Source organism: Triticum aestivum, chromosome 3A, assembly GCF_018294505.1.
Source record: "Triticum aestivum cultivar Chinese Spring chromosome 3A, IWGSC CS RefSeq v2.1, whole genome shotgun sequence".
Classification (NCBI taxonomy): Eukaryota; Viridiplantae; Streptophyta; class Magnoliopsida; order Poales; family Poaceae; genus Triticum; species Triticum aestivum.
In genome coordinates, this window is record NC_057800.1 from 291,716,856 (window position 1) to 291,787,196 (window position 70,341).

The 70,341-nt window shown below is 45.0% G+C and overlaps 1 protein-coding gene across 6 annotated transcripts; it reads left to right on the forward strand.

The window, feature by feature from the left end:
* Nucleotides 1-29,485: 29,485 nt before the first annotated feature.
* On the forward strand, nt 29,486-60,435 carry LOC123061199 (mucin-7). Of its 6 annotated transcripts, XR_006428678.1 has the most exons (4): nt 29,486-30,003; nt 30,416-30,498; nt 59,206-59,309; nt 60,087-60,435. XR_006428678.1 is itself a non-coding variant. In XM_044484169.1 (2 exons), the coding sequence occupies exons 1-2, from the start codon at nt 29,629-29,631 to the stop codon at nt 30,122-30,124; spliced, it is 429 nt and encodes a 142-aa protein (XP_044340104.1). In that variant the 5' UTR covers nt 29,486-29,628; the 3' UTR covers nt 30,125-30,191. The 6 variants fall into 6 exon arrangements, 1 of the variants encoding a protein (XP_044340104.1); XR_006428680.1 differs by lacking the exon at nt 30,416-30,498; XR_006428682.1 differs by lacking the exons at nt 59,206-59,309; nt 60,087-60,435 and adding an exon at nt 52,184-52,252.
* Nucleotides 60,436-70,341: the final 9,906 nt, after the last annotated feature.

The window sequence follows — 70,341 nt, forward strand, 5'->3', positions numbered from 1 at the left end:
TTATGGGATCAAATTCATATGTTGCATTGGTATGCTTGGAATTTATGCCAGAGATATGATTATACTTGTTGCTCTAGGATGAATGTTCCACACCACCCCATTCCATGCAAATTTAATAATAATGAAACCTTGGCTTCTTATGGTAATGGTATATATGATTACTATGATGTGGAACGAATAGAAGAATTTGTTGCTTTTAAGGGTGCCTATGAAATTGAATCTTTGTTTGAAAAGTTTGAAGATTTTGATGATTCAGTTTATAGACCTGAAATTTTTTCTATCCTTAAATATTGCTATGATAATTATAAATTCAATTCCCATATTGATGCATTTATTGAGAATGTCTCCGCTGTCCAAGAAGAGACTAACATTTTGCTGGAGTATATGGAAGAAGAAAATAATGAAACTATGAGCTCATTGGATGAAAAATATGATGAGGAGAGCGAAGAACAAAAGGAGGAAGAGAGGATTAGCTACCCGTGCCGACCTTCTAATTAGAGTAACTCTTCAACTCATACATTGTTTAATTTCTGTTCATTCTTACCGAAGGATGAATGCTATGATAATTGCTATGATCACGTTGATTCATTTGAAATATCCCTTTCTGATGAACTTGATGCTTGCTATGCTTGTGGCAAAGATGCCAATATGAATTATGCTTATGGAGATGAACTTTATATAGTTCCTTATATTAAGAATGAAATTATTGCTATTTCACCCACACATGATAGTCCTATTATCTTTTTGAATTCTCCCAATTACACTATATCAGAGAAGTTTGCTTTTATTAAGGACTACATTGATGGGTCGCCTTTTACCCTTCCACATGATAATTTTGATGAATATAATATGCATGTGCCTGCTGCTCCTACTTGCAATTATTATGAGATAGGAACTACATCTCCAGCTCTCTATGTTTCCAACACGAAAAAATTGCAACAAACTAGTTATACTATGTATTTGCCTTTACTTGATGTGCATGAATTGTTCTTGTATGACATGACGATGCATAGGAAGAGAGTTAGACTTCGTCATTGCATGATATATGTTGCTTTGTGCTCACTACTAAATGCCAAATCATTGTTAATTCCAATTGGCTTTGATATACCTTAGGATCTGGGTGGATCCATTACTTGAGAACTTTATGCCTAGCTTAATGGCTTTAAAGAAAGCGCTGCCAGGGAGACAACCCCAGAAGTTTTAGACAGTCATTTATTTCTGTTGAGTGCTTTTATAAAGTTTAAAAACAAAAACAATATAGAGGGTAACTTAAAACTTCACAAAAAGAAAAGTGAAAGTGAGATAGACAAGCACCGTGGAAGCGGGAGCATGCCTTTAACTTTGTTCATGCCCATGGAAAGTTTGTGAATCTTGAATTGAAGAAACTTTTCAAAAAAAATAATTATCACCTTGTACAATTCCATTGTATTATAAAAATAATGTGCCAAGATTTTCCTTTACAATGTTTAGATTGCTTATTGGTATGTGCGGTGTAGAAACATAAACTTTGGCTGTAGTGCACGATTTTACATTTTTACTGGAATGTTGAAAGCTTCTAAAACTTTGTGCACAGTCTTTCTATACAAAATTTTTGTTTTTCCTAATTGTTTGAGAATTTTTGGAGTAACATAAGTATGGTTAATGTTCATATTACTACAGACTATCCTGTTTAAGACAGATTCTGTTTTTGATGCATTGTTTTGCTTGTTTTGATGAAACTATTGATTTTTATCGGTGGTATAAGCCATGAAATATTTATATTACAGTAGCTATAGTGCAAAAAGAAAATATTAATTGGTTAGCAATAGTATTTAGAATAGTGATTTGCTTTATTATACTAACGGATCTCACCGAGCTTTTTGTTGAGTTTTGTGTGGATGAAGTGATCAAAGATCGAGAAGGTCTCGATATGAGGAGAAGGAGGAGAGGCAAGAGCTCAGTCTTGGGGATTCCCAAGGCACCCCAAGTATATATTCAAGGAGACTCAAGCTTCTAAGCTTGGGGATGCCCCGGAAGGCATCCCATCTTTCTTTAACAAGTATCGGTATGTTTTTGGTTTCGTTTCTTTCGTGTGATATGTGCAAATCTTGGAGCATCTTTTGCTTTCAGTTTTCACTTTTATTTTATGCACCATGCTGGTATGAGATATTACATTGTTAATTTATAGAATGCTCATTGCACTTAACTTATATGTTTTGAGTATGGCTTTATAGAATGCTTCATGTGCTTCACTTATATTATTTGATGTTCGGATTGCCTGTTTCTCTTCACATAGAAAACCGTTATTTGAAGAATGCTCTTTTGGTTCACTTATATTTATTAGAGCATAGTCTTTTGTAGAAAGAATTAAACTCTCATGCTTCGCTTAGATCTATTTAGAGAGTCAACGGGAATTGGTCAATTGCATGGTTAGTCATAAAATCCTAAATAAAACTTATGGATCACTGAATATGATATGATTGATTCCTTGCAATAGTTTTGCGATATAGAGATGGAATATGTGGGAGCTACTAGTAAACGGTTGTGGTTAGTAAGAATATTGGTGTTAAGGTTTGTGATTCCCGAAGCATGCACGTACAGTCTCTCGTTATGCTATGATGTTGGAGCATGATTTATTATTGATTGTCTTCCTTATGAGTGGCGGTCGGGGACGAGCGATGGTATTTTCCTACCAATCTATCCCCCTAGGGGCATGCATAGTAGTACTTTGCTTCGAGGGCTAATAAACTTTTGCAATAAGTATATGAGTTCTTTATGACTAATGTGAGTCCATGGAATATACGCACTCTTACCTTTCCCGCAATTTGCTAGCCTCTACGGTACCGTGCATTGCCCTTTCTCACATCGAGACTTGGTGCAAACTTCGTAGGTGCATCCGAACCCCGCGATATGATACACTCTATCACACATAAGCCTTATTTTATCTTCCTCAAAACAGCCACCATACCTACCTATTATGGCTTGTCCATGGCCATTCCGAGATATATTGCCATGCAACTTCCACCGCTTTTGTTTGATGACTTGAGCATTCATTGTCATATTGCTTTGCATAATCATATAGCTGACATAGTAGTTGTGGCTCAGCCACCGTTCATCATGTTTCATACATGTTACGCTAGATCATTGCACATCCTGGTACATGCCAGAGGCATTCATATAGAGTCATACTTTGTCATAGGTATCGAGTTGTAATTTTTATTTCCTTTGAGTTATATGTAAATAGAAGTGTGATGATCATCATTATTCATTTTTAGAGCAGTGCCCCAGTGAGTAAAAGGATGATGGAGACTATGATTCCCCCACAAGTCGGGATGAGACTCCGGACAATGAGAGAAGAAAAAAACGAAAAAGAAAAAAAGAAAAAGAAAGAAAAAAGAAAAAAATAAACAAAGAGAGAAGGGGCATTGTTAGTATCCTTTACCACACTTGTGCTTCAAAGTAGCACCATGTTTTTCATATGGAGAGTCTCCTATGTTGTCACTTACATATACTAGTGGTAATTTTTCATTATAGGATTAGATGCACACCCACTTAGTTTCCATATTGATCTTAGTGCATTCGTTGCATGGCAATCCCTACTCCTCGCATTGATATCAATTGATGGGCATCTCCATAGCCCATTGGTTAGCCGCGTCGGTGTGAGACTTTCTACTTTTTGTCTTCTTTATATTTACCCTTATCATCATACTCTATTCCACCCATAGTGCTATACCCATGGCTTGCGCTCATGTATTGCGTGAGGGTTGAAAAAGCTGAAGCGCGTTAAAAAGTACGAACCAATTGCTTGGCTTGTCATCGGGTTTGTTCATGATAAATACTTTGTGTTAAGAAGACAGAGCATGACAAGACTATATGATTTTGTAGGGATAGCTTTCTTTAGCGTTGATATTTTGAAATACATGATTTTTTGTTGGGATGCCTGAGTATCGATGTCTTTATGTCAAATTATAGTATTGCTTTGAATCACTTATGTCTTAATATTCATGCCATGATTAGATATCTAATCAAGTTTATGCTAGGTAGCATTCCACATCAAAAATTATCTTTTTAATCATTTACCTACTTGAGGACGAGCAGGAATTAAGCTTGGGGATGCTGATACGTCTCCGTCGTATCTATAATTTTTTGTTGTTTCATGCCAATATTATACAACTTTCACATATTTTTGGCAACTTTTGATATGATTTATTGGACTAACTTATTGATCCGGTGCCCAGTGCTAGTTCCTGTTTTTGGCATGTTTTTGTCTCACAGAAAACCCATATCAAAGGAAGTCCAAATGCAATAAAATTTACGGAAAATTATTTTGGAATATATGTGATTTTGGGAGTTGGAATCCCCGCAAACAAAGGCCCACACAGCCCACAAGACACCAGGGCGCGCCCCAGGCCCCTATCGCGTGGTGGTGGGTTGTGCCCTCCTCGAACGTTGTTCGGAGCTCTACTTAGGGTGCAAGGAAGCTTATATCCGAAAAAATCATATTAAAATCTTAGCGCAATCGGAGTTACGGATCTCCCAAAATATAAGAAACGGTTTTCGGCCAGATCTGGAAAAAGCAAAATAGAAGAGAACAGAGAGGGAGATCCAATCTCGAAGGGGCTCCTGCCCCTCTGCCACCATGGAGGCCATAGACCAGAGGGGGATCTTTCCTCCCAACTTGGGGGAGGCCATGTAAGAAGAAGAAGGAGGGGGGCTCTCTCCCCCTCTCTCCCGGTGGCGCTGGAGTGCCACTGGGGCAAGGATCGGGACGGCGATCTACATCAGCAATCTTTCTACCGTCAACATTAACTCTCCCCCCTCTATGCAGCGGTGTAACACCCCTTCTACCTGCTGTAATCTCTACTTAAACATGGTGCTCAATTCCATATATAATTTCCCAATGATCTATGGCTATCCTATGATGTTTGAGTAGATTCGTTTTGTCCTATGGGTTAATCATGATCTTGGTTGGTATGATTGTATATTTTATTTACAATGGTGTCCTACGGTGCCCTCCGTCTCGCGCAAACATGAGGGGCCCCGCTGTAGGGTGTTGCAATATGTTCATGGTTTGCTTATTGTTAGTGTTTTGGGGGTGACGGCAACCTAAATGCGGGATAAGTGGGTTATGGCGTATGGGAGTAAAGAGGACTTGATACTTAATGTTATGGTTGGGTTTCACGACCTTGATGATCTTTAGTAGTTGCGGATGCTTTCTAGGGGTCCAATCATAAGTGCATATGATCCAAGTAGAGAAAGTATGTTAGCTCATGCCTCTCCCTCATGTAAAATTGCAAGAATGATTACTTGTACTTGCTATCCATTGCCTAGGGACAAATGACTTTCTTGTTGACAAAAGCTATCCACTTTTATTACCTTGCAATTTATTCGTAGTTTTATTCTCGCAAAGTACTGGTAGTTTTATTCTTGCCAAATAGTTTCATACTTGTTTTAGGTAAAGCAAACGTCGAGTGTGCGTAGAGTTGTATCAGTGGTCGATAGAACTTGATGGAATATTTGTTCTGCCTTTAGCTCCTCGTTGGGTTCGACACTCTTATTTATCGAAGAAGGCTACAAACGATCCCCTATACTTGTGGGTTATCACTTTCATGTATAAAATATTTTCATCCGAGTCTCGGTTTATTTTATTTTAATTTTCAAAGTTTAAAATCCTTTTTTCTAAATTTATGAAATTATTTAATTAGAATTTAAATCCCTAAATACTTCAGTTACTAGGGTATTGGTTAGTCTATATCTATGACCAGTGGGGTCCAGGGGGCTGAGTTAGCATGTACAGTCAGCAGTTGACCAGTCAATGTTGACTGGTCAACAGGTCAGCGAGGCCCACATGTCATTGACTCTTACTTTTTAACATGGTCTTGTTTTAATTTAATTTATCCTAATTAGTAAGTGGGGCCCTGCTGTTAGTGTCTATTAGAGGTTTGCTAGTTTGACTAATTAGATTAGTTCCTAATGTAATATGTTGGGGCCCATGTGTCGGTGACACGTGCTGCTGACGCACGAGCAATCCCAGAGGCGGGGCGCCGGTGGTTGGCGAACGTGGGCTCTAGCCACGGCAGAGCGGCTCTGTCGAACCATGGCGAAGGGACTCCGGGAAGCTATGAGAGCTGCGGCGGCTGGAGCCAATGCGGGCGGCCCATCGGCAGGTGGCGGCACAGGCGTGCAACAAGGACGACCAGCAACGGCGGTGGGGGGGGCACGCAGGGTCCGCCGCGCCGCCGACTCGCTCTCCGGTGGCTCCATCCCCCCGGCATCCTTGGCCACTCCTTTGCCTTTGCTGGTTTTGGGTGCCATGGTGGCTGCGGGAGGTGGAGGAGAAAGGGCAGCGAAAACGCGGCGGCGGCGAGCGAGAACAAGGGCTTGAGGAGGAAGAAGAAGGGGACGGGGGTTCCGAGATTGGAGAGGGCACAGGGGGTAAATGAGTAGCGCGTCCGCGGTTACTCCTTTTTACGAGGAAGGCGCGAGCCGCCTCTTTACCACGATGTGACGCATGCATGCGCAAACCACCCCACGTCACGCATAACCCCCACGTCGCGCATTCAACGCGGGTCATGGGGAAGTGCAGCGGACGGAGAAGTTACCGCGGTAAAAATCCACCCCACTACTACTTCTTGAGCACTGCGTTGGTTTTCCCTTGAAGAGGAAAGGGTGATGCAACAGAGCAGCGTAAGTGTTTCCCTCAGTTTTTGAGAACCAAGGTATCATTCCAGTAGGATGCCACGCACGAGTCCCTTGCACCTACACACACAAATAAACTCCTCGCAACCAACGCGATAAAGGGGTTGTCAATCCCTTCACGGTCACCTACGAGAGTGAGATCTGATAGATATGCTAAGATAGTATTTTTGGTATTTTTATGATAAAGAGAAATAAAGATGCAAGTAAAATAAATGGAAAAGGAAATAACTAAGTACTGAAAGATTAATATGATGGAAAATAGACATGGGGGCCATAGGTTTCACTAGTAGCTTCTCTCGAGAGCATAAGTATTACGGTGGGTGAACAAATTACTATTGAGCAATTGACAGAATTGAGCATAGTTATGAGAATATCTAGGTATGATCATGTATATAGGCATCACGTCCAAGACAAGTAGACCGACTCCTGCCTGCATCTACTACTATTACTCCACACATCGACCGCTATCCAGCATGCATCTAGAGTATTAAGTTCAAGAGAACAGAGTAACGCTTTAAGAAAGATGACATGATGTAGAGGGATAAAATCACGCAATATGATATAAATCCCATCTTGTTATCCTCAATGGAAACAATACAATACGTGCCTTGCTGCCCCTACTGTCACTGGGAAAGGACACTGCAAGATTGAACCCAAAGCTAAGCACTTCTCCCATTGCACGAAAGATCAATCTAGTAGGCCAAACCAAACTGATAATTCAAAGAGACTTGCAAAGATAACCAATTATACATAAAAGAATTCAGAGAAGATTCAAATATTGTTCATAGATAAACTTGATCATAAACCCACAATTCATCGGTCTCAACAAACACACTGCAAAAGAAGATTACATCGAATAGATCTCTACAAGAGAGGGGGGAGAACTTTGTATTGAGATCCAAAAAGAGAGAAGACGCCATCTAGCTAATAACTATGGACCCGAAGGTCTGAAGTAAACTAGTCACAATTCATCGGAGATGCTATGGTGTTGATGTAGAAGCCCTCCGTGATCGATACCCCCTCCAGCGGAGCTCCGGAAAAGGCCCCAAGATGGGATCTCCTGGATACAGAAAGTTACGGCGGTGGAATTAGGTTTTTGGCTCCGTATCTGGTAGTTTGGGGGTACATAGGTATATATAGGAGGAAGGAGTACATCGGTGGAGCAACATGGGCCCCACGAGGGTGGAGGGCGCGCCTGGGGGGGGGGGGTAGGCGTGCCCCCCTACCTCGTGCCTTCCTGGTTGATTGCTTGACGTGGGTCCAAGTCCTCTGGATCATGTTCGTTCCGAAAATCACATTCTCGAAGGTTTCATTTCGTTTGGACTCCGTTTGATATTCTTTTTCTGCGAAACTCAGAAATAGGCAAAAATAACAATTCTGGGTTGGGCCTCCGGTTAATAGGTTAGTCCCAAAAATAATATAAAAGTGTATAATCAAGCTCAATAATGTCCAAAACAGGATATAATATAGCATGGAACAATTAAAAATTATAGATACGTTGGAGACGTATCAAGCACCCCCAAGCTTAATTCCTGCTCATCCTCGAGTAGGTAAATGATAAAAACAAAAAAAATTATGTGGAATGCTACTTGGCATAGTTTCAATGTAATTCTTCTTAATTGTGGTACGAATATTCAGATCCGAAAGATTCAAGACAAAAGTTCAATATTGACATAGAAATAATAGTACTTCAAGCATACTAACTAAGCAATTATGTCTCTTCAAAATAACATGGCCAAAGAAAGTTATCCCTACAAAATCATATAGTCTGGCTATGCTCCATCTTCACCACACAAAGTATTTAAATCATGCACAACCCCGATGACAAGCCAAGCAATTGTTTGATACTTTTGGTGTTCTCAAACTTTTTCAATCTTCACGCAATACATGAGCATGAGCCATGGACATAGCACTATAGGTGGAATAGAATGGTGGTTGTGGAGAAGACAAAAAAGGGGAAGATACTCTCACATCAACTAGGCGTATCAACAGGCTATGGAGATGCCCATTAATAGATATCAATGTGAGTGAGTAGGGATTGCCATGCAACGGATGCACTAGAGCTATAAGTATATGAAAGCTCAAAAAAGAACTAAGTGGGTGTGCATCCAACTCGCTTGCTCATCAAGAACTAGGGCATTTTAACGAAGCCCATCATTGGAATATACAAGCCAAGTTCTATAATAAAAAAATCCCAGTAGTATATGAAAGTGATAAGATAGGAGACTCTCTTATGAATATCTTGGTGATACTTTGAAGCACAAGTGTGGTAAAAGGATAGTAGCATTTCCCTTCTTTTTTATTTGGGCCTTTTCTCTTCTTTTTATGGCCTCTTTTTTTAAGTCCGGAGTCTCATCCCGACTTGTGGGGGAATCATAGTCTCCATCATCCTTTCCTTACTTGGGACAATGCTCTAAAAATGATGATCATCACACTTTTTTATTTACTTACAACTCAACAATTACAACTCAATACTTAGAACAAAATATGACTCTATGTGAATGCCTCCGGCGGTGTACCGGGATATGCAATGAATCAGGAGTGACATGTATGAAAGAATTATGAACGATGGCTTTTGCCACGAATACAATGTCAACTACATGATCACGCAAAGCAATATGACAATGATGGAGCGTGTCATAGTAAACGGAACGGTGGTAAGTTGCATGGCAATATATCTCGGAATGGCTATGGAAATGCCATGATAGGTAGGTATGGTGGCTGTTTTGAGGAAGGTATATGGTAGGTGTATGATACAGGCAAAAGGTGCGCGGTATTAGAGAGGCTAGCAATGGTGGAAGGGTGAGAGTGTGTATGATCCATGGACTCAACATTAGTCATAAAGAACTAATATACTTATTGCAAAAATCTGCAAGTTATCAAAGCAAAGTATTACGCGCATGCTCCTAGTGGGATAGATTGGTAGGAAAAGACCATCGCTCGTCCCCGACCGCCACTCATAAGGAAGACAATCAATAAATAAATCATGCTCCGACTTCATCACATAACGGTTCACCATACGTGCATGCTACGGGAATCAAAAACTTTAACACATGTATTTCTCAAATTCACAACTACTCAACTAGCATGACTCTAATATCACCATCTCCATATCTCAAAACAATTATCAAGTATCAAACTTCTCATAGTATTCAACACACTCATAAGAAAATTTTATTATTAATCTTGAATGCCTAACATAATTAAAGCAATTTACCATGCTGTTTTGTAGGACTCTCAAAATAATCTAAGTGAAGCATGAGATAACAATGGTTTCTATAAAACAAATCCACCAACGTGCTCTAAAAGATATAAGTGAAGCAGTAGAGCAAAAACTATATAACTCAAAAGATATAAGTGAAGCACATAGAGTATTCTAACAATTTCCGAATCATGTGCGTCTCTCTCAAAAGGTGTGTACAGAAAGGATGATTGTGGAAAACTAACAAATAAAAGACTCAAATAATACAAGACGCTCCAAGAAAAACACATATCATGTGGTAAATAAAAATATAGCTCCAAGTAAAGTTACCGATGGAAGTAGACGAAAGAGGGGATGCCTTCGGGGCATCCCCAAGCTTTGGATTTTAGGTGTCCTTAGATTATCTTGGGGGTGCCATGGGAATCCCCAAGCTTAGGCTTTTTCCACTCCTTGTTCCATAATCCATCAAATCTTTACCCAAAACTTGAAAACTTCACAACACAAAACTTAAAGTAGAAAAATCTCGTGAGCTCCGTTAGCGAAAGAAAACAAAACACCACTTCCAGGTACTGTAATCAACTCATTATTTATTTATATTGGTGTTAAACCCACTGTATTCCAACTTCTCCATGGTTTATAAACTATTTTACTAGCCATAGATTCATTAAAATAAGCAAACAACACACGAAAAACAGAATCAGTCAAAAACAGAATAGTCGGTAGTAATCTGTAGCTAACGCAAGATCTGGAACCCCAAAAATTCTAAAATAAATTGCTGGACGTGAGGAATTTATCTATTAATAATATTAAAAAATAATTAACTAAATATCACTTTCCAAATAAAAATGACAGCAATTCTCGTGAGCGCTAAAGTTTTTGTTTTTCACAGCAAGATTTAAAAGACTTTCCCCAAGTCTTCCCAACGGTTCTACTTGGCACAAACAGTAATTAAAAACAAAAACACAACCAAAACAGAGGATAGATAAATTATTTATTACTAAACAGGAGCAAAAAGCAAGTAATAAAAATAAAATTGGGTTGCCTCCCAATAGGCGCTATCGTTTAACGCCCCTAGCTAGGCATAAAAGCGAAGATAGATCTACGTATTGCCATATTTGGTAGGCAATCCATAGGTGGCTCTCATAATAGATTCATATGGTAATTTAATTTTATTTCTAGGGAAGTGTTCCATGCCTTTCCTAAAAGGAAAATGGAATCTAATATTCCCTTCCTTCATATCAATAATTGCACCAATCGTTCTAAGGAAAGGTCTAACAAGAATAATAGGACATGAAGGATTGCAATCTATATCAAGAACAATAAAATCTACGGGCACATAATTAATTCTTCCCATAGGTTTCTTAATAGTTGAATCCGCAAGGTGCAAGTTTTAAAGAGCAATCATCAAAATCACGGAAACCTAACAAATCACACAAAGTTTTTGGAATCGTGGAAAGACTAGCACCCAAATCACACAAAGCATAGCATTCATGATCTTTAATTTTAATTTTAATAGTAGGTTCCCATTCATCATAAAGTTTTCTAGGGATAGAAACTTCTAACTCAAGTTTTTCTTCATAAGATTGCATCAAAGCATCAACAATATGTTTGGTAAAGGCTTTATTTTGACTATAAGCATGAGGAGAATTTAGCACGGATTGTAACAAGGAAATACAATCTATCAAAGAGCAATTATCATAATTAAATTCCTTGAAATCCAAAATAGTGGGTTCATTGACATTTAAAGTTTTGACCTCTTCAATCCCACTTTTAACAATTTTAGCATCAAGATCTAAAGACTCCGAATTTTTGGAATGCCTTCTAGGTAAAGGTGGATCATATTCAGTCCCATCATTATCAAAATTCATATTGCAAAACAAATATTTAATAGGGGACACATCAATAACTTTTAGATCTTCATCTTTATTATCATGGAAACAAGAAGAACAAGCTTTTATAAAGCAATCTTTCATAGCACACATCCTGGCGGTTCTTTCTTTGCACTCATCAATGGAAATTCTCATAGCTTTGAGAGACTCATTGATATCATGCTTAGGTGGAATAGATCTAAGTTTCAAAGAATCAACATCAAGAGAAATTCTATCAACGTTCCTGGCCAACTCATCAATCTTAAGCAATTTTTCTTCAATCAAAGCATTCAAATTCTTTTGCGAAGTAATAAATTCTTTAATATTAGATTCAAAATCAGATGGCATCTAATTAAAATTTCCAAAAGAATTTTTGTAGGAGTTACCATAATTGTTAGAGGAATTACTAGGATACGACCTAGGATTAAAGTTTCCTCTATACGCGTTGTTACCAAAATTATTCCTACCAACAAAATTCACATCCAATGATTCATTATTATTCTCAATCAAAGTAGACAAAGGCATATCATTAGGATAAGAAGAAACACTTTTATTACCAAATAATTTCATAAGTTCATCCATCTTTCCACTCAAAACATTAATTTCTTCTATTGCATGCACTTTCTTATTAGTAGATCTTTCGGTGTGCCATTGAGAATAAGTAGCCATAATATTATCTAGGAGTTTAGTAGCTTCTCCTAAAGTAATTTCCATAAAAGTGCCTCCCGCGGCCGAATCTAAAACGTTTCTAGAACCAAAATTCAATTCGGCATAAAAATTTTGTATAATCATCCATAAATTCAAACCATGTGTAGGGCAATTACGTATTATTAATTTCATCCTCTCCCAAGCTTGTGCAACATGTTCATGATCAAGTTGCTTGAAATTCATAATATTGTTTCTAAGAGAGATGATCTTAGCGGGAGGAAAAGACTTAGAGATAAAAGCTTCTTTGCACTTATTCCACGAATCAATACTATTTTTAGATGGGTAGCGGCATCTTCACTTGGAAGCTTTGTGTAACGCCCCGAGACCGTTGCGCCAGGTGTCTTCCAGTTGTTCGATGTTGTTGTCTTGTCATTCTCTTGCATGGTGCATCTAGTCATGTCATCATGTGCATTGCATCATCATGTTTTCAAACTTGCATCCGTCCCGGCCTCCCCGTTCCTTCTGTTGTTCCTTCTGAATCCAGACACCCTTGCACTCGCCCGCGGCACGTCCGAAATATTATTTTATAAGTGGCTGGAAAATGTTCTCAGTTTGGGTTGAAACTTTGCGTGTGGTCTTATTATAGTGTAGATAGACCGCCTTTCATCGCATTGGGAGTTCGTTTGATAGCCCAACCGTTAAACTATAACGGCATTATAGCCGGGCACACGTCGGACGTTTTCGGTCTCCGGAGACAATCGACGGGCCTCCCTCTCTTCTCTTCTCTTCTCTCAGCTCGAGACTGTCTACACAGCCCACTACCTACTGCCAAGTTCAACCTAACCTCTCTCGTCAGCCCGCGGCCCTCCTCTCGCGCGTGTCCGGAAGTTGTCCCGAACCCGACCCGGGGAGTCGTCACCGTTGGGTCCGAATCATCCCCAAACGTCTACAAAACATCTCCGTTTTCTTGTTTGGGCTCCCTAACCTATTTATCCAGGACGTACGATTTTGATCAGAGGGACGAGATAGCCCCTAACCTAACCCACTTGCTATATGTAGATCAGCCACTAGACTATTTTGCCAAACCCTAAATTCTAGGACTTTTGTCCCTGTCGCTGCCGCCACCCGGCCTCAATCCCCCTTGGGATCCACCCATCCCCAACCATCGCTCGCCACCTATCGCCTCCAGATCCCCTCGCCCTCCGCTTTGCTCGATCCGTGCGCCTCTACTCTGCCATCACCGGCCTCCCCCACGCTGGAGTCGAGCCACCGTCGGCCACCTGCTTCATCACTAGGCCATCCTCCAATATCCTCCTCCCCCTTCAGATCCCTCCTTCCACCTTCCATGCCGTAACTCCCTCCACCTCTCTGTTTTCTCTCACAGGGAGAACACAATGCGCCGGCCTCCATGGATTTCGCACTGGAGTCCCCGACCGCGCCTCGTTCCTGGATGCAGGAGCACGAGCTTCCTCCTCCTAGTTGCACACATCGCCTGCCGAGCCGCCTGAGTACCTCCTCCAGTTCGTCGCCCCGGTCGCCGCCTCGCCAAGCTCCGTCACCACGAACGAGTCATTGCCCCGCCATGTCCCTTGCCGGAGTGAACTCGTAACCAAGTCCCGCAGCCGCTGATGCCATCGCGTCTTCTTCCCCTATGCTGCTCGTGCGAGAGCCATGCCCAGCGCTCAAGCCCGTACCGCACCTCTGCTTGGGAACGAGCTCGGCACCGCCCACTGCTTCACCCGCACGATCCCGCTGCTGCCTGCGTCCTCTACTTCTTCCAGGACCCCGCCTCGTCTCCGCTTGATCTACTGCGAGCTACCTCCGAATGGAGCTCCATCTCCTCCCTAGCCCCGGATCCGACGATCGCCTCCCGTTCAAGCCGCTCCACCGTGCGCCAAGTCCCTGGAGCCGCTGCCCTGCTTCATGCCTTGGCCCGCCATGGAGGGACGCCTCTGCCAGCTCCGCCGCCGTCGTCTGGAACAACCTCCTGCTCGAATTCGTCCAGCCCCATCTCGCATCGCCTCCTTCAAGCTGCAGCTGATCTGCGTCCTCCATGTTGTGGCCTCTGCTTCCTCTACAACGAGCAGGCCGCTTGTCCCGCGCCCTGTGCGTTGACCAGCCAATACTGCGTCCCGATCGAGTGCCTGGGCCGGCCTCGCCTTGTGCTTCATCGCGGCCCAGCAAGGCATTGAGGCCCAGCCTCTCCACCAGTCTGTCTCCTCTCCGAACGGGCCGAGGCCCAATGTGAGGAGCTTCCCCAGCCCAGCTCGGTTCCGTTTCAGCCCATGTCTTTTTTCCCTCTCTGTGAATTTAGTATTTATCCAGGATTTTCTAGTTTTGCAGAAAAACCCTCAAGCTCCATGCATTTTAAAACTCAACAACCGTGCATCATATGTAAAAACATTATATATGAAAAATGCTTAAAATTGTGTCTAGTTTCATAATTTCCAACTTTCAATCATGTTTAAAATGTTTAAAGTGATGTTTGCTTATATTTTTGCCTATTGCCATGTTAAAATGATTTAATTCATAACTATTTAACCGTAGCTCGGTTTTAATTAATCTTTATATGTAAATGGGGTAGAATTTTGCCTAGTTTAACATGGTGACATTGCTTTGCATGTTTAACAACTATAAAATATGGATTAGGGCAGAACAGTACCAAAACCTAAAATATGCACATGAGGAGTTTCCCGACTTGTTGTTTGTTGTTCCAGCCTCATTTAAACTTGCCTAGTTAGGTAGTTTTATTATGCTTCACCCTCTTGCCATGTTAATCAACATTTAATCTTGTTGGGTACCTAAACGAGAGAGAACAAAATAAGTCACGTGGTGTTTCATTAATATGCAACTCGTTGCATATTGAGCTCCACTTAATTTGTGGGATTGCTTGGGCACTTTGCCATGCCATGCTTCATTAAACCGGACATGCAGCATACTTGGTTGTGCATCGTGCCATGCTTATGTGGTGGTTGTTTACTATGTGGTTTGCTTCTTTCCTGTGTTGCTTCTTCGGGTTGGTTCCGATAACGCCGCGTTTGTGAGCATTCGTTCGACTATGTCCGTTTGTCTTCTTCATGGACTCGTTCTTCTTCCTTGTGGGATCTCAGGCAAGATGACCATACCCTTGAAATTACTTCTATCTTTTCTTGCTAGTTGCTCGCTCTTTTGCTATGCCTATGCTATGATACCTACCACTTGCTTATCATGCTCCCATATTGCTAGGCCAAGCCTCTAACCCACCTTGTCCTAGCAAACCATTGTTTGGCTATGTTACCGCTTTGCTCAACCCCTCTTATAGCGTTGCTAGTTGCAGGTGAAGATGGAGTTTGTTCCTTGTTGGAACATGGATATTTGTTGGGATATCACAATATCTCTTATTTAATTAGTTCATCTATATACTTGGTAAAGGGTGGAAGGATCGACCTTATGCCTGGTGTTTTGTTCCACTCTTGCCACCCTAGTTTCCGTCATACCAGTGTTATGTTCCTTGATTTTGCGTTCCTTAGACGGTTGGGTTATAACGGGAACCCCTTGACAGTTCGCCTTGAATAAAACTCCTCCAGCAAGGCCCAACCTTGGTTTTACCATTTGCCACCTAGCCTTTTTCCCTTGGGTTCTACAGACTCAAGGTTCATCTTTATTTTAACCCCCCTGGGCTAGTGCTTCTCTAAGTGTTGGTCCAAGCTGAGCGATGTCCGGCGCCCGCTGGGCAACCAGGGTTTATGCCAATCTAACGTCTTGCTCATCCGGTGTGCCCTGAGAACGAGATATCTTCAGCTCATATCGGGATTTGTGGGCACATTTGGGTGGCTTTGCTGGTCTTGTTTTACCATTGTTGAAATGTCTTGTAACCAGGATTCTGAGTCTGATCGGGTCTTCCTGGGAGAAGGAATATCCTTCGTTGACCGTGAGAGCTTGTGATGGGATAAGTTGGGACATCCCTGCAGGGTTTTGAATATTTCTAAACCGTGCCAACGGTTATGGGCAGATGGGAATTTTTTAATGTCCGGTTGTAGAGAACTTGACACTCAACTTAATTAAAATGCATCAACCGCGTGTGTAGCCGTGATGGTCTCTTCTCGGCGGGGTCCGGGAAGTGAACATGGTGTCGGAGTTATGCTTGAACGTAAGTAGTTTCAGGATCACTTCTTGATCACTTCTAGTTCACGACCGTGCTTTGCCTTCTCTTCTCGCTCTCATTTGCGTAAGTTAGCCACCATACATGCTAGTTCTTGCTTCAGCTCCAGCTCACATACCTTTTACCTACCCATAAGCTTAAATAGTCTTGATCGCGAGCGTGTGAGATTTTTGAGTCCCCATGACTCACATATTACTTCCAAAACAAGTTTGCAGGTGCCGAAGGAACCATGCAGGTGCCGCAACCGAGCTCAAGGGGGAGCTCGATGAAGATCGTGTTCGTTATGTTGTTCCATTTCTAGTTGATCAGTAGTGGAGCCCAGTTGGGGCGATCGGGGATCTGTAGCATTAGGGGTGGTCTTCATTTATTTTGGTTCCGTAGTCGGACCTTGTTTGTATCTGGTTGATGTAATGCTTTATTCATGTATTGTGTGAAGTGGCAATTGTAAGCCAACTCTGTACCTCTTTCTTATTCAGTACATGGGATGTGTAAAGATTACCTCTCTTGCGACATGCCTACAATGCGGTTAAGCCTCTAAGTCGTGCTCCGACTCGTGGGAGATATAGCCACATAGTCAGTGTTACAAGTTGGTAATCAAAGCCTTCCCCGACTTAGGAGCCCCCTGCTTGATCGAATCATTGGCATTGTTGAGTCTAGAAAAAGTTTTGAGTCTTTTTGGATTATATGTATCGGAGAGTAGGATTCTTTTTACTCCTCAATCCCATCGTCGTTCTGGTGAGGCCTCCTGACGTAGAGTTTTGACTATTCTCTTCTCAAATTTCACTAAAAAAATTTAGTATCAAGCGGGTATCTTGGAATCGTTCCGATGGTTTTGTGACGAGAACATTGTTCTTGGTGCCTCCTGACATTTAGGGGTTGTGGCAGTGTCCCGGGGAGTTGAGCTCCGAGGTGTTGTCGTCACAATTTTATCGTTGCAATTCTGGAATACCTGAGTTTCACCGACATCGAAAATCTCTTTTATGCAGTTGTTGGTGAGATAACCTCGACGCCACCCAGTACTGGGGCAGGAGTTCGGGAGTATTACCATAACTCGTATAACAGATGCTTTTCAAAGGTTGAGGTAAATGATTTCCGCAGGTTTCTTGGTTATGTGTTGAAGGATGGATACAGGTGGATGTAGGATTTGCTAGTTTTGGGTGAGATATTATGCTTCCCCTGTATGCCCAACACCTGATTGCATAACCAGAAAGTTTTGGGAGTTTATAAGTGGGAATTCAAGTAGCTCTTAGGATATCAGATGCATGATATGAAATTGGGGTTCGACGTCTAGTGGTCCGCCTATCCACAGTTGGTTTTACAGTGGTCTCGCTGTGTATTAAAGAGTCCTTGGCTATGCTGACTCGGGGACGCTTCGTATGTCATGTGCACTGCCTTGTAGATGATGGTGTTGTACAATCGATCCCGTGTGGGCACCACCACGAAAACTTCGGACGAAATCTCTATCACATGTTTGTTCTGGCTTATTTTACAAACCAATCCTTTGTTTTGTTTTCAGTTGTGGTATTCGAGTTGCTTCAATGTCAAGTGTTGATTCCATACCTTTTCTAAGCGGTGTTTTCATATTTTTACGTGAATACCAATCCTTCTTGATCGCCGAGTTTGCCATCTCAATTTCTTCTGAACCAGTGTGTCTCTATTCAAGTGGATCCGATCATTTTCAACATCCGCAAGATCAACTCAAATTTTTCTTCAACGGTGTTTGTTTCATCCGTCTCCAAGTTGTCTTTGTTTTCCCACCCTCCCACCATTTTTCTTCAAGGACTCAGATTTCTTATTCAAGTATCCTTTTATTGATGGGAAGCCTCTCCATTCCTTTTCCGTCAATGTTCTTATCCGGTGATTCTCATGAAGATTCTAATGGAGCTTAAAGTTCGTCATTCTTCATTCTTTTCATCTCCGGTGGTTTCAAGTCTAGCTTTGTTGATCATATCCTTTCCTCGTTTCAATGTTTTCTCATGCCGGTGCAATTCTTAATCATTCACCTCTCTCTATTCATTTGTTCCGGAGTGCTTAAGATATCTCAGAAGATGCTAGTGTTTATTCTCATTCATTCAAGATCTTTCGAGAATGTTATCTCATTCAAGTCATTTAACTCAACCGGCACAATCTATCTTTTAAATCATTCAACGGTATTTCTTTTGAGTGGGCCCTAACCCATAGGTCTTTTCCCAGGATCTTACCTGACTCTTCTAATTTTACTGGAGCTATTCTCTAATCTTTTAAAGTTTGGCGTAAGAATGAATTATCATCAGTCAAATGTCTTTCACCAAGATCTTTCAAATTCTTTTCATTGTTGGTTCAACCTTTCCAATTTTAATTCTGGAGTGCCTCAACAATTCTTGATGGTGTTTCTCGTCATCATTCTCGGATTTTGAAGACCGAAGAAGAGTTTTTCCTCCATATCTTATCCGTTCTCTCAGAGATTCGTGGTTCTAGTTTGAGGCCATCCTCTCATAATTGTTTTGATTGTGGGAATTCTTTTCACCCATCCGGAGTAATTCAGTAGTCTTTTCAGTCTGATTCTCCAAAGACCATCATTTCGGGATTATTCATTCTCAGCTTTCAGCTATCATTCTCCAAACCTTACCGGTGCTTCATTCAAGTATTCTCTAATCAGCTCATGATCTCTACGTTTCACTTGTACCTAAATTTCCCCAAGCATCTTCATTCATTTGCTAATTCTTCTCGGTGTTTCTTATCTTTTCTTCGTTCTTTTTCAATTCTTATGGTGGTTCGTTCAAGAGTTCTCTTCCTTGGTTATTTATCAATTCATTCGTTTCTTTCCAAACCGACCGGTGGTTCGTTGAAGACATTCTCAAGTTTATGTTATATCTCTCTTAATCCTTTTTCAACGAGAATAAGTGGTATGCCAAATCCGTGGCTTGTCAGCAATTTTAATTGATGAAGGATAAGCATAATGTATTCTTATTCTTGTTTCATCCAAGTGATTAATTTCTTATTCTGGAGGCTCATCAACTTCTTGATTTCAATTGTTTCATCTTTTCTTTTCCCGGAGTTTCAAGATCACTCATTTATCTCGTCGCAAAGCTCCATTTAATCATTTCAAGGCTTCACCTTATATTCTCAACTTCTCTTTGTTTTGTCATCCTTCCGTTTATCGGAGTTCTTCATGGAGGCGCTACATGATGGTTCATCAGGGATTTAATTCCTTCTCGAAGTGTTTTTCGAGATTCTTTTTAGAGGAGCTCAAGCATTCTTCTTCTTGCAATCCGGAGTGCAATTCTCTCTTCCGTATCATTTGAGGTGATAATATATCATTCTTCTTTCACAAGAATGGGATATTTAAACCCATCACCTTCTTCCTTGGAGTTATCTTGGGTTATATTTCACCTAAACCTTTTCCTAAGGATTGTTGTTATTTATGGTGCTTATAAATGACCCAAGTTCTTCATTTATCCTACCGGTGAAATAGTTTCTCATCTCCTTGTTGATATAAATCCAATCTATTGTTTTCCGTCAGTGGCAAAATTTCACCTCAGTGTTGAAATGTTTCCATAAGCCCACTACAAACTTATGCTTTTCGTTGTTGATAATCCAACAACTCCATTCCAGCTTTTGTTGTAAGCATGCTCTCTCAAGATCTTGTTCCCCTCCGTCCATTACATTCCAGTCTTTTAGTTGTTCCGGAGGCATTGTGATGTTGCTCTCTTCAACCCATCATCTTGTTTTGTCAAGATTATGTTCCTTTCCTTGCTTATCCATCTAACCGGAGTGTCGTGCCCTCTTTTCAAGTTCTCTCATCTTATCAAGTTTTACCTCCCTTCTCAATCGGAGTGTTGTCTGAGATCTTTCTTACCCCTTGTTCCATTCTTCCAATAGTTCCGGAGGCAGTGTGTTGTGATTTAATCAAGTATCTTCTCATCTTATCAAGTTCTTATTCAATTCCTTTACTTTTCAGTCAGAGTGCTGCCTAAATTATATCATTCTTATTCCTTCTCTATCTTGTTTAACCGGAGTGTCGTGTCTATCATTCCTCTTCTAACCGGAGTCTCATCCAAGTGCTTTCATTTTGCCGAGTTCATATGATTGCCTTCCATTTCCAACCGGAGTATTGTCGTTGTTGATCCTTATCGTTCCTTGTACATCTCGTTTCTACCGGAGTGCTTGCTTATACTTCTTGTCCATTGTAACTTTTTTTCTTATGCCTTTCAACCTACAAGGTTCTGGTATTGTTCCTTGTTCCTCTTTTCTAACAGAGTGTTTTCAACTTTGTTCATCTTCGTGGTATTCTTTCTTTCAAGTTGTTCAACCTCTCAAGGTTCGTGGTTTCACTCGTTTGTCAATGAAGCAACTTTGTTTTACCTTTTCTCTTCCTCTTCCGTTTTCCTCCGGTGCCATCCTAGATCTCGGGACAAGATCCTCTCGTAGTGGTGGAGTGTTGTAACGCCCCGAGACCGTTGCGCCAGGTGTCTTCCAGTTATTTGATGTTGTTGTCTTGTCATTCGCTTGCGTGTTGCATATTGTCATGTCATCATGTGCATTGCATCATCATGTTTTCAAACTTGCATCCGTCCCGGCCTCCCCGTTCCTTCCGTTGTCCGTTCTGAGTCCAGACACCCTTGCACGCGCCCGTGGCATGTCCAAAATATTATTTTATAAGTGGCCGGGAAATGTTCTCGGTTTGGGTTGAAAGTTGGCGTGTGGTCTTATTATAGTGTAGATAGACCGCCTATCAAGTTTCATCGCATTCGGAGTTCGTTTGATAGCCCAACCGTAAAACAATAGCGGCATTATAGCCGGGCACACGTCGGACGTTTTCGGTCTCCGGAAACAGTCGCTGGGCCTCCCTCTCTTCTCTTCTCTCAGCTCGAGACCGTCTACACAGCCCACTACCTACCGCCAGGTCCAACCTAACCTCTCTCATCAGCCTGCGGCCCTCCTCTCGTGCGCGTCTGGAAGTTGTCCCGAACCCGACCCGGGGAGTCATCACCGTTGGGTCCGGATCATCCCCAAACGTCTACAAAACATCACCTTTTTCTTGTTTGGGCTCCCTAAACTATTTATCCAGGACGTACGATTTTGATCGGAGGGACGAGATAGCCCCTAACCTAACCAACTTGCTATATATAGATCAACCACTAGACTATTTTGCCAAACCCTAAATTCTAGGACTTTTGTCCCTGTCACCGCCGCCACCCGGTCTCAATCCCCCTCGGGATCCACCCATCCCCAACCATCGCTCGCCATCTATCGCCTCCAGATCCCCTTGACCTCCGCTTTGCTCGATCCGTGCACCTCTACTCTACCATCACCGACCTCCCCCGCGCCGGAGTCACGCCACCGTCGGCCACCTGCTTCATCACTAGGCCATCCTCCTATCTCCTACTTCCCTTCTGTTCCCTCCTTCCTCCTTCCATGCCGTAACTCCCTCCACCTCTCTGTTTTCTCTCACAGGGAGAACACGATGCGCCAGCCTCCATGGATTTCTCACCGGAGTCCCCGATCGCGCCTCGTTCCTGGATGTAGGAGCACGAGCTCCCTCCTCCTCGTTGCATGCATCACCCGCCGAGCCGCCCGAGTACCTCCTCCAGTTCGTCGCCCCGGTCGCCGCCTCGCCAAGATCCGTCGCCATGAACGAGTCGTCGCCCCGCCATGTCCCTTGCTGAAGTGAACTTGTCACCAAGTCCCGCAGCCGCTGATGCCATCGCGTCTTCTTCCCCTGTGCTGCTCATGCGAGAGCCATGCCCAGCGCTCAAACCCGTACCGCACCTCTACTCGGGAACGAGCTCGGCGCCGCCCACTGCTTCACCCGCACGATCCAGCTGATGCCTGCGTCCTCTGCTTCTTCCAGGACCCCGCCTCGTCTCCGCCCGATCTACTGCGAGCTACCTCCGAATGGAGCTCCATCTCCTCCCTAGCCCCGGATCCGGCGATCGCCTCCCGTTCAAGCCGCTCCGCCATGCGCCAAGTCCCTGGAGCCGCCGCCCTACTTCATGCCTTGGCCCGCCATGGAGGGACGGCTCTGCCAAGCTCCGCCGCCGTCGTCTAGAACAACCTCCTGCCCGGATTCGTCCAGCCCCATCTCGCATCGCCTCCTGCAAGCTGCAGCTGCTCTGCTTCCTCCATGCCGTGGCCTCTGCTTCCTCTACAACGAGCAGGCCGCTCGTCCCGCGCCCCGTGCGTTGACCAGCCACTGCTGCGTCCCGATCCAGTGTCTGGGCCGGCCTCGCCTTATGCTTCATCGTGGCCCAGCAAGGCGTTGAGGCCCAGCCTCTCCACCAGTCTGTCTCCTCTCCGAACGGGCCGAGGCCCAATGTGAGGAGCTTCCCCAGCCCAGCTCGGTTCCGTTTCAGCCCATGTCTTTTTTTCCCTCTCTGCGAATTTAGTATTTATCCATGATTTTCCAGTTTTGCAGAAAAACCCTCAAACTCCATGCATTTTAAAACTCAACAACCGTGCATTAAATTTAAAAACATTATATATGAAAAATGCTTAAAATTGTGTCTAGTTTCATAATTTCCAACTTTCAATCATGTTTGAAATGTTTAAAGTGATGTTTGCTTATATTTTTGCCTATTGCCATGTTAAAATGATTTAATTCATAACTATTTAACCGTAGCTTGGTTTTAATTAATCTTTATATGTAAATGGGGTAGAATTTTGCCTAGTTTAATATGGTGATACTGCTTTGCATGTTTAACAACTATAAAATATGGCTTAGGGCAGAACAGTACCAGAACCTAAAATATGCACATGAGGAGTTTCTGGACTTGTTGTTTGTTGTTCTGGCCTCATTTAACTTGCCTAGTTAGGTAGTTTTATTATGCTTCACCCTCTTGCCATGTTAATCAACATTTAATCTTGTTGGGCACCTAAATGAGAGAGAACAAAATAAGTCACATGGTGTTTCGTTAATATGCGACTCGTTGCATATTGAGCTCCACTTAATTTGTAGGATTGCTTGGGCACTTTGCCATGCCATGCTTCATTAAACCGGACATGCATCATACTTGGTTGTGCATCATGCCATGCTTATGTGGTGGTTTTTTACTATGTGGTTTTCTTCTTTCCGGTGTTGCTTCTTTGGGTTGGTTCCGATAACGCCGCATTTGTGAGGATTCATTCGATTACGTCCGTTTGTCTTCTTCATGGACTCGTTCTTCTTCCTTGCGGGATCTCAGGCAAGATGACCATACCCTCGAAATCACTTCTATCTTTGCTTGCTAGTTGCTCGCTCTTTTGCTATGCCGATGCTACGATACCTACCACTTGCTTATCATGCCTCCCATATTTCTAAGCCAAGCCTCTAACCCACCTTGTCCTAGCAAACCGTTGTTTGGCTATGTTACCGCTTTGCTCAGCCCCTCTTATAGCGTTGCTAGTTGCAGGTGAAGATGGAGTTTGTTCCTTGTTGGAACATGGATATTTGTTGGGATATCACAATATCTCTTATTTAATTAATGCATCTATATACTTGGTAAAGGGTGGAAGGCTCGGCCTTATGCGTGGTGTTTTGTTCCACTCTTGCCTCCCTAGTTTCCGTCATACCAGTGTTATGTTTCTTGATTTTGTGTTCCTTACACAGTTGGGTTATAATGGGAGCCCCTTGACAGTTCGCCTTGAATAAAACTCCTCCAACAAGGCCCAACCTTGGTTTTACCATTTTCCACCTAGCCTTTTCCCTTGGGTTCTGCAGACTCAAGGGTCATCTTTATTTTAACCCCCCGGGCCAGTTCTTCTCTAAATGTTGGTCCAAGCTGAGCGATGTCCAGCGCCCCCTGGGCAACCAGGGTTTATGCCAACCCGACGTCTTTCTCATCTGGTGTGCCCTGAGAATGAGATATGTGCAACTCCTATCGGGATTTGTCGGCACATCTGTGTGGCTTTGTTGGTCTTGTTTTACCATTGTCAAAATGTCTTGTAACCGGGATTCCGAGTCTGATCAGGTCTTCCTGGGAGAAGGAATATCCTTCGTTCACCGTGAGAGCTTGTGATGGGCTAAGTTGGGACACCCCTGCAGGGTTTTGAATCTTTCTAAAGCCGTGCCTGCGGTTATGGGCAGATGGGAATTTGTTAATGTCCGGTTGTAGAGAACTTGACACTTAACTTAATTAAAATGCATCAACCGCGTGTGTAGCCGTGATGGTGTCTTCTCGGCGGGGTCCAGGAAGTGAACACGGTGTTGGAGTTATGCTTGAACGTAAGTAGTTTCAGGTTCACTTCTTGATCACTTCTAGTTCACGACCATGCTTTGCCTTCTCTTCTCGCTCTCATTTGCGTAAGTTAGCCACCATACATGCTAGTGCCTGCTGCAGCTCCACCTCACATACCTTTTACCTACCCATAAGCTTAAATAATCTTGATCGCGAGGGTGTGAGATTGCTGAGTCCCCGTGACTCACAGATTACTTCCAAAACCAGTTTGCAGGTGCCGATGGAAACATGCAGGTGCCGCAACCGAGCTCAAGGAGGAGCTCGATGAAGATCGTGTTCGTTATGTTGTTCCGTTTCTAGTTGATCAGTAGTGGTGCCAAGTTGGGGCGATCGGGGATCTGTAGCATTAGGGGTGGTATTCTTTTATTTTGGTTCCGTAGTCGGACCTTGTTTGTATCTGGTTGATGTAATGCTTTATTCATGTATTGTGTGAAGTGGCGATTGTAAGCCAACTCTGTACCTCTTTCTTATTCAGTAAATGGGATGTGTAAAGATTACCCCTCTTGCGACATGCCTACAATGCGGTTATGCTTCTAAGTCGTGCTCCGACACGTGGGAGATATAGCCGCATCGTGGGTGTTACACTTTGGCACGATCTCTAAGCGAAAAAGGAAATAGCTTCAGTTTAACAATATCATTGTCCACATCTTTCTTCTTTTGCGTATCACACAAATCAACAAAGTTGTTTGGATGGGTAGCGGCATCTTCACTAGGAAGGCCAGAAAACGGATCTTCCATGATAAGATTCAGCAAAGCGACATTAATTTCACAAGATTCAGCATCGGTAAGAGGATTAATCGGAGTGCTAATAAAATCATTGTTGTTGGTATTAGTAAAGTCACACAATTTGGTATTATCTTGAGCCATCATGACAAGCAAGCAATCCAACACACAAGTAAACAAGAGAAGGGCAAAAAGAGGCGAATAGAGAAAGAGGAGGAGGATGGAGAGGGAGAGGGCGAATAAAGCGGCAAGGGTGAAGTGGGGGGGAGATGAAAACGATAGGTAAATGGCAAATAATGTAATTCGGGAGATAAGGGTTTATGATGGGTACTTGGTATGTTGACTTTTGCATAGACTCCCCGGCAAAGGTGCCAGAAATCCTTCTTGCTACCTCTTGAGCACTGCGTTGGTTTACCCTTGAAGAGGAAAGGGTGATGCAGCAGAGCAGCGTAAGTATTTCCCTCAGTTTTTGAGAACCAAGGTATCAATCCTATAGGAGGCCACGAACGAGTCCCTCGCACCTACACAAACAAATAAACTCCTCGTAACCAACGCGATAAAGAGGTTGTCAATCCCTTCACGGTCACCTACGAGAGTGAGATCTGATAGATATGATAAGATAGTATTTGTGGTATTTTTATGATAAAGAGAAATAAAGATGCAAGTAAAATAAATGGCAAAGGAAATAACTAAGTATTGTAAGATTAATATGATGGAAAATAGACCTGGGGGCCATAGGTTTCACTAGTGGCTTCTCTTGAGAGCATAAGTATTACGGTGGGTGAACAAATTACTGTCGAGCAATTGACAGAATTGAGCATAGTTATGAGAATATCTAGGTATAATCATGTATATAGGCATCATGTCCAAGACAAGTAGACTGACTCCTGCCTGCATCTACTACTATTACTCCACACATCGACCGCTATCCAGCATGCATCTAGAGTATTAAGTTCAAGAGAGCAGAGAAAAGCTTTAAGCAAGATGACATGATGTAGAGGGATAAACTCATGCAATATGATATAAACCCCATCTTGTTATCCTCGATGGCAACAATAAAATATGTGCCTTGCTGCCCCTACTGTTACTGGGAAAGGACACCGCAATATTGAACCCAAAGCTAAGCACTTCTCCCGTTGCAAGAAAGATCAACCTAGTAGGCCAAACCAAACTTATAATTCGAAGAGACTTGCAAAGATAACCAATCATACATGAAAGAATTTAGAGAAGATTCAAATATTGTTCATAGATAAACTTGATCATAAACCCACAATTCATTGGTCTCAGCAAGCACACTGCAAAAGAAGATTACATCGAATAAATCTCCACAAGAGAGGGGGTGAACTTTGTATAGATATCCAAAAATAGAGAAGAAGCCATCTAGCTAATAACTATGGACCCGAAGGTCTGAAGTAAACTACTCACTCATCATCGGAGAGGCTATGGTGTTGATGTAGAAGCCCTCCGTGATTGATACCCCCTCTGGCGGAGCTCTGGAACTGGCCCCAAGATGGGATCTCGTGGATACAGAAAGTTATGGCGGTGGAATTAGGGTTCTGGCTCCATATCTGATAGTTTGGGGGTACGTAGGTATATATAGGAGGAAGGAGTACGTCGATGGAGCAATGTGGGCCCCACGAGGGTGCAGGGCGCGCCTGGGGGGTAGGCGCGCTCCCCTATGTCGTGCCTTCCTGGTTGATTGCTTGACGTAGGGTAAAAGTCCTCTGGATCATGTTCGTTCCGAAAATCACGTTCTCGAAGGTTTCATTCCGTTTGGACTCTGTTTGATATTCTTTTTCTGGGAAACTCTGAAATAGCAAAAAACAGCAATTCTGGGCTGGGCCTCTGGTTAATAGGTTAGTCCCAAAAATAATATAAAAGTGTATAATAAAGCCCAATAATGTCCAAAACAGGATATAGTATAGCATGGAACAATCAAAAATTATAGATACGTTGGAGACGTATTACCCACCTGCCCACGCACCGTTCTGGGCCTAGCCCAACAACACATCGCGCTTATGTGTGGCCCAGGCCCCGGGGCTCCTGTTGGTGTACAAAAGTAGGGGCTCTCCTTTTGCACCCCTTTACTTGTGCACGGGCAGTCAGAGCCGCGCCCACAGCCACACTAAGCAGGGCAGAGGAGGGAAGCCGGAGCACAAGACGACCAAAGCAACGCCAAGACCAGAGACGCAAAGAGAGCAAGAGGGCGAGGTGGACTCCCCCGGCGAGACCCTTGCTGAGGTGGCTTCAGCAGCCTCGGCAAGATCCTTGCCGGGGCAACATGCCTAACGCCAGCAGAGCGCGCCACCCTTGAGCCCAAGGGGTTCCAACACCATCAACCATATCGGAACCAAGGCTCGGGACGCACCTCCGTGATGGCATGAAGATCTTTGTAGAGATCATAGATACACAAGATCAGTTGAAAACCAGAAGACGACGATCCTTGGCGAGATCCTTGCCAAGGAAATCCACGAGACCCCCGGCAAGATCCTTGCCAGGGACGACCGTGGTGCCGCAGCGAGACCCTTGTAGGGCCCTCGGCAAGACCCTTGCCGAGGACGCCTGCGGGGCCGCAGCCAGGCCCGCGTCTGCCAAGACTCCACCGCCGCTCCCATACATCTGCCAGCTCGACCAGCTGGGCAGGCATCTGTGTGGCAGTGCGCGGCCTCTACACCAACTCAGCGAGCACCTGCGTGGTGGCATGCAGATCTTCGTGAAGGCTCCACCACCGCGCCAGCCCAGCAGCCAGCCAACGTGGCGCTACAACGCCTCGTCAGCTTGGACGCGCGTCGGAGGCAGGCGAGGCAATGACAGCTGGGACAAGCTTCTTTGTCGTCCCCAATAAAGCAAGAGGGGCATGTCGGCAACACATTAAATGCGTTTGTCCGACGATGCCAGGGGATAGACTCAGCCCCTGTACACCTTTCCACCTCCTATGTGCCACTGTGGAGACCCCTTTTGTCTATAAAAGGAGGCCCGAGGCATACTGGAGGGGGATTCGGATCTTTCGGACTAGAGAGCCACAACAGCTAGTTCAAGAACACAAGAACACCGAAATATACATCAAAGCAGAATTAGGGTTTTACGCATCTCTGCGGCCCGAACCTGGGTAAATGATTTGTGTGTTGACCGCCAGACCCGCTATTTGCACAACCCCGCACCCGCCAACCGTAGAAGGGATCCCAGTGACCCCATAGGTGTCGTTTCCCACCGATAAGCGGGCACGCACTAAGTCGTGGCTAGGAGAGCATGCATGACAATGGGCGCGACTGGTCATGGCCAGAGGCCCGCGAGCGTGGCCAGGGAGCGTGGCGGGCACAGCGGTCAGCCAAAGCACGTGCGATTTAGGTAACGGGTAGGTACGGGGCGTGTGCGAGGTGGACAAGGGCGTGGGTAGGGGCGGCGAGCGACAGATGTCAGCAAGCACAGCTGCAGGCGTGCGGGCGCAAGTGCGGGGAGGAGCGGTCGAAGCTACCAGCAGTGGCGGTAGTAGAGCAGCAGCATGATGGCGTGCGAGCGGGAGAGACAGAGATGGACGACCACGGCGACCGGACGTGCAGGACGGGGACCTCACCGACATTGGCGAGAAGATGGGTGGCGAAGCATGATGGAGTCGGGGCGGGGAGGCAGTTGGGGACGCGAGGCGACAATGGTGGGCGGCGGGGTCGGGGTGGCGACTACGAGGCGACGGGGATGGGGGAAGCAGCGTCAGTTCACCTCGGGGAAGACATGGGGATGGAGATGGGGGCACGAGGAGTCACTACTAGAAATCTATGTTTTACCTAGGGCCAAGGCCTTCACCTAGAGCTTATTAATCTCCTCAAGGGAAGGAAAAGTAATGAATAGTGCCCATCTAGGGAAAGACAATTTTGCTGCAAAAAAAACTGGAAAATAAAATTTCCCAAAGTATTGGTGCCACGTGCATACCATCCACCCCGAAAAAACACCAAGATATGGCCTCCCGCGTCGACGGCGCGCGCCTTTTATTTGCCCCTGCGCATGAGGGCCCATTCTGAAGTGAGATAGCAAAGGGAGAAAGGGCGCGCGGTGCCAAAAATTTCGGCTAAATTTGGTCTCCTTCACCCGTGCCTCAAGCTTTGGCCACCGCCCACTGCCAGAGAAAATCCCCCATCCTTCTCTCTTCATTCTTCATCTCCCCCATGGCCCCATCGCATGGCCCGCCGTGCACCACCACCCCGTCACGCCCCTACTGGCCCTGCTCCACCGCGTAGCCTCTTCCTCCCCTTCTCCCCGACATCGGTGACCGAGTCGGACCATCCGGCGGTGGGCACGATGTCATCTCGCAGATCTGCCTGCCGCCACCGTCGCCTTCTCAACGCCACCTCGAGGTCCCCCATGACGTGGTTGTCCCCGATGAGCACCACCCTGACACTACCGTCCCCAACGAGCTCCTCCCCGACCGCCCCATACTCTTCTGCACCGCCCCCGCCCCTGCTCTCCTGCCCCTCTAGCACTACGACGAGGATAACGGCATCCACCTCCCCGCTAGATCAAGATCGTGCCCACCACCTCGACTTCTCTCCAAAGGTTCTCTCCCTGTCTCTTGCTCTCTGGTTTAGGTAGTTGTATATGTTCTGATTTGTTCCATGTGCAGATCCTGCAAGCGATGCTCGTCTCTGTGATTTGCTTGTCAAGAAATTATGCATAGATTACTTCAATACTACCCTCGGCTAGCTTGCCGTTGTGGCAGAATATCAGTTTCCCCTTTACACATCCGCTCCTGCAGGTTTAGTAGTACATGTATATTCCTTTAGATGTTTCAGCCTGCACGTTATGTCCAGATCCAGAGCTTACAGGTCTATCAATTTAGATGTTCAGCATGCCCATTATGTCCAGATCCAGAACTTAAAAGTAGCATTTTCACATACGAGATCTAGTGAGTAAATCTTTTAAGTTCAAGTTCAGAATTAAAGACAGATATATGGCTGCTATGATGCAGGTTGTCCATGCTAGTGGCGGAGCTTGAAAGAAATCTTAGGAGGGGCGAAGGTAGAACAAAATATCAATTACAAAATCATACAGGTATAAGGGATGCAAGTGGAGGCATCTGCAAGTCCGCAAAGCAAAAATTGCATTAATCTTTGTTAGTTTAACAACCCTGTTAGATTATGTTTTCTGTTTGCGGTCACTCACGGATATGCGGACGCCATCCACTTAAACAAGCTAGATTTTGCAGAATATTGAAACAAAGATAATTACATTGATCCTATCCACATTAGCTTACAAAATACATGTCTAACATTAATTATATATAAGCTTCTTGGTAACAAATGAAACTGAACCAAAATACTAAATAAATATGTAGTATTGAGTTAATTACTAAGGATCAGCTCTTTGTTTCATCCCGCTCCTAAATTGCATAAGAAATTCTTGACTGTGATTTTACTCTCCGTGCTTAACATAAGCTACTGGATAAAAAATCATCTTCCAACATATTACGTAGCATTGTCTTAATAATCTTCGACGTAGAAAACACATGCTTGGCACTTCAGTATAGCAGGATTAAATCCCAGTGGGGAGAGTGAGGCTAGACTTCTCTTTCTGCTCATAGCCTCACTTGTACATGACACTTGCAGTGGCCTGATGCCTAAGCATGCCCGCGACTAGACGAGCCCAGGAGCTCTAACCACCAGCCTATGGCATCTGGCCCCAACGCTAGTAAGCTCCAGTGGCCTGTGTCTTGGCTCCCCGACCCCATGCTTATGCATCACCGGTCGCAAAGTACGCGCTAGACTAAAGAGTAGAAGGCGAGCTACATTCACTATAAAAAAAAATACTTCCGTGATGATACGTGTTTGTCACAGTAGGTCGCTTTTTTTGTTATGCATGTACATTCATGACAAATTTATGACAGAATCAAGATACTTATACCTGTGCTGTCGTAGAAGTGTTCCATGACATTATCAAAATTATCATCACGGAAGTGTCCACTTCCATGACTATAAATCGTGTGTCACAGAAGTGCTTTCGTCAAGGGTGATCGACACGTGGCATCCACCATAACGGAACGCCGTTAAGCTATCGGGTCGGGTTTTGGATCCGATAACCCGTTAACAGCCCCGACCAATGGGGATTTTCCACGTGTAAAATCATCATTGGCTGGAGGAAACACGTGTCGGCTCATCGTTGGGACAAATGTCAACCACTCATTGGACGGAAGACGCTTATGATATATCAACACGTGGCACGGCCCAACAGAGGCCCATTCATATGAAAAAGCCGACCCGTTTGACTTGGTCAAAAGTTGGCAGGCCGGCCCTTGAAAAGCCTGTTAACGGCCTGTTCGAATATAGCTCATTTACAGCCCGCTAACCCAAGGCCCGTTACGCCCTATCTGAATTAGGCCCAGTAGCGTCATCTGGGACACCCAATATGATTCCAACCCATTTTCACTTCTGACCCATGACGTCTTTCGGCCCATATAAGGCCCTATGTAACTCTTGGCTTACTAACGGCCTGTGGTGAAACTGGCCCGTAATGAATAGTGTATCGCTTTACACCCATTAACGGCCTGTGGTGAAACTGGCCCGTAATGAACAGTGTATCACTTTATATTCATTAACGATCCGTTATTCTGTTGGGCCGTTTCCAACCCATGTTATCTTTTGGCCTTCTCAAACCCCATTTATTCTTGGGCTCATTTTTAGTATTCGTTTACTTACGGCTCGCTACTGTCATTTTTTGCTTGTGGGCCAAATTCAGCACGTGGTTACAGTCGGCCCGTTTGTGGTCTGTTAATACGTTGGGCCGTTTTCATAGCGTCATCAAATACAACCTATTAACGATGGCCTGTTATGGTTGGCCCATGAACGGACGATTCCAACTCTAGCCCATTTACGACCATAATGCGGCCTGTTATTGGCCCATGTTTGGCCATTAATCATACTGCCCGTATAAGGTCCATTGATGATACGGCCCGTAGAAGGCCCATCGTTTCTATGGCCTGTAGAAGGCCCACTTTTTCTACGGCCCATAGAAGGCCCACTGTTTTTACGGCCCATAGGAGGCCCAGTGTCACTACAGTAAATATTAGCCCATGGTTATTGTGGCCTAGTTTTAAAAAATAGGTTATTGCAGCCACTAGCAAACCGCGGAAAAATAATTGCAATGATTAGAAGCAAACAAATAAACAAGACAACAAGAAAATAAATAAGCAAGCAACTTACACTAGGCTATCACGGCTATCACCCATATTACATCCACTGGGCATCAAAGTTCGTCATCAGTGCAAATAAACGCGCCAACAAAAGAATATACAAAACTGAGAGCACTTCAGAAGGCACTAGGCCTGGTCAGGTCGGGCCCCCCCAAACAGCTAAAGAAGCTGAGTAGACCTCAGTTGTGTCAACGATAGATGCATCAACACTAGATTTAAGGCATGATGGTGCACATGGCAGTCCTCTGACATCTTCATTGCATCTTTGACTTCAAGTCGGAGTTGAGCTGACGCAAGCCTTTCCGCTTTAAGTCGAGAATGAAGAAGTCGAATTGATTGAGGCAGCGACTGCACAGAGGTTGTCTCACACCTGCTGGTGAGTAGCTTCAACTCACTGTCTTCATCAAGACAGGACCTTGGGGTCATCTCGCTGTCCTCAAGATGGTTTGGCTCACTATCTTCCCTAAAGTTCTGCCTGGCGTAAGAGATACGAGTCTGAAAGAGAAACAAGGAGACACGTAACAGGTTTCACAATTATATAATCAAATAAATGGATCTGTTCTGCATAAGGAACATGTTTTTACAACTACAATTTGAAACTGGTAGTTGTTGCAAACATCCAATCAGATGTAAACAGCAAAGCAAACAACAGTGGAGGAAATGATGCCTACCCAAATCTATACTAGAACAAAGTTTGAAGGCTTGAGAAGGATGAACTTACATTACATGTTAACACGGGCTGGACAAAGCCCTTCTCCATGTTGATGGAAGGATAATTCAATAAATTCCCCAAAGAAAATTCTTTATAAGCGTTGCCATTATTCTACATTTTGCAAAGAGTAAATATAGATCAAATAATATTGGAAGAAACAGAGGATAATGAAGCTCAGGTGCAGACTGATGATACATAATCAAATAGCAATTAATTAAGTACAGCGTTACAAGGCAAAAGGGAGAGAGGTACTGACAAGAGCAATGCAGAGCCCATTATTGTTTTGAGATCGTATGATCCTTTGAGCAAGGAGATTCATCTGAAATTAGTTTTCATACAAGAGAGAAGGTAAGGCACAAGCAGAAATTTAGGAGTTCAAATTTTGAATTGATATCATAGACAGTACCTGACGCTGGGCTCCCAGCAGTTCTAATAGGGGTTTGGCCACTGGAGTAGGGGTAAAGTGTGGTACAGTTGGGCCTGTGTTTTCTGTGGCTGCTGATCTATCTGATTTAACAGGTATCACTACCTTTTCCAAATACCTAGTTTGTACTCCTTGACGACCTGCACTCACCCTCTTCCTTTTGGACACCTATTACGAAAGAACAACATTTGACTGGAAAAACATAGTGTGACGACACATGGAATAGGTACAGAAAATGGATAGGTATGGCATATACTCATATATGATGCTTAAACTAAGCAGATGGTGTAACAAAGTAGAAGTAATGCAAGAGGTCAGAAGCAAAATATGTGCGACCAATACAACTTTGCAAAGTTAGAGCAAGCACCTTGATGGGTGAATAAGATAGGCCATCCTCCACCATGCCAAGTTTGTTAGGCAGTGGATCATTCCGCAATATTCCTCTCGTGCGCCCATTCTCATATTCATTTTGATAATGTTCAATATCTGACATGCATGAAAACATAAAAACAAGTGAGATTTTCTTTGTAATGCAGAAGTGATTCTAATCCAATACTGCCTCCCTGTAAACCCCTTTGTGCTATCTCTGCAATTCTTTTAAAAGATGCCATGCATGCTGTAATTTGTTGTGTGCATTAATATAATGTGGCCTACTACTCAAAATATGAGAGCTCCAGAAGTGATGACACTTCGCAGATGATAGCTTCAACATATAGTAAAGAAGAACAAGTCGACCTGACCTGACAGATTCAAAATATACTAAGGGAGAACAACTCGACCTGACCAGTCGACCGCAAGAGAAGAGTATCATCTTAAAGAAGAGCAGAAGAGCAAGCAGATTGAAGATATTACAAGTCTTTTAATACAATGTCGGTTGGCCACCCATGATGAACCAGAGCGCACAGAGAAATACTATTCTTTCCGGTCTCTCCATATGTGGCTCACATGCATTTCGAAACTAAAGTAGGAACATTTAGCTAACCAATTAAACATCTCTCAGTTTTACTAATATCAGCAATAATATCAGATATGAATTTGTACAACTAAGCTTGTTTAGCTCGATGGGTGGAGCAGTGCTATTACGACACGAACCACGTAGGCTGATTGTGGTCATCATAAAATGGGGAAAACATAAGCATGATGAGTACAGTGTTGACCGTGGCAGTGGGATGGCAGATCTGAAGCTGCAAACCGCGCAAAGGGTAGTTAGCAACCGATGTTTGCTTTGAAATAACAACTAAGATTTGGTATGGACAAGAAAGTACGGTCAACAAGTGACAAAGAAATGCAATTATGCTGTCTCTCTATATGTCGCGACATGCATTTGGAAACTCAAGTGGGACCTTTAGCTAACCAATTAAATGTGTCGGTTAACTAATATCAGTATCATATCACAATCATATTTGAACAACTAAGCTTTCGAATTCTGAGTGTTGTGTTGTTTAGCTTGAAGGGTGGAGTAATGCTAGTACGACAGAAAGCACCTACGCAGATCATAGTAGAGTAGATAAAAGGGGAAAACCCTAAGCATCAAGAGAAAAATCAGGAAAGTGGAACTAGCTGGACCAGTGGGTGGCGCACATGCTTTTCGAAACGAATATAGGAACATTAGGTGACCAATTAAACGTTCTCTGTTTTAGTGATATGAGCATCATATCAGATTCGTATTTCAACACGTAAGCTTTGGGTTGAGGTCTTGAGGAGCAGTGCTAGCACGACACGAAGCACCTACGATGATGGTAGTGAATATAAAGGGGGGAAACCATAAGCTTTACGAGTATAGTGCCCGTGCCATGGCGGATCTGAAGGTGCAAACCGGACAAAGCTACTTCGCAACCAATGTTTGCTTTCAACTAGCCACTACGATTTGGTACGGACAAGAAAAGTACAGTAAACAAATTACGATCTATTTTCCGGGTGAGATCAATAACTTAAGCACATATGGAAGAGTACCACCTCTCTTGCGACGCCGTGTAGGCCTATGCTGATACGTTGAGGGTGCTGCGGGTGCGATGGCTGTCGGCGGCGGGGAAGAAGACTTTAGACGGCAGACGGCCGGGTCGGGGGATATATCCTGTTGCCGTGGACGAGGCGGTCGTAGGAGCGGCAACGGCAAGGTGGACGACGGCGCCGATGAAGCGAGAGGAGGCGATGAAAGGATGCTGGTCCAGCGCCGTGGATGAGAGACGTCCATCTCTTGCAGTGGACGACGGGGTAGGGGTAGCGGCTCCGGCAAGGTGGAGGATGGGGTGGCGGACGGAGGAGGCTGGCCGCAGTGCGGAGGTTGTCGTGCCGCCGACGGTGTATGAATGGGGAAATGGAGGGGAGGGGGGATCTCAAACTTTGGGACGCGCTTCTCTGAAATGGGGGAAAGTTACGAACTTATCCCCCGTTTAAAATTTCGGACATCGCGTCGGTTGGGGATAGGACGGTAATCTCGCATCTCCCAAATATTTGCCGGTAACTATTTCGGGCGAGGAGAGGGTGTTTTGCCGCCCACGGTTGGCGCCCACGGTGTATGAACGGGGCTGACAGGTAGGGCGGTTGTGTCACGTCTGATGGAAGTTACACATCTGCCCCTATTTAAAATATAAGCCTACATCGATTTCGGACGAGGAGAGTTTGTTTTGCCGCCCACCGTGTATGAATGGGGAAATGGAGGAAGAGACACATGTCTTTCGGACGAGCTTGAATCAAATGTGTTTTGCCGCCCACGTTTGGCGCCCACCGTGTCTGAATGGGCTCAGAGGCCGTCGTGTCACGTCTGATTGAAGTTACTAGTCTACCCCTATCGACAGCAGTGTAAATCCTGTCGATAAGGATGTCAAGTGTCAGGGGTAGACAGTAATTTCCATCTCGCAAACACTTGCTTCGAGCAGCCCACAAATTATAGTGGGTGTTTAGCCGCTTCGTTCAAAACTTGGGAGAATTAGCATTCACGTTTGCCCTGGGACCTGGCAAACTAAATTCAAATCCAATTTGTATTCGATTACGAATATCCACAGATAATTATACGTTTTGTTATTTATTTCTTCAAAACCACAACAAAGATTTATTCCACCTTTATATATGATTATGATTTAGAAATGTCGTGATCTTCGAATTCAGTAGGTTGGATACACTCTGAGTCAAACAGTTATTTCATCCAATACAATATGCTCACACGACAAACAGTTCACCTTATGTCAATCATACAAGTTCTGAGGATTACCTCGCCTAAAAAATTCGGATCATTACAACACATGGACAACATAGGGGGTCTTGCAACATAATCCATTCAGAGACATGACACAACATGCAAGTACAATAATCTAATGAAAATTTGAACTGGTATCTAAAGAAGAACCGGGATTATCTTGGGCTTCAGATAGCAGAAACAGCAGGACCTCCTCCGTCTTCAAATGCAACATTCTTACTTCCTCCAATTCTTGGGTTGCTTGCATAATGCGTGCCGCTAATTCCGTAATTTCCAGCCTCAAGATAAATATTACCTCATTCATGGCAGCCACACCATCTCTTTCTGCCTCTAGTAGAGCCTCAAGCACTATAATATCTGTGCTCAGACTGCTCTCCGGCGGTGTTGCCTCTGAACTGCTACCATCTGGTAACATGGATGGCGCACTGCTTCCACAAATAGATTCTGGGGTTGTACATTGTGTCCTAGTGTGAACGGCATCCTGAAAGGTTTCCGCTGGACATCAGTAAGAGATAGTTATCGTATGATCCAGGCAGTAAGCTTACATGGTAAACGACGGACGAATTATTGCCGAGCATGGCAAACTATATTTAAATGGTTCGAAGCAGCATCAGCCGAAAAGAAATTAAAATGGTAAGATGAAACTAGGGATGTAAGTGGCAAATAAACGAAATCCGCCAGTCCCATCTAGTTAGTTTTTGCTACCTCCCTAGTTCATTTTCCTCAAAAAAACAAAAACTCTTTTGAACTATCATACCACTAGTGGACTTTAATCGGGATTAAACCGGACCCAGTTGACATCCCTAGTTGAAAGGGAGTGTACAACCGCTATATTTAAGTTGCCAAGGCATCTAAGCAGTTGAAATAATCTGAGAAAGCACTTAACAGTGTGGCCTCATATAAACTACGAAGACAGTCATGTGATGAAGTTGAGAGGAAAAGTTAAGGACTCAAATGAAATAGGCATGCATTTCTTTACGATAGTACAGCAGGCACTGCTGACATATTGGCCAACTCAGGTATAGCGTAACAACAAATAAGCATTCGAATCAAGCAATACAGCAAAGCAGACAACTGAACTATTTGTAATTCGGTAGGATTACACGTTGAGGGCACAAGCCAAGAAAGCAGCCCACTCGCATTACATTTCACATGTACTAAAACACACTGGCTTACCATATGTTGCTGTGAAGCCTAGCTGCTGTTGCAATGTTCTTTGAAGATATCGTCAGCATCCCGTGGTTGCAAATCTAGTTGTTGTAGTTTATTCTGCACCATCTATTTAGGTAAAATTAATTTTAATCGCATGCACTGGTCCGAATTGATCATCAATGGTTCATCTAAACTAATGAAAGAAGGGTGTGTGCATACACGACAATACTCCCTCCGATTCTTTTTACTTTGCGTATAACTTTTTCTCAGTTTTCTCGTATTAGTCTGCGCGTTGCCGATTCCTAGCGCTGGTTTCCTTTTGTGCCCCGCCCCATCCGCCTCTGCCCTAATTAATTGGCAAATTAGTCCAGAAAAATTAAACCAGTGCCCTCCTTGGTATGCGGGTCAAGAGTTATGGGCAGAGTAAATAGAATCGGAGGGAGTATATCTGCTTCCCTCTATTTTTATGCTTGTTCGAGGTGCCAGCCCCAAAAGAACAAATATTTTGCTTGATGGGGTTGGCAGCTCCATAATTAATAGAAGCATCAAATTAGTCATGCAACTTGGGAAGATCAAGAACACACAAACAAGTAATGAACAGAGGCTCGGAGCAGTGATGTAATAGCTAGCATCAGAAAATGTAGGGTAAAACGAACAAAAAGCAGCGGAACCACATGCTAGTTTGCTGATGTGTAATTAAGCATAGAGAACATTAAGCAGTCTGATGGAACCAACAGGTGGCATCAGAACAAAACTAAAGCATATTAACTATATGTGCACTGGTATGTAATTTAGCACATGTAACATGTTCACTGCCAGAAGTATGGCCCTACAGGTGCAAGCAGAATAACGCGTCTCATGAAAAACTGAATGATGCCCTGAAGAAATTCAAAGGTGCGGTGCTTATGCTAGGAAAGTGAACGTAGGCGCCGGCCGTTGGATAATAGTACCTGATTCTCGGCGGCGTATGGGTATCGTTGTCATACTTGATAGCTAAGGATCGTCGATGGTGCTCGTGTTGCGGTTGAGTTTGGGCCGGCTGTCGCCGTCGCTGAAGCGGCTCCGGTGCTACGGTTGCGGCGCCTGTCGACATACAAGAAAGCTCATCTGTGGTAAGTGAACAGTTGCACGATAAAGAGAAAAACCGAAGGAGTACAAATCGAAATAACCTGATGAGGCTGCGGCGTCGGTAAAGCAGGGCCGATGGAGTTGAATATGGCATCCGTGGAGCGGGTCCGGTGCAGTGGACGAAGGCTTCGGCGGCGCGTTGTACAGTGCTTTCGGTGAGGCGGATCTGTTGCGGCGGACGAGGGCTTGTATGAAGGGCCAGCGAAGGGGCGGACGAGGGAGTCAGTGAAGGGCCTACGCTGTGGTGGACGAGGGTGCCGGTTAAGCAGATCCGGTGCGGTGGACCATGATGGCGGTCAAGGAGATCTGGAGCGGTGGACAAGCCAGTCGCTGAAGCGGCTCCGGTGAAGTGGTGAGTTGGCAGTTGGGGGTTCCAAGGTGCGGAAGGTAGATCCGGCGGGGTGTGAGGTCCACCGCTGCGGCGGAGGACTAGATTCGGCGGCTTGCCGTGGTTGGGGGGTCGGGGAGGGGAAGGGGAGGGGCTCTGGGGAAGAATGTTGGGGGCAAAGAGGGGAAAACAATGGAGTTACCAAAGCAGCCCTTTTCCGTTCATGTGGCAGGGGTAAAACAGGAATATCGCAGGGCTAAACTTTCGGGCGCGTGATATTTCGATGTGAGCGGGAAGTTTGAAAGCTTTTGGCACCTAAAATTATAAGTATTCTGCTCTCGTACGGCCGACTATGATATCATGGCCGACAATTTGTTTGTTTTGCACGCAAAAAAATGTGCAAGTTCTGAAAATCAATGTCTCCAACTCGAAACTTAGATTGTCCATTCAATTCAAATATGGATCATTGAGCTACTACAAGCAAATACCATCATACGGTCCAATTCAAATGAAATTCCAAATGTGTTTATCCTAAATACGATGACAAAAGCAAAAATGTGTATGTGTATGAATAAAGTGGATGATTATAAAGTTTGAACATGCCCGTATGTGTATATCTCTAGATTTGATATATGAATTTGAAATCACGAAATCCCGGCTTAAAAAATGTACCTCCGTTTAAATGAATTACAAAAGCTAATGATGGAGTTGAATTCCAAAATTCCAATCTTAGGTTTGTAATTCTGGTACATCTAGGTATATCACGCATGTTCAAAAGTATCGTTATCTCATAGTACAATCTGTGAAACAAATTGATCAACCATGAGTGCACAATATCTCAATTACACTAAAGTCCCTCAAATATAGACACCTCACTCTTTATCTGAAATCAACCCCCCCGCCCCACACAGAGAAGTCGTTCTCTCCCCCAAACATCAACACACGAGCACATTAACACCCCTCTCTCTTGTAAAGTCCGGACCCCAACATAGGTCTCTATCAATTTGTCTCTCGGGCATGCACACATTTCTTCCCTCACTCTCTAGGTCTCCCGCTATCTCTCTTACCCAAGCACACGCACTATGTAGAGTGTATATTTCCCATACACACAAAATGTCGCCCCAAACATCTATCTCTCTAGTTATGTGGTTCTCGCGCACTCACCTCACACACCACCTCCACTGCAAACATGCACACTTTGTCTCCTTGTGCACCACTCTCCTCTTTCTATCTCTCCCACATGCGGACCGGCCCCAGCTCCTTCCCTGTATACATATATGTCGTGACTCTTTGCATAGCTCCCTAATGTATAATCATTCTCGATTTCGCACATTATTCTCTACACCATCTATTCTAGCTCTCTCATGAAGTCCCTATCACACACACACGATGACCCGCTTCCCTTGCGTCTCCGTTCATAGGCCAATTTCGGACAACATCAACATTGTCTCCCTATCTATACTCCATTTATGGACACAAACGACCCCTCTTGCCCCTCTCTTCCTCTCTCTCTCTCTTTCTCTCTCTCTCTCTCTCTCTCTCTCTCTCTCTCTCTCTCTCTCTCCGGCGCTAGCTCTCTCTTTCTCTCGCTCTCACACCCCTCTCCCCCACACACACTCGATGTCTCTTCCAAATAGTCAGCTCCCCCCGCCCGCACCCGTGCTATCTCGCTACTACACATGTCACACCATTCCCCCTTCCCTTATACTAGGTTTACATCATCAGTGGTCTCTCTACTCCATATACACTCGCTCCCTCTCACACACAAACGCGTGCACAAACACACATAGACACGCACAAACACCCATTTACCTGGATCCTCATCTCTCCTCATGTCTGCATGTGTATCTCACACACTCACTCTCCAATTATGTATATGTGTCTCCACGTTACACAACACAAAGCCCCATGTACATGTCTCTCTCTATCCTCCACACACATAGACACAAAGAATCTGTTATCATTGCCTCAGTCTCTAACATATCACACACGCACACACACTCTCTCTCTCTCTCTCTCTCTCTCTCGCAAACACGCTCAACAAGGGTTTCCCCGTGAATAACTTACCGTCTATTCATGAACAGTCGTGGCAGTACGGCGAACACGAGACGTGAAAAAGAATAAATCTACACGTGCTTAGACCACCTAGTATGACTACTAGGACTAGAGCAAGCCAAAAAGCGCGCCGCCGTCACCCCCTCCTTGTCGGCGACGGGAAAATCTTCGTTTTACACAGTCGAGAAGTCATTGTGCTAAGGGCCCACATGCCGAGGCGTTGAATAGAATGTAGATGCTAGTTTACGGAAGCAAGTATCGATAATATGTTTGTATCTCCATACTTATATTTCTTCTCTTATAAAAAACCGAGTTGGTGATGATGGTACGTGTGCCATCTTGCAATATAGACCGTCCGATCTATATCTGACGGATGGAAATTAAACTAAAAGATACCCGCACCCCTCTCCACATTTGCAGACAAGGCCTTCCCTCGTTCATCCTTATCTCCAACAAACCTCATTGTTGAGCAATTAAGAAAGGAAGCCTCTCGAACAAACTGGCCTGGTGGCCGCTGCCGGCGTCGTCAATCCCCATGCCTCCGCTCAGTTCGACCACCAACCACCACCACACCCCACTCCTCTTCACCTTATCTCATATTTCTCGAGATATCATTAGTTTTTACACATGGGATTACTCCCGCAAGGGTCAATCACAACAAGTGTTTTATAAAAAAATGCATCTTGATGTTCCGTGCAATGCACGGATCTTGCTAGTACTCCTACACAAGACTAAGTTGGTGATGCTGGTGTGTCTGCCATCCGTCGTTTCTGACCATTAGATCTACATCTAACGATTGTGAGGTAAGTTGTTGCCTTTTCTCACCAACATCCCACTTGTCTACCAATTTGCAGAAAAACTCATAATTAGTATCTTAAAACCAACCACATCCCTCCCTGACCTCACCAAAACAGCCCAAGGAATATATTCTAATTGAAACATAATATATCTCTAGTGACATATGTATATCAAAATTAGAGTGTTTTGTACCAAGTTTGTGAATAAGTATTATTCTAATTATGATTCGTTGCAACGGACATGAACATTGCTAGTATTTCCAACCATGCATTTCTTTTCCTAGTATTCCATAGTTTCGAGTTTTCCATCAAGATATTAGTCACTCATGGTTGATATTTACTTTCAATCATGTACACATATGCACTATGTAACTAGCCTTGCTTATTGGCTTCCAAAGCTTAACTTTCACTCCTACTTACAATATGTAGAGTATTTAACAAAAAACTACCACTTTCAACCAGCCCTAGGAGGAATCTATTGTACAAAAAATAGCAAAAACATACCCAAAATTTCTTAATCCACGCCAAAAACTACCTAGTACTCCTACTGATTAGGTTCGTTTAAACCCATTTATGACAGGGTTGGCCCACATGTCCGTGCTGACGAGGCAGCTTAAACCAACACATTTTGTTTGACCGTTGACACGAGGGACCCACATCTGACCTTCTATCCTGTTATTCCCCCTCAAATCATTATTTTTCCTGAACATTACTTCAAACAGTACTGATGTGTGTTCATCGATGGCGCCGGTGATGAGCGAGTTGGCCGCCGCTCCACCGGACGGGCTGGAGGCCGTGCTGGCCTCCGCACGGGTTGGCAGGCTGGCCCGAGCATGACTCATGAGCGAGCAAGCCGCCGCGCTGGCCTTCGCTCGAGCCAGATGGCTGGCCTTAGCGCGGCGCGTGCGAGCAAGCCGCAGCGCTGCCTTGCCAATCTAGCTAGCAAACCTTGCAGACAAGCAGCTGGACGAAGCTATATTGGCTAGCTAGCGGCCACGAGCGCCGGACGGAGCTGGCATCCGGGCTGCCGCAACATGGGCTCTCCACCGCCGGCGGTTTTGACCTCGCCTTCTGCCGGCGGCGGTAGCTGCGTCCCATGGCCGAGGATGACTGGGTGGACGGGCCGGAGGTAGCAGGTCACTCAAGGATTTTTGTTGGTAAGAGCATGTACAATGGTTGATAAGGTAGTCTTATCTTAAGTCTGCCACGTATGCAAGTGGTAGTAGTTTCTTGGCATTTTAGTGGTTTCTTGCATTATTAGAGCAAGTACAGTAGAGCTGAGTCAGCGGGGTATAAGAAATAAACTACTACTACATGTTGGCTATAAGATGGGCTGTAGATGACATGGCACTGGCTTATAGCCAGCAGCTGGCTATACTATTAACCATGCTCTTAGGGGATTCTTGTAAGAAACAATGTACGTACTACTAGCGACAAAAGGCGATTCTGGTTGCGTTGTACTCCAACGAGTACTACTAGTGGTTGCGGGAGTGTATACCTCGTTTTGTGGGTTCGATCCCGGCCGAACGCACGGTGGTCTTTTTCAAACAAATAGTACTACAACACTTCACTGTGAGCCAATATTTTACATGGGTAGTTTGAGTTTTGAAGTCAAACGGACGTGCGGCCCCACAATCTGGGTGCACTGGACAGCCTAGCCACGTGAACGGGTTTTCCTTCCCAGCATCCCGTGGCTCGCGTGCTCGCCCTAGCCGCACCTCGCTTGCAGCTTCCAGCTAGTAGCATATTTAAACTAGCGCCTCCCAATTAAGCCCGAGGAGCCGAAAAAGCCTGGCGGGGCATTGGGAACTGTGCAATATGGCTCTGTACGTAAAGTGCTCTACTACTACTCTGTAGCTTGTGGCGTTGCATGCATGGACTTCACTCCATTATCGGCTCTACTATAAAAGAAATTCCTCTTGCCGTGTTTTTTTTGAAACGGAGGAAAAAGCTTTGCTTGATCTCATTCATAAAGAAGGAACTACTAATAAAGTTCGACGAGATCCATTACACCTCCACAAATGGAAGCGAAAAGCCTAGTCTCTCTGTATCAAATAGCTCAAATGTTCTGCCCTCACAGTAACCGTCGCTGATAAACAAGCTGCTAGTGTGTGCGTGAGAGGAGCGGCTGAGTAGGCCAGCTACATGAGAGGAGCGGCTGAATAGAGCACCGAGAGTACCCACTAGGCCACTATGCAGGTGTACTTCCCCTGCATTGATAGTACAACGATCGTTCTAGAGAACAGTAGTACCCTCCACTTCCAACTGTAGCTCCTTGTCCTTGAGATTCAAGAGTTCAAAACTGGTGCATTATACTAGACTAGACTAGAAGTACAGTACATCGCACTACTAGTTGAGAAAAGTTGTACTAGTACTGCTATAGTACAAGTACGTACTCCTCCGTCACATAATGTAAGACGTTTTTTGACACTAGTTGGCCTGTACAAAAAATGGCAAAAACATACCCAAAATTTCTTAATCCACACCAAAAACTATTACCTAGTGCCAAAAATTTCTTACTAGTGCTATTATTTACAGTATAATGCAATCCCATAACGTTCCATAATCCCTTTCTTTCAAAAAAATCATTTCTGGAGAGAAGATTGCTATCTCCACGCGAGCTTCTCATAGGCCAGCGCCACCGCATGCAGTCATGTGAGAGAGAGAGGGAGACATCCATGCAGCATGCAAAGAGAGGAGAACGCGGGCGGATAGCCAATGGGCCGCATGGGGCATTTATAGCTGTAACTCCTCCCATCCATGCGCCAGGGGTATTTCCGTCCAGAAAGCATGCAGCGAGCCCCTGCCTTGGTATCCGGGTCTGCTCTTATGCATAGAGTAAAAAGAATCGAAGGGAGTACTAGTAGTAAATAATAGCCTCACCCCTTCGCTGAGGAACGATCTACAGTTGGAAGGGACGAGGCCGTGCGGTTACTACGCTCTTATCTCCTCCTTGCTAGTTCCCCTCCCCCCGAAGAGAAGGCAGTTTGTCGCTGCTCCCATGGATTCACCAGGCGGTTCTCCTCCTCGTCGGGGCTGGGAGACCTTGGACGACAATCCTGTGGGAGAAATCGCACGCTGCTCCGACGTCCTCACCGTCGCAAGACTCGATGCTTCCTGGACCAACTTTTTCAAGATGCTGCTTAAACAGGGCATGCTTGTTGGTCTTCCATGCATCCTTGAGGAGAAGGTTCTTCTATGGGACAATCCTACAAACAGTCCACTGCTCCCTGGCCATGGTTGCACATTGACTCCACTAGAGTTGCTGACGTTGAGAGGTAGTTAGATTTTGTCCGATGAGCAGGCCAGTAATGGAGTTTGATCATGTAGTACATAGTTATTCCATTTCCTTCGCGTAATTTCTCCGCTGCCCACCGTCTTATATATAGGTCTGGGTCGGTGCCAACGAAGATTGGCTAGCATACCTCCGACCGTATACCACCATCATTTTGCACAACATCCACAACAGTGCGGCCGTTCCGGCAGACCCCTTCTCCACCATTGGGATCGGCCTTCCGGACTGGCTGGGCAAGAATACGTATGATGATGCCTACATGAGATTGAAGAAGATAGCAATTGTGGACCCACCGACAAAGCGACGCGGCTACGACGATTACTATCTCATCGCGGTGTTCGAGATAAGGATTGCCATCAATGCAGGAGGCAGTAACGGCAGAGGCTGGCGCATGTTGGTGGCGGCAGATTTGTACCCCTACATGTTCGAAGACGCCGTGCGCCATCTAGGCCGCATCTTCGCGGTGACAAGCCAGGGGACTTGTTTCATCTGGTTGACATCCTACGGTACGGGAGATTACAAACGGAATGCACAAACCATCATTTGCATCCCTAATGGTACTCCATTATTTTGCAGGGACCAGTCATCCCCCGATTAAAATAAGATCGCCGATCTTGGATGTGCATTTGCATCCGCGATTCGGTCTAACACCTGGAACTTTGTAGATGACTTTGGCATATTGGGATCAACTATCTTAGCATTCGTTACCCATGGTACCACTGATGTGCAACAGTAATCTACCACGATCGGACCGTCACCATCTACCCAGGTATTCCATTTTTTAACCCTCTCGCCTTCTCTTTCATTGTTGTACTAGTAGTATACTTTGTAGTACTAGTAGGAGTACTTTTTACCACAGAGGACGCGTATAGCTAGCTAGGCCATTGAAGACTTGAACCCACTAGCTGCCACCATTTTTGTTTTTCCATGTCTTACTATCTCATCCATGTAGCCAAGAGTGGCTATATATAATAAGCCGGTTATTTTACTTCCTCTATACCAGAGTAGTACTATTTGCTGCACAGTATTACTGACCACCACATTTGAGCACAACATTATTATGCATGGACCTTGACTATGTACGTCACCATGTCTCCAGATCTGGGATGCCGCGTGTACCAGATGAACGGCGCCGAGTTCGACCCCCCTGATGCTACATGGGTGCCGACGAACACTCTTGGAGAGTACTCGCTCTTCATCGGGGGCATCTACCCCATTGTGAAGCGGATGCCACCTTCCGTGCATGACACGGAAGGCCTGCCGTTCATGAAGCATGGTTGTGTCTTCAGTGCGCACAGCCGGATGAACGACATGCTGGGACACGCTATCCCTGATTTATGCCCTTCAGCTTGGATGAGTCTCCATTGTGTGGAACCGGACTAGAAAGCTGCGACAATGATTCCCGTTGCCCACCGCTATGGATCATGCCATCCATGAAGAACACCTGGGACTGGAACCTGGAGGAGGACATGTAGCCCATCTATAACGTGTATGTAGTCGTGCACAAATTTATCACATGAGTTGGAGATGAACTTGTGTGGCATACTGTCATTTGTCCTTTAGAATTTATTACTAGTAAATGTGTTATGTGTACGTGCAACTTGTGTGGTTGTTGCACGGGATCCAACACGCTCTTTGAGAAAAAAGGTTGCACAACTTTGGATATACGTGACGTGGCGGCATCATACAGTAGCATTGTTCTCTATAGTTGTACTAGTACACTCCTACTAGGACGACAACTCCTATAAAACCTTGCGCTTGGCTCTTTGCCTCTTCGGGAGGTTCAACAGTCCGTACTCGTGTGAACCTTGCACTTGGCTCTTCGCCTCTTCGGAAGGTCCAACAATGATGATACTACAGTATAATATGCTTCTGGCAATCTGACACTGGTTGAACTGCTGCACGTCCACCGCGAGGGAGAGGTGAGGGCGAGGGAGCGGGAGAGGGTGCTGTAGTCAAAACCCTCTCCTCGTCTTGCGAACCACCGCGCGCGTGGGCGAGGGAGAGGCATAGTAAGCAAACTTCTCCTTGTTCGGCGAGTTGACGGGACACATCAAAGCAGCACTAGTACTAGTAGTAGTAGTCCATACTGCGTCGTTTCCGATTAATATGGCTTAATTTGAAATGAGAAAAATACACCGGCGGTCAACGTATGTAACAGTACGCTCTTTACGGTCACTATATATAGTTTTGCGGCGATTATGCGATCACTAGCTCATCGTAGAGCACCGTATTGCACCCTACTGACCGGCCACATAGTCGACATGGCACTTTGTTGACTGGTTAAATTTTCACCTGGTTTCTGGGTCCCACCTGTCAGTTGGCAGAGCAAAGAAATCAGTTAAACAAAACTTTTTGCATGCGCGACATGAGTCCAACCCTTGCGCGCGAACCACCCTGGCTGTGTATGTGAGTGCATGCACGTGTCTTCCCTCGGTCTTCCAACAAAGAGTGTACTACATGATGTACATCTACATTTCCAATGTGTTTAGCCTTTAATCTAAATCGATATTGATTGACTAATGCACCAACTTGTGCTACAGGTATAGGCTACATGTCTATCCTTAATTACAGCATGCAACGGCCTTCATTTAATCTTCTTATCTCAATGGTCGCATGCACACATAAGTCTGCTACTTTTGGGCGTTAATTATGCCATAGTCAATGTGTAAATCTCTAAATGTACAGTCTTTCACGGACGTAGGGAGTAGGTTGAGCACTTGAGCGTGAGCGTGTGTGTTGCGTCGTGTGTTGTGTGCCGCATGGGTGCGTGAGTATTGCGTGCGTCGATGTGTATGTGTGAGTGTTGCATGTTGCATGCATGCATGCATGCATGCATGCATGGGGCTTACACGCTCCCATTGACATGTCCATTTGGCTATAGATTTTAACAAGTGACTAGGTACGGAGAAAAATGAGCGAAGTGAGCGTAGAGGCATAGGGATACTGTAGAAAGGAAGTCCTCGCGATCCATTTATTCCCCATCTCGGTCAGAGAGAACTATTCAACTAGTCTTCGCAGTGAAGTGACAATACACACTGCAGTAGATGGGACACGTAATTAATAAGCTGAACCAGCGTGTTGGTGTTACTAAATCAGTCGGTTATGTTTGGTAGTCTCAAGTCATTGAAAGCATGCACAACCCACATATCTTATTGGTTGATATGCCAGAAAACAAAAAACGAGAAGGGAGTTAATGTACGGTGCCTAAGTGTTTTGGGATTATTTGGTTTTCAAGGTGACTTACACACCTAGACGGAGGGAGTAGTAGAATTGAGATTGAATGCACTTTCTTCCCCGTCTTCCACTCTTCTTCCTGCTCTCTTCTTCTTCCTCGTCTCTTCCCCATCGTCGGCCGCACATCATTTACCCCTGCTCACTGCTCGCCTGCCCGCGCCATCTTCCTTGGTAGCTCGCGCGTACCATATCCCCCCGCTCACTGCTCGGCCACACGAGGAGAAACTTCTTCGCTCGCCAGCGTTAGTTATATTTTGTCTTACAACATCCGCAGGCAGTTTTTTTACTGAATCAAACACACAGCCCAGTTCTATTTTCATCTTGAACCTACATCCGTTTTCTAATCTCTACCTATAGATTTACTAGTTCATATACACGTATCATTATATTGAAAACACGTAAAATTCCCTTTTCATATTTACATCCTTATTCTTGTTGTTTTTTCCCACCCAGTGCTGATTTTTTTACTACTGGTTTTCCCTTAAACCAACTAAATCGTCCCATGTTTTATTTGCTTACAAAAACAAAACAATTTTTTTGGCAAATCAATAAGTTCTTAAAAAATGTTTATCCTTTCAGGATTACAACAGTTCGGACTCCACCGAAATATGCAAAATAAGGTTGGACTTTTTGACCGTGGTCCTGGGCAGAAAATGGGCTGTAATAAATTACTTAAGAATTAGCAAATGGGCTGCAAATTATAAAAAATAGGAAATGGGCTTTATGTTGTCTGCCACAGATTTGGAGGCTGATTTGTGGGCCTACTAAGTTCATGCGTACACAAGGTTTCTCAAAAAAGAAACTTATTCAACAATCAACTCTACCAGCGTTAGACCATTAGATGTCAATCTAATGGCAATCGTGCTTCTTCAGTCTCTGATCTTCCTGCCCCAGCCGCCTAAACCAGCGCCGTCAGAACCGCCTGCTCCCGCCTCCCGTGGCCGGTAGTGCTGCCGGGAAGGCCTCACGGCCCCATCATACTCGCATCCCTGGCCTGTCTATCCCTCTACTCACCCACACCTCCTGTTATTTTCAGGCGACGGCAGCCGAACCAGTCAACCCTCGTACTCTCCACCGTGTGGGCAGCCACTGCCGTGTCTTCCCCGGCTCCGTGTCGTTCCCTTCGCAGGCCTCACCGTCGTCCACCGCCCAGGTGCTCTCGACGCGGCGTGGTCAACGATGTCCATCCAACGGCCGTAGTGCTTCTTCAACTGTCACATCCCTACCTTTACCTTGACCTAGACTAGCTAGTCATGTGTGCATCATGTTTAAATTTCATGAATTTTAATTGGGGACTGTTGAAACCCTAGCACAGATGAATCCAACTAGGTTCAAATAAAAAAATCATTTTCAATGAACCCAAAATTCCTTTGGAAAAGTTCATCATTTTTGAATTGATCTAGAACCTCTGCCAAAAATGGTGCACATTTTCCTAGGTCACTTTGGATTTTTGAATGAATTCATAAATTATTTGAATTTGGGCATTTAATTGCTATAAATAATTAAAATGCCCAAATAATTCTGAAAGTGGTTGAGGGCTATTGGAAATATTTTCAAAAGTGCCCACAATTATTTTCAGGGTTTTTGAAAATGCCTTAGCATTTTACTTAAGTCAAAACAATTACGGAAAAATAGAAAGCAGAAACAAACAAAATAGAAGAGAGAGAGAGAGAGAGTTTACCTGGCAGCCACTTACCTGGCCCAACTCCTCTAGCCGGCCAAGCCCACCTGGTGACTCGCTAGTCGTCCTCAACCTCTGCTAGTAGGCAGAGGCGAAGGCGGGCATGGTGTGCGTTGAGGCCGCCACCTCCTCCCTGCCTGCCTCACGCCCCCGTGGCCTTCTCGCGACGCCCAGGAGACGTGGACGAAGCCCCGCACCAATCCCCTCCTCTGGTTCCCTCTCCCTCGCTGTTCCCCACCTCACCAAACCGCGCCGCCGCCACTGACGAGCTCCACCACGGCCACAACCACTCCCTCGCTCCCTCTTCGCTTCCCCAAGCTCCGCCACGACCCCGTGGGGCAACACACCCGACGCACGCGACCAGAAGAGGCCCCAGTTGACCAGAGCATCGTCGTCTTCACCTCCGGTGCCTGGAGATCGACTCCGTCAATTCGCCTCGTCCAGAGCGTCCCCGAGGCCGCTAACCTACCCTGCCGCATCGCCGTGAGCTCCTCTACTTTTACCCCTACCTCCAAGCTCTAGCTCGTCCCATAGCTGTTGCACACCGAGCTCCCGCGCCGCCGTCCGCCATGGCCGACGGCCGCGTCGTCGCCGAGCTCCCCTAGTCGCTCTGTGCTGCCTAGAGTCCCTCGCTAGCCAGCTGCAACGCTGCGCCCGCTGGAGGCCGAACTTCGGCCGCCGCCTCCATCGTCGCTGCCGTCTCTATAGGCCACCCCAGCTCTTGACGATTGCCCCAGAAGATGCGCCACACCCCCAGCTCGCTGTAGCCGCAAACCACGCGCGAAACGGTGCTCTGTAGCACCGTTCCGAGCAACTCCGGCGTGCCACCGCCGTGCGTTTGGTCGCCGGCGTTTTGCTGACGTGGCGCTAGTTTAGTTCCCACTAATGACCTGGCTAAACACCCTAGAGCCACTGCCATGTGGGGCCACGTGCCTGTTTAGGTTAATTTAATTTCTATTTAGATTAGTTCATAACCCAGTGGGACCCACTTGTCAGCATTGACTTTGCTGACATGGCTTTTGACCGATCCCAGCTGTTTGTGACTCGAGCCAGCACTGTGAGACTGACGTGTGGGACCCACGGGTCAGGTTTGACCATGGTCAGCCCCTGTTGACCTGATGATGTCACGCCGACATCATGCTGACGCAGTAATGTTTTTCTAGATTTTAAATAAATCTAAATGATTTATTTATATTCAGAAAATGTTTAAAACTTCTAAAAATCATATAAAATCAACCGTAGCTCAGAATTAAATAAATTATATATGAAATATTATCAGAAAATCCAATCTATCCATCTGTACCATTTTCATGCATGTTAGAACAACTTAAGGCCACTGTTTAGGACAAATCAAATGAATGACATTTAAATAACCACATGTGGAGTTTGAATTTGAACTTTGGGTTCAAACCAACTTCATTTAATTGTGTTGCTAGTTGCATTAGCTCAATCAACAACATATTGCCATGACATTATCATGCATCATGTTGTGCATTGCATTGATTGTGTTCCTTCTCTGTTTCCGGTGGTTGTCCCCTCTCGATAGACATTGTACCGACGCTGTGATCGTTGACACTGATGAAGACCCAATGATATCTTCAAAAGTGCCAGGCAAGCAAAATCCACTTGTTCATTTCGATACAATCCCACTCTCTTGCTCTTGCTCTTTTTACTGCATTAGGACAACAATGATTCAACTGTTACATGTTGCGGTAGTTGAACCCCTTTCCTCTGCATGACCTATCATTGCCACAATAAAATAGATGAAACCCACTAGCATGAGTAGGAGTTGTTTGAGCCCTGATGTGCCTACTTATTCATGCTTGTTGTCATGCCTGCTACTGCTTAGAGTTGAGTCCGGTCTGATTCATTGGGAATGAATTGGAACATGGTGAACATGTCCTACCGTTGAGAGCTAAGTGTGTGAACACGATTTGGTAAAGGTAGCGGTGAGAGGCCATGTAGGAGTACATGGTGTGTTGTCTCATTGCAGCCGTTCTCAGGAACTGAGTTCTGTGTTTGTGATCCATGAACAGTTACTACCACACATTGGGTTCTGGTAACTCGTCCCCTCTCGGCTTATTAATCAACTCGATCTCTGTCCAGGAGTTGCAACTAGTTTCTGGTGTTTCTAGGTAGTGTTAGTAGTCTACCAAGTGGCACCCGGTACATGTGGGCTTGCGACAGACTAGGCACAGTGGCACGGTGTACCAAGTTGCACCCGAATTGTGGGCTTGGAAACCCTGCACACATCGTTTGGGGCCGTGGGCGACACCCCAGCCAGATCTCCTTGCGTATGGAACCCGAATAGGCGATAAACCTGGACGAGAGACTTGGGTGGTTAGTCAGGTCATGGCCGACACCCTCGCCCGGCTTCCGCTTGAAGGATGCCGAGGTACATGACGTGTACAGGGCGATAAGTGGAGAGAGCGTGTGTGAAGAAGTAACCCCTGCAGTGTTATCACTAACTATTCGAATAGCCGAATTCCTCGGATATGGAAACTTGGACCCCTTGCATAGTTCATAGACAAGTGAAAGTGGATACTCTAAAATGCGCAAGATAAGCGTGAGTGCTATGGATGGCGTTCTCGTGGGAAGACGGGAGCGGATCCATAGTGGTGTATTGATATGGTGAATATGTGGACTCGTGTGCGCCACCTCAAAAAAGTTGCTTGCAGTCGTAGTTCAGGTTAGCCACTGAGTCAAAGCTGGCTTGCTGCAGTTGAAATCCACCATCCCTTCGTTGATAATGATGCATATGTAGTTAGTTCTGATGTAAGTCTTGCTGAGTACATTTGTACTCACGTTTGCTTAATTTATGTTTTTGCAGAGAGATTTCAGTCTCGCTAGTAGTTCCGCGTGGACTTCGACGTTTAGCTTGTTACCTCAGCTACGATCTTGTACCTTGGGAGGGTCTTGTAGATAGTCAGGCTTCTCAGCCTTCTTCAGTTGTAGTTGTCTATACTCAGACAAGTTAAGCTTCCGCATGTGCTTGTTGCTTGTATGCTCTGTATGTTGGGTCATGAGACCCATGTTTGTAATATCTCGCTCCTCAGAGCCTAATGAATAAATACTTTGAGTCATAGAGTTATGTTGTGATGCCATGTTGTATTTACACATATTGTGTTTATGATTGAAATGCTTGGTATGTGTGGGATTCGACAACCTAGTTGTTTATCCTTGGTAGCCTCTCTTATGGGGAAATGTAGTCTTGTGCTTCCATGAGCCATAGTAGTCCTCTATAGCCCGGTTCACCGGAGTCCTGCTAGCCCAGCACTACTGCTCCGGAACACTTGACTGGCCGACATGTGATTCACTTCATTCCCGTGTCTATCCTTTCGAGGAAATGTCACGCAGTGACATCCGGAGTCCTGCCTAGGCTGCTACAGCCCGGGTTCCTGGAGGCCTGTTAGCCCAGTGCTACAGGCCGGATTCACACGCTGCTGACCGACATGCTCGATGTTGATTCATGTATGCCTGTCCCCGTAAGTTAGTGCCACTTTGGGTTCACGACTAGTCATGTTGGCTCGGGTTCTCTGTCATATTGATGCTAGCGACACTATCATATACGTGAGACAAAAGGCGCAAATGGGCCCGGGCCATGGTAAGGCGACACCCGTGGGAATACCGTGCGTGAGGCCGCAAAGTGATATGAGGTGTTACAGGCTAGATCGGTGTGACTTAGAATCAGGTTCCTGACATCAAACTCTGGTCTTCTTGCCCCAGTCGCCCAAAGCAGCGCCGGTCGTGCCGCATGCTCCTGACTCCCGTGGCCGGCTGTGCTGTCGTGGAGGCGTCACCGTCCCCATACTACTCCCACTGCTGGCCAGGCCATCCCTTCACTCACCCACTCCCCCTGTTATTCTACGGTGACGACACCCTCACACCGCAGCCGAACCAGTGAACCCTCGTACTCCTCTCCGCGTGGGCATCCACTGCCGCGTCTTCCCCGGCTCCGCGTCGTCCCCTTCCTAGGCCTCGCCGTCGTCCATCGCCGTGGTGCTCTCAGCGCGGCGTGGTCAATGTGGTCAACGACCGACTTCCATCAGAAGAGTACTGTATGTGTAGAGGCTGACAGCTGGGTCCACGGCAGCCGCAAGGAAGTGCCTGCTTATTACGCGCAAAAATAATTATTCCTCCACCTGACAGCAGGGACCCACCGGACGGGCCACCGGTATTTCGCGAAAAAAATGTTTCCCCCTGACTGCTGGGACCCACCGGACGGGCCACCATATTTCGTGAAAAAAGGTTTGCCCCTGACTGCTGGGACCCACCGGACGGACCACAATATTTTGCGAAAAAACGTTCCCCTCCTGTCAGCTCGGACACACCGGAAGTGCCTCCTTATTGCGCACAGAAAAATGAATACTCCCCTGCTAGCTGGGACCCAACCTGGTGTGAGGCTGACTTGTGGCCCTACTACGTTGACGAGGATGGAGGGCTTTGTCAACTTAGTCAATATAAACGATTCTAGCTCCAGTGACCGTACAATGTCCATCCAACGGCCGTAGTGCTTCTTCAACCTCTGGTCTTCTTGCTCCAGCCGCCCAAAGCTGCGGCGGTCGTGCCGCGTGTTCCTGCCTCTCATGGTCGGCTGTGATGCTGCGGAGGCCTCACCGCCCCCTACTACTCCCATCGCTGGCCCATGCTATCCCTCTACTCACCCACACCCCCTGTTATTCTGCGACGACGACAGCCTCACGTCACAGCCGAACCAATGAACCCTCGTACTCCTCTCCGCGTGGGCATCCATTTCAGCGTCTTCCCCGGCTCCGCGTCGTCCCCTTCCTAGGCCTCGCCGTCATCCACCGCCTTGGTGCTCTCGGCGCAGCGTGGTCAATGTGGTCAACGACCTACTTCCATCGGAGGAGTATTGTACGTGGAGAGGCTGACAGCTGGGTCCACGGCCACAACCCACTTTTTATGTGATTTTCCAAGTAAGTCGCTTTGTCATGCCTGTTGGGCCGCAAATCTTTCAAGACGAGGAGAGCTTCATTCGGCTGGCCGAGAAAATGGCCCATCAGTAATGAGAAATGGGCTGTACATTTTTAAAACACATCAAACCGACAATTAGTTTAAAATATCTTTTTTTTCATTTCGAGATTTTAAATTACATTAATTTTTGTGCGTGGAGAATTTGTTGGATTTTATATTGGTATAATTTTATTTTTAAAATCAGTTTGAATGTGAGTCGAAATTTTGGAATTAAAAACAGTTCAGACCGCACCGAAATATGCAAAATTTCGTTAATTTTTTAACCGTGGCCACAATATGGGATGTAATGCTAACAAAAAGAATATGGGCTCCAAAAAACCTTAAGAATTAGCAAATGGGCCGTAAATTATTAGAAATAATGGCAGATGGGATGTATGCTGTTTTCCACAGATTTGAGGCTTTCCTAAAAAAAAGGTTGACGCACAAACACTGACTGTTGGATGTCCATCCAACGGCCGTCGTGCTTCTTCAATCTCTGCTCTTCCTGCTCCAGCCGCTCAAACAAGCACCGGCGGGACTACCTGCTACCTCCTCCTCGTGGCCGGCTGTGCTGCCGCACAGGCCTCACCGCCCGACCGTACTCCCATCGCCGGTTTGATGTACTCCCCTCTGCATGGGAAACAACTGCCGAGTCTTCCCTGCCTCTGTGTCGTCCCCTTCCTAGGCCTCGCCATCGTCCACCGCCCTAGTGCTCTCGGCGCGGCCTGGTCAACATGGTCAACGACCGATATGCATCTGAAGTGGACTGTACATGGAGAGGCCGACAGCTGGGTCCATGGCTGCACGCAAGGAAATGCCTCCTTATTACGCGCAAAATAATGATTCCTCCCTTGACATTAGGGACCCACCAAAAGGGCATCTGTATTTCGCGAAAAAATGTTACCGCCGCTGACAGCTCGGACCCACCAGCTATATCTTCGCACGCAAGGAAGTGCCTCCTTATTACGCTCCAAAAAATGAATACCCCCCTGCTAGCCGGGACCCACCTTGGTGGGAGGCTGACTTGTGGGCCTATTAAGTTGACGGGTATGGAGGGCTTTGTCAACTTAGTCAATATGCACGATTCTAGCTCCAGTGACCGTACGATGTCCATCCAAAGGCCGTAGTGCTTCTTCAACCTCTGGTCTTCTTACTCCAGCCGCCCAAACCAGCGCCGGTCGTGCCTCGTGGCTGGCTGCGATGCGCCGAAGGCCTCACCGCCCCCTACTACTCCCACCGCTGGCCAGGCCATCCCTCTACTCACCCATACCCCCTGTTATTCTGTGGCGACCAGTGAACCCTTGTACTCCTCTACGCGTCATCCACTGCCGCGTCTTCCCTGGCTCCGCGTCGTCCCCTTCCCAGGCCTCACCGTTGTCCATCGCCCTGGAGCTCTCGGTGCGGCGTGGTCAACATGGTCAAGGAACAGCTTCCATCGGACGTGGACTGTACGTGGAGAGGCTGATAGCTCGGTCCACGGCCGCAGCAAGGAAGTGCCTCCTTATTACGTGCAAAATAATTATTCCTCCGCCTAACAACGGGACCCACTGGACGGGCCATAGTATTTCGCGAAAAAACGTTTCCCCTTGACTGCTGGGACCCACCAGCTACATCTTCGCAGGCAAGGAAGTGCCTGACAGTCGGGACCCACCTGGTTGAAGCGTACGTAGCATTGTCATTCTGGTCGCGAACGTGTATGTACATACTGGTCGATGTAGAGGCGCGCATGTGTCGTAGTAGAGGCACGCACGTAGCATTTACACGTACGTACAGCGGCTAGGGTGCAAGAAAGAAAATACGGCCATGTATGTGTACATACGGGCGGGGTCTCGAACGCCTACTCGCGCATACGTACGGCTAGGGCTTGTGTACATGGCTGGGTCGGAACGGAGAAACAACGTCATCGTCGTGTTCATGGGGAGGCAACGGAATGCGTCGTGTTCATCTGGAGGCAACGGAATGCGTCGTGTTCATCGAGAGGGCTTGGACGGAACAGGCGATGGAAACGAGGCCCAGCGTACCGCAGAACGGAGGAAACGGCCTTGTGTTCGACCAGCCACGTTCGAAACAGGATCTTGTTGATCGGGAGGGGTCTGGCATACCGCAAAACGGAGGAAACGGACCTCCTATGGTCGAAACGAGGGTCTTGTTGATCGGGAGGGGTGTGGCATACCACAAAACGGAGGAAACGGACTTGCGTTGGAGCGCTACGGTCGAAACGGGGGTCCTGTTTATCAGGAGGGGTGTGGCGTACCGCAAAACGGGACTCCACAGGATACTGTTCATCTCCACCGTCGACCCCCTCCAGCCTCCACGAGCTACTGTTCATCCACCGTCGACCTCCTCCAGCCTCCACCTGCGACTGTTCATCCACGAGCTCCTGTTCATCCAGCCTCCACCACGCGCTACTCCACCGGCTACTGTTCAACCAGCCCTCTCCACGGGCTCCTGTTCAACCACCCCTCCACGGGCTACTGTCCATCCTGCCCACCACCATCTACTGTTCATCCTGCCCTCCATGGGGTGGTCCTGTTCATCCAGCCCTCCACGGGGTCCTGTTCATCTAGCCCCAACCGGCTCGATCGATCGGCGTCCTGTTCATCCGGAGGCAACACCACGGGGTCCTGTTCATCCACCCCCCCCGGGAACTGTTCATCCAACCCCCACCCCCCGCCCCCCGCGCAACGCTCACTGTTCATCCCGAGGAAGCATCGATCGGCTTCAGTTAGCAGCAGTAGCGAAGGAATCGCTCGATCGGTTTCAGTTAACAGCCATCGATCGATCGCTCAGGTTCAGTAACGAGTATCCTGCAGTGCAATTGCTCAGGTTCAGTTAGAGCCCAACGCCTCGCTCAGGTTCAGTTAGAGCCAACGCCTCGCACACACGCGCGTACGTGTACGAGAGAAACGCGCATCGCTCGGCCCTCGACCTCCCACCGTAACCGGGAACTCCCCGAAATTTTCCTCCCCCTCGCTTCTACCATGGTTTTTTCTGTCATGGACGGCCCAAAGAATGTCATGCAGCTGCGTCTACGGCCCGCCCAGGACGAAAAGCCCATTTTCTGTCATGATTTTTTGTCATAGAAGTAGGAGCCCACTACATCTATGATGATACCAGGTTTTGTCACAATTATCGTCATAGAAGTGTCATATGTATGTTAGAAAAAAATTTCGTTCGGCCCAAAATGTCACGGATGTGTCTTTTTTTGTAGTGACCATTGGTTCACTGCTTGTTTGTCTCCTATGCAGAGCGTGAGAAGGATGTGATAACTGTGCCTTATGGGTTGTAGTTTGCAGTACTACTACCTGGTACTAATTTTTTTTCATTTTCGCTGCGAGGCTACCGCCCAGGTTCGCCCCTGTGAAGCTCTGCCGTTGCATGCTAGTACTTTGGATCCTATGTCAACTAGATTGTTGATTGTTTGTGTGGGCAATGCAACCAAAGTTTTTGATAGGTATTCTATATCCTATCTTTTCAGGGAAATTGCGATGGTTACTGGAACAATCTTCCTTCTAATGATCCCATTTTGTTAACTTAAAACATATTTGTTAACTTAAAACATATTTCCTGACTAAATGTTTTTGTGATTTAAAGGTACCGAGTTGGTGTTTCTAGCTTGGAGAAGCAACATCAACTTGGGATACAGATTCACCAGCATATGTACATGCATCTCATCGGGGGAGAGCTCTTGCATGGATGTAAGACCATTTTCCTTCAGCGAGTTATAGATTTTAGAGTGATGATTTGCTTAAATTCGTTTCCATTCATAAAATCAACATCCAATGAAATATGAGCAAATTATTTTACCTCTATTATTGTAATTGGGAGCTATGACAACCACATCAATAGAGTTAGTGTATTTTGATTGATTAGTTTCTTCTGCTATTTTCTGCGGCTCAAATTCAGCTGAAGCTTTACATAACTAGGGGAACACTAATCCATAGAGCAATCCTTTCCTTTGCTTCGTTTTTCCTGTAGAATAGAGTAAGCATGATCTGAGTAGTGTGTACACAACACATCGCTTAACTGGCCATGTACGTAATAAATCTATTTGAGACACGGCTAACAAGTTGATTTACATGAGCATGCACATGTATGTTTTCACAACCGGGACCTTGTCTTGCAGATCCTTGAAAAGAGCCAAGAACCACTAAATTTGTGTGCTTGGCAACATGCAGATCATGTAACTTTTCTGAAATTAACTTCAGATTATACAAACTTTGTATGTTCCTGCAATTCTGATGTTCAAATGCCTGCTTTTGCGATGAGAAAATCTTTATGTGTGCTGGTATGTATGGTTCTGCTGCTTCGGTGCGAAGCATGATCATATTATTGCCAGGGCTATGTGTGCTGTGGGGAGGGATTGCATTCTCTTGTCCTGTCCATATTGTGCACATTATAATTATGCTTCCAAAATTCTACCAGAATACCCACCTTATAACTACGTGCTAAACTGCTTGTCATCATAATTTCAGGACCATAATGTCACTCTGGATGCTTCTCCACAAGATTTGATTCTGGAGGCTGACACTGGTGTTGCAGGGATGTTTTGATTTTTATTGATAATGCATCTGGAACTACCTCAACTTGTCACTCGTTGGAAGTGAACCTCTTGATAGTTAATGATGTCGGGTGCATGTATAGATAGCATGTTGTAACAAGTTTATTTGATACTCGCCGTGACCAACAATGCTTGTACATGTTGGTCATGGTGTTCTAGTTGCAACGACTAACTTGTCATAGCTTATTTTTTGAATTTGGCCTTTAGTTTACTACATATCTGATGTATGTGTTCATTGATTATGAATCTGATGTGGTGTATGATGAATTTTGGATGTGATTTACAAATTTGAAATTTTGTTCTGATTTAATTATTCGAATTATGGTTGATATGAATTTATATTCAAATTGCATATTTGTACAGGGAAGATACGAATATGATGTATCCCTAGGGTATTATTCAAACATCTGGTAGGGAAAGAACTCTAAGGAAAGTTGCGGGGTGGCACAATTTAGATGGACCTTATAATCTTTCCCTAGGGTTTGTGCCCCTAAGTAAAGATGGTTTCCCTAGGGCTTCCTCATGCACTCTAGGGAATGAGATCTTTCCTGACTATACTACAGCTAGGGTTCTTTACCTAGGGCAAGCTCTAGGTAAAGTCTTTCCCTATGGTTTTTTGCATTTCACCTAGGGTATATGGCCCTTGGTAAAATGTGGATTTCTAGTAGTGAGTGGGAGTGCGTGTTCCGGCTAGGGTTAGAGAGGGGCGCCGGGGTCGCCTGTGAGATGGCCGCCATGGCGTCGGCCAGTGCCGTGGCGGGCATCGGCTCTGCCCATGACCCCCTCTGTGAACAGAGGAGTGGGCGATGTGGGGAGTGGGCCGGCCTATGGGGGCATAGCTGGGCCACTTGGCCCAGGGGAGGGGGGCTTTGTTTTTATGTTTTTTTGAGGTTTTCCTTTTTTTCCTTTTACTTATTTTTCTGTCTTATCTGTTCTTATATTATTTTCTATTTATTATAGTTTTAGGAAATATAAATTAGTTCCTAAATTAGTATTTATAAGTATACTACTACCGTATTAATATTTACTCCTAAATAAAGTATTTTAATATTTTATAAATTATAAAAGTCATTTAATTAATTGTTCTAACTGATGTTTTAAATATTTTAGTGCATTTAAGTATTTAATAAAAAATGATTTCTCCACCATAATTATCTATGATTTATTTTCCATAATTTGTACTTTTTAGTTTTGACATTTGAAAACTTTAATTGTTAGGCTTTTATTTTAAATTTCAAATTGAACTGGTTTTGAACCAAGGTGAGATTAGCAACAGTAAAAGTGATGACATGGAACCACTAGCGTGGGAATACTGTAGCTTAATTATCCGGGTGTTACACCCGGTACTGTACAAGATAACTGCTGAAGCTGTTACTAATCGTATGAGAGGCATTATGGATGAAATTGTCAGCGAAGAACAGAGTGCTTTTGTTCCTATCCGACTTATTACAGGTAATATTTTAGTTGCATATGAAAGTGTGCATACAAGGAAGAGGAGGAAGAAAGGGAAAAATTATTCTTGTGCGGTCAAGCTGGATATGATGAAGGCTTACGACCATGTCGAGTGGCATTACCTCAAAGCAATATTGACCAAGTTGGGTTTCAGTATACACTTTGTCAGACTAATTATAAAATGTGTTTCATCGGTTCGTTTTCTGTACGGGTCAATGGTGAGCGACTTCCATACTTCACACCAACCAGGGGCTTCGGATAAGGCGACCCAGTCTGACCTATTTATTTCTTCTTTGTGCATAAGGTTTTTCCTCATTGCTAAAGTTTTACAATGGTGGAACTATTGATAGGGGCTTAAGAGTGAGTTACATATCACCCTGGTCACCCATTTATTAGTTGTTGATGATAGTTTAATCTTCATTAATGCAAGTAATCCAAGTGCACTTTGGTTAAATGAAATTTTGTGAATTTATGGAGATGCTTCAGGTCAGTATATCAATTGGGATAAAAGCTCTATATATTTCAGCACTAATACCCATGATTCCTTGAAGCTAGTCTTGAAGGCAACACTAAATATTAAGGGGTTGAAGCTTTCAGTGAGAAGTATCTCAGGCTTCCTACTGTCGTGGGTTGCATTACAAGTGGTACATTTGATCATATCAGTGATAGAGCTCATGGAAAATGCAAGGTTGGTTGGAAAAGTTCCTAACATGTGCTGGTCGCAAGACTTTGTTGAAATCGGTGGTTCAAGCTATTCCTACCTATTCAATGAGCACCTTTTGTTAACAAAGAAAGTATGCAAGAGTCTGACTTCATTTTTCTGGAGCAGCTCTCTTGATAAAAAATGAATGTACTGGGTGTCATGGAAAGAATTGGCAACACCAAGTGTCGGTGTCAAAACCGGCGGATCTCGGGTAGGGGGTCCCGAACTGTGCATTTAAGGCGGATGGTAACAGGAGGCAAGGGACACAATGTTTACAAAGGTTCGGGCCCTCTCGATGGAGGTAAAACCCTACGTCCTGCTTGATTGATCTTGATGATATGAGTATTACAAGAGTTGATCTACCACGAGAACGTAGAGGCTAAACCCTAGAAGCTAGCCTATGGTATGATTGTCTATTGTCCTACGGACTAAACCCTCCAGTTTATATAGACACCGGAGGGGGCTAGGGCTACGCAGAGTCGGTTACAAGGGAGGAGATCTACATATCCGTATTGCCAAGCTTGCCTTCCACGCTAAGGAAAGTCCCATCCGGACACGGGAGGAAGTCTTCAATCTTGTATCTTCATAGTCAAACAGTCCGGCCAAAGGATATAGTCCGGTTGTCCGGAGACCGCCTAATCCAGGACTCCCTCACCAAGTGTATGTGGGGGTGGGGTTCTGAGACCCTCATCAGTTTAATCTTGCCATGTTGGGAAAGCATTGTTGGCGTTTCTTGACAAACCCGACCTCACTTTGTGCAAGAGTTCTTAAGGGGCGCTATTTCCCGGACAGTGATTTCATGCATGCATCTGTTCCCAAGTCAGCTTCTGCCACTTGGAGGGCCATTATTGTGGGACGTGAGGCCTTACGGACTGGTTTGATTTCCCGTGTTGGGGATGGCAGTACTATTTCAGTTGGGAACGACAACTGGATTCCAGGAACAATCTCCATGAAGCCATGATAACCCACAAGTATAGGGGATCGCAACAGTTTTCGAGGGTAGAGTATTCAACCCAAATTTATTGATTCAACACAAGGGGGGCCAAAGAATATTTACAAGTGTTAGCAGTTGAGTTGTCAATTCAATCACACACCTGGAGATTAATTATCTGCAGCCAAGTGATCAATAGCAAAGTAGTATGATAGTGTTGATAGTAGTAGCAACATCAATAGTAACGGTAACAGTGATAGTAATTATTTTTTAGCAAGTGCAATAGTAATAGCAGAAGCAGCAGAAACAATATAAGAGAAATTCGTAGGCATTGGATCGGTGAATTCGTTGGATGATACTCATCATATAACAGTTATAATCTAGGGTGATGTGGCACTACCTCCAGTTCATAAATATAATGTAGGCTCGTATTCCGTAAATAGTCATACTGGCTTATGGAAAGAACGTGCATGACATATTTTGTCCTACCCTCCCGTGGCAGCGGGGTCCTATTGGAAACTAAGGGATATTAAGGCCTTCTTTTAAGAGAGAACCGGAACAAAGCATTAACTCATAGTGAATACATCAACTCCTCAAACTACGGTTATCACCGAGAAGTGTCCCTACTATTGCCACTCCGGGGTTGCCAGATCATAACACGTAGTAGGTGACTATAACTTGCAAGATTGGATCTAGAACATAGATATAATGATGATAAAATAAACGGTTCAGATCTGAATTCATGGCACACGGGCCCAAAGTGACAAGCATTAAGCATGGCAAAGCCATAGCAACATCAATCTCAAAACATAATGGATACTAGGGATCAAGCCCTAACAAAACTAACTCGATTACATGATGAATCTCACCCAACTCCTCACCGACCAGTGAGCCTACGAAGGAATTACTCACTGCCGATGGGGAGCATCATGGAATTGGCGATGGAGAAGGGTTGGTGATGACGAAGATCGAAGATCCCCCTCTCGGAGCCCCAAACGGACTCCAGATCTGGGCTCCTGATGAAGAACAGGAGGTGGCAAATGACTCACAAGAATGGGGGATCTATCATAGTCCTTACGATAAGTAAGAGTGTCGAACCCAATGAGGAGTAGAAGGAAATGAAAAGTGGTTTTCAACAATGTATTCTATCCAAGCACTGAAATTATCGGTAACAGATAGTTTTGTGATAGGAGAAATCGTAATGGGTAACGAGTAAATAAAGTAACTAAGATGCAGTAAGGTGGCCCAATCCTTTTTGTAGCAATATACAAGCCTGGACAAACTCTTATATAAAGCAAAGCACTCCCGAGGACACATGGGAATTGTTCTCAAGTTAGTTTTCATCATGCTCATATGATTCGCGTTCATTACTTTGATAATTTGATACATGGGTGGACCGGTGCTTGGGTGCTGCCCTTCCTTGGACAAGCCTCCCACTTATGATTAACCCCTCTCACAAGCTTCCGCAAGTACGAAAGAAGTATTAATGCAAACCTAACCATAGCATGAAACATATGGATCCAAATCAGCCCCTTATGAAGTAACACATAAACTAGGGTTTAAGCTTCTGTCACTCTAGCAACCCATCATGTACTTATTACTTACCAATGCCTTCCCCTAGGCCCAAATAATGGTGAAGTGTCATGTACTCGACGTGCACATAACACCACTAGAGGAGAGACAACATACATCTCATCAAAATATCGAACGAATACCAAATTCACATGATTACTTATAACAAGACTTCTCCCATGTCCTTAGGAACAAACGTAACTACTCACAAAGCATATTCATAAGCATAATCAGAGGAGTATTAATTATCATAAGGATATGAAAATATAATTGTAGAGTTTTACTAGCATACTGTATAACATTTAATTTCTTATCAACTCTTTGTCCTAGAACAACACCAACAACATAATCACTAGCATCACACATAATTCAAAGGGTAAATTCCAGTCAGGTGGCTGAACAATAGGAGCATAAATCAAGGTTTCCTTAAGTATTTCAAATGCTTCTAAACAATCATCATCAAAAACAAAAGGAACATCTTTTTGTAAGAGATTAGTGAGAGGCCTAGAAATTTTAGAGAAGTCTTTAATAAACCTCTTATAGAAACCTGCATGACCTAGGAAACTTCTTATACCTTCGATATCTTTAGGACATGGCATCTTTTCAATAGCATCTACTTTGGCTTTATCAACTTCAATACCTCTTTCAGAAATTTTATGCCCCAAGACAATACCTTCAATAACCATGAAGTGTCACTTATCCCAATTCAATAGAAGATTAGTTTCTTCACATCTCTACAAAACTCGATCAAGGTTGCTTAAGCAATCAAGAAAAAAGTTCCGTAAACGGAGAAATCATCCATGCAAACCTTAACAATCTTTTAACAAAAATCAGAGAATATAGCAGTCATGCATCTTTGAAAGGTAGGAGGTGCATTGCATAAACCAAAAGGCATACGTCTATAAGCAAAGGTACCGAATGGGCAAGTAAAAGTGGTTTTCTCTTGATCATCTTTTGACACACGTATTTGAGAGAAACCAGAATAACCATCTAGAAAGAAAAATGTGTATACTTGGATAGTGTTTCTACCATTTGATCAATAAATGGTAAGAGGTAATGATCTTTTCTAGTAGCTTTATTTAATTTGCGAAAATCAATTACCATTCTTTCATTCTTATCATTAGGAACAACCATAATACCTCCCTTCTTAGGGACATAATGAAAAGGACTTACCCATTGACTATCAGCAATAGGATAAATTATACCTGCCTCCAGAAGCTTTAGCATTTCATTTCTTACCACTTCTTTCATCTTAGGATTTAACCATCGTTGGTGATCAACAACTGGTTTAGTTCTCTAATTTAATTTTGTGCTGACATAGAGTGGGACTAATGCCCTTAAGATCATCAAGAGTATATCCAATAGCGGCACGGAGCTTCTTCAGAGTTTTCAAATTTTTTTCTTCATGCTATTAATGGTTAGCACTAATAATAATAGTATATATCTTTTTTTCATCAAGATAAGCATATTCCAGAATATTAGGTAATTGTTTAAGCTCAAACACGGGATCACCCTTAGGTGGCAGAGATTTCCCAAGGATTTCAACATGCAAATTGTGTTTCAAAATAGGTCCTTGATTGAAGAATACTTCATCTATTTCCCTTATTTCATTCATAAACATATCATTTTCATGGTCTAGCAAATATAGTTCTAAAGGATCAGCAGGAGGCACGACAATAGAAGCAAGACCAATAATTTCATCCATACCGGGCAATTATTTATCATGGGGTTCTCTACGAAATTTGGAGAAATTAAAATCATGAGACATATTGATACGTCTCCAACGTATCTATAATTTTTTATTGTTCCATGCTATTTTATTATCAACCTTGGATATTTTGTATGCATTTATATGCTTTTTTATATAATTTTTGGGACTAACCTTTTTATATTAACCTAGAGCCCAGTGCCAATTTTTTTCCTTGTTTTTGAGTAGCACAGAAAAGGTAAACCAAACGGAGTCCAATTGACCTGAAATTTCACGGAGATTATTTTTGGACCAGAAGAAGCCCACGGAGTATCAGAGATGGGCCAGAAGAGTCCCGAGGCACCCACGAGGGTGGGGGCAGGGGCGCGCCTGTAACGCCCTCGATGCGGCTATAACTCCTACGTGTCGAGGCACGACTTAGAGGCATAACCGCATTGAAAGCAATGTCGCAAGTTAGGCAATCTTCACAACATCCCATGTAATATAGATAATAAAAGGGGATAAAGATAGTTGGCTTACACTGGCCACGTCAATCAAAGTACATAAATAGCATTACATCATCCAAACACTCATGGCCCGATTACGGCGCCAAAATAAAAGATCAACCCAACATGCGACACGGTCCCGATCGCCCCAACTGGGCACCACTACTGATCATCAAGGAAAGACACATAGTAAGGCGTGAGTCCTCGTCAAACTCCCACTTGAGCTCAAGCGCGTCATCTGGAACGGAGTCATCAGGCCCTGCATCTGGTTTGGAAGTAATCTGTGAGCCACAGGGACTCAGCAATCTCGCACCCTCGCGATCAAGACTATTTAAGCTTATAGGTAAGGCAAGGTAAATATGTGGAGCTGCAGCAAGCGACTAGCATATATGGTGGCTATCCTGTTCGCAAAAGAGAGCGAGAAGAGGAGGCAAAGCGCGAACGAATAACTAGAGAACAACCTGTGGCAAGCATTACTCCAACACCGTGTTCACTTCCCGGACTCCGCCGAGAAGAGACCATCATGGTAACTCACACCGATTATTCATTTTAATTAAGTTAAGGTTCAAGTTATCTACAACCGGACATTAACAAATTCCCATCTGCCCATAACCGCGGGCACGGCTTTCGAAAGTTCAAATCCCTACAGGGGAGTCCCAACTTAGCCCATGACAAGCTCTCACGGTCAATGAAGGAATAAACCTCCTCCCGAGACGTTCCGATCAGACTCGGTATCCTGGTTCTACAAGACACTTCGACAAGTTAAAACAAATCCAGCAACACCGCCCGAATGTGCCGACAAATCCCGATAGGAGCTGCACATATCTCGTTCTCAGTGCACACTCAGATTGTCTTAGGTACGGGTAGGCTAGGCCAGAGTTGCCCCTGGTGGCCACCGGCAGCTGACAGGTGGACCAACACTCATAGGAGGACTGGCCCGGGGGGGGGGGGGTTTAAAATAAGATGAACCTCGGGCTCCGGAAACCCAAGGGAAAAAGAGGCTAGGTGGCAAAATGGTAAAACCAAGGTTGGGCATTGCTGGAAAAGCTTTATTCAAGGCGAACTATCAAGGGGTTCTCATTATAACCCAAACGCGTAAGGAACGCAAAAATCCGGGAACATAATACCGATATGACGGAAACTAGGGCGGCAAGAGTGGAACAAAACACTAGGCGAGAGGCCGAGCCTTCCACCCTTTACCAAGTATATAGATGCATTAGGATAACAAGATAATATAATGATATCCCAACAAGTAAATAATGTTCCAACAAGGAACGGTCTCCAATCTTCACCTGCAACTAGCAACGCTATAAGAGGGGCTGAGCAAAGCGCTAACATAGCCAATCAACGGTTTGCTAGGACATGGTGGGTTAGTGGTTTGGCATGACAATTTGGGAGGCATTATAAGCAAGTGGTAGGCATCATAGCATAGGCATAGCAAAAGAGCGAGCATCTAGCAAAGCAAAGATAGTAGTGATTTCGAGGGTATGATCATCTTGCCTGCAAAGTTGTCAGAGTTGACTGGATCCTCGAAAGCAAACTCAACGGGCTCCTCGTTAGCGAACTCATCTCCCGGCTCTACCCAAACAAGACAAACAAGCAACAAGGACACAATCAACCACGTGCAAACTCAAACAACATGATGCAAACATGGTATGATATGCGGGATGCAATATGTGATGCATATGCAAGATTTGACAAGGAATGAATGAACCTGGCCTCAACTTGGAAATCCAAGTATTGCTCTGGAAAGGTGAGATGATTTCGCTTGAAAACGATATAAAGATCACCGGAATCGGAGTCACGGTTTGGAAATGGCAAGCAATTCAAATATGGCACCGATCTGCGATATACAGCAAGTAGCCATCTAAAAGCAACAAGATGAGCATGCTACAACACCCAAACATGGCATCAAAATACATGTCAGGGATCCATTCATGATGCTTAACAAAAGATGAACACTGAGCTACGGCCAATTCATTCACTAACAGGTTCAAACAAGCATGGCAAAAATGCATCTGGTAAACAGATTTCAGACTTGGTGAAACCAACACTTGTCTGGAATCTCAGATCAGGTAGCACACTTTGGAGCATGAAAACTATATGCTACAAGAACTGAACATGGCAAAGTAAAGAGTGGCATGGAGCTACTCAAAGAGCTTAACAAAAGTCCCTTAGTGACCTTGAGCCAAAAGGGATCAGAAAATACATTTGCAAGCATGTGAACATGGCAAAAACATAATCAGATCACAGACTTGGTGAAAAACTGGAGCATGCAAAAACAGATATCAAGTAGGCATGTTTACGAGCTCGATGCACTCACTACAGAGCAAGTCATGACAATCTAGGCATACACCCATCAAGAATACACATTATACAAGCTGGACATGGCAAGAACAATAACATAGCATGCAGGGATCAACTACAACATCCTCGGCAAAATCGCTAACAAGTAGACAATTTGCCCAGATTCACGAAATAGTAAAAGTAGAGCTCGATTGACTCAAGCTAGGGTGCTCCATAATTGCAAACAAAGACATGGATGAATAGATCACTACAAGATTAACAAATCATCCTTACTGATCATCCTCAAAAAAGGCAGGGTCACTAGGAAACAACATGAACATATGGCATATTGAAATAAACAGATCAAGGACTTAGTGGAATTGCTAAGTCCCTGAAATCAGCATTAACGAATGCACCACTTTGCAAGCTTGTGCTAGTCACCACACACATCGCAAAAATACATGGGTTGCACCTCTGGAAAGATGGAAAAACATATAACAAAACATATGTAGAGCTCAGGGGCATATCATGCACACAATAATCATGGAAAAAATGACAAATATCTAATTGGAGCAGCAGATCTAACAATTATCTCAAATAGCACTCTTCCAACAGCATTTCGGGCATCAACATGAACTCAAAAGAAAATGATGTAATGAGATGAAATGATGTACTCTCTGAGATGAACATTTTTATATGCTATATGCCCAAAACGGAGCTACGGATGCAAAGTTACGGCAAGACGAACATAGCACAATAGTTAGGGTTTCGGGGCAAAAGTCAACCGCGAGATGAACTGGATCCAGATCTGGCCTGATTTACACGCTTCCCGAGGCGGTGGCGGATCTCGCAGGAAACCCTGTAGACGACGGCGGCGGCGGGCGAGGACGGAGCGGCCGGAGCTGCAGGCGGTGGCCGGGCTTCCCACCAGCGACGAGGTGGCCGGCGGAGGCGGGGTTCGGCCGCGGCGGGAGTCGGCGATGTGGCGGCGTCGGGCGGCGAGGCACGCGGGGAGGGGTGGCGCGCCGGAGC

Coding starts and splice junctions, on each gene's coding strand:
- LOC123061199 (XM_044484169.1), top strand. CDS start 29,629: ATGGCCCGCCGTGCACCACCACCCCGTCACGCCCCTACTGGCCCTGCT. Junction 30,004..30,070: donor ACCTCGACTTCTCTCCAAAG/GTTCTCTCCCTG, acceptor TTCCATGTGCAG/ATCCTGCAAGCGATGCTCGT.